The 72,089-nt window shown below is 47.1% G+C and overlaps 1 protein-coding gene across 1 annotated transcript; it reads right to left on the bottom strand.

Annotated features, from left to right (window-relative positions):
* Nucleotides 1-233: 233 nt before the first annotated feature.
* On the bottom strand, nucleotides 234-23,192 carry LOC140068659 (uncharacterized). Its single transcript, XM_072114045.1, has 9 exons — nucleotides 22,973-23,192; nucleotides 22,705-22,856; nucleotides 21,837-22,157; nucleotides 19,516-19,836; nucleotides 18,393-18,491; nucleotides 15,683-15,772; nucleotides 13,340-13,399; nucleotides 3,127-3,149; nucleotides 234-544 (listed from the first exon to the last, which is right to left on the bottom strand). The coding sequence occupies exons 2-9, from the start codon at nucleotides 22,751-22,753 to the stop codon at nucleotides 437-439; spliced, it is 1,071 nt and encodes a 356-aa protein (XP_071970146.1). The 5' UTR covers nucleotides 22,754-22,856; nucleotides 22,973-23,192; the 3' UTR covers nucleotides 234-436.
* Nucleotides 23,193-72,089: the final 48,897 nt, after the last annotated feature.

The raw sequence follows: 72,089 nt of genomic DNA on the forward strand, positions 1-72,089 counted from the left end.
GGTATGGCAATTGCTCATGGACAGATAGAAATCACATGACCCTCCATCGGCAGCCATATTATGGACAGGAATGTCTGTCGGATAAAGTACAGGACAGGAGGCTTCACCTTACATATCAAGAAAGCGGAGCACAACTATTAATAGATGTATATTAGTAAGTTGCCTAATATCCTGCCCCCCCCCCACTTACACAAATTACAAAAAACATGATGTAAAGTGACCAACCCCTTTAATTGTGTGCTGAAATTACCGGCCTTAATCTATAAAGTTTAACTGAAGCAACAGGCAACAAAGTGTGACAAGTTCAGGTCAGTAAATCTTTCTGCACATACTTGGACCATGTGTAATGACCCCAAAAAGAATAATGTTGAATTTCAGTCAATGAGAAACAATTACAAAAACAATTGTAATTTACTTCAGTAATTAAGAAATGTCCTCATTTGACAGAATCGGATGTGAAACTTGATTGAAGATGTTTTTTCCATTCACCATTTTTTGTCGTTTTGGAAAACCTCAAGAAAGAATAAGTGATTGTTGTTTCTTCCTGTAAAACACAAACCATGACATTGTGGAAGTGCCATATCTATCACATGAAAGACTCCAATGGTCCCTGACTGTCCCATTATGATGGTGTCTACCGTATTTCTTCATTGGACTTGGCTTTTTTTTTTACCACTGGATCTAAGGCTTCATGCACATCCATATTGACGGCTTTGGTACCCGGTCATGGTGCGGTGAGCACTCGTTGTCTCACCGTACCGTGACCAAGCATGGAAAAATATAGGACATGTCCTATACAGGACATACAGCGCCGGCTCTGCGCTTCTCTATGATGGGGGTAGGGCTGAGCAGCACTCACCACTCCTCTCTATGGTGCGTGGCCTTGGTGAGCATAAATCCGTGTTTAAGGAACCTTAGACTGGAATTCCCAAGGGACACTAGACTAGAGACTATAGAAAACCAAACATTTCCAAGTGTAGCTACTTTTACATTTTGTAACTTTATGATATATTATATTTCCAAATCCTGTACCAATCCACTGGAATTCCTGGAATCCCCTATGAAACCTCTTTAATCAGGGGCACAACTATAGTTGTAACCAAGTTAGAGAATTTGGGCTGTGACTCTAAGCCTCTTTAGTTACAAGTAAAATCTATGACCTTTGTCATGAAACTTATGGGTATTTATTAGGGTTGGGTAACACAGAAGACAGGGGATAGTGTGCCCTGAGCTTGCCCCAACCTCTGTCCCTTCCTATAGCCCCCCCCACGCTAAACCGTGGGGCGACTACTTGAAGACTCGGAATACACTAGATAAGTGCAGGAAGGGAACAACACAAACAGACTGACAAACATAAAACATAAAAGAGTAGTAAACTAGCCGGAGTCACAACGAGAGGGTACGTCAAGAGCAAAATCAGTAAGCAAAGAGTCAATGTCAAAAACTAGCCGAGGTCACAACAATTCAGACACAGAGCAAGTCAAACCAGAAGCAAGGAGCAAGTGAATAAAGGTCACACTGGCACAGGTGACTAGTGAAGCTGCAATTTATGCAGCCAGAACCCCACCTCCAGAACCTGATAGGAGCTGGACAACTACTGAGAATTAACCCCTCATGGTGCAGAATAACCAAGCACAATCGCAGGCACCATGCAGAGGTACCAAAAGTCCCAGCAGTCCAGAACACAACCCTTAAACAGCGCAAGGTCTTAGCAGTCACTGCCCGGGGTGCACGCCAGAGACCGCTGGTCCGCTACCGGACAGTGCCGGACAGTGCCTACTAAGACCTTGCGCTGTTTAAGGGTTGTGTTCTGGACAAGAGGTGGAGTTTGCAAGAATACGCTCCGGAGGTCGGAGAACGCTGCTAGCACCACCAGAGGAACCAGAAGTCCCAGCATTCTCCCCTGCGGACCTGACAGTATTTTAGCAGTTTGAATAATTTTTATAATATATTTTAATCTTGGCAGTGTCAAAAACAAACCTCTTGCAAGCTGAAGGCTCATCCTTGTCTTGTTGATGAGGATGTGACCTACAAACTTCCTCTGTAATGGGAATTCTTTCACCACGCCAATATCCTCTACTTCTGAATACAGACCTAATGACCGAATTATAGTTTGTAACCGATTCCAACTAAGGGCTTTCTCCTCCTCCTTGTCTGTTGGGAGAGGTCAAGTCTATTAGCTAAGCCAGACCCCCTTTTCTATCGCAGCAATGGCCATGATAAGGAAGGAGCTGGAGTAGCCAATGACCTCCCCCAAACAGTCGTTAAGAAAAACAAAGGGGTCATTTATCTTAGGCTTGTCTTTTTTTCTTTTATGTTTGGTTGGTGGAGACACGACCACTGTGGCCAAAAATGGTCGGAGGAAAGGGATGGGTGATGATACTAGCGATGTTACCGATCCAGTGGTCGATATGTAGCCTTGTCCTCTTAGTGGTCGTTTTGTGAAACTGCAAATCCCTTTGAGTGCTTTTTATTTTTAAAGATCTCCTCATAGGATGACTTGTCTTAGGGCTAAAACCCATTTGTTGTAATATCCTAAGTCTGTGATTTATGAATGTTAAAAGTGCAATGTCACGGACTGACCACCCTGCAGGGGATTACAGTTTCTAGACACGTAAGTTCCTAATACAGGCAGTCCCCGGGTTACATACAAGATAGGGTCCGGAGGTTTGTTCTTAAGTTGAATTTGTATGTAAGTCGAAACTGTATAGTTTATAATTGTAGATCCAGACAAAAAAAAATTTTGGCCCCAGTGACAATTGGAGTTTAAACATTTTTTGCTGTAATGGGACCAAGGATTATCAATAAAGCTTCATTACAGACACCTTACAGCTGATCATTGTATCCTGGGACTATAGTAAAGCATACAGAAAGCATCACCAGAGGTCAGAGGGGTCTGTCTGCAACTACGGGTTGTCTGTAAGTCGGGTGTCTTTAAGTAGGGGACCGCCTGTATATGCATAAATGAAACATTTAGGGTGAGTATTAAATATGTCAGTATCTTGATGCCTTCCTTTGGGCACTTTTTTGTTTTTCCACAATGGGTTTAGTCACTGGAGATATGTTGATTTTAATGAATGCAAGAAATTTCATTTTGTCATATACAAATGTTTCTGCTCTACTCACCTCTGTATTTCTTGCTCGAGTACCTATGGAAATATAGAAAAAAAAAAACAATAAAAAATGTAATGATAAAGTTTTCATATTTTTCTTGTATAGTTACATAATTGAACATGAAAATACTTGATAGCCTTGAAATCCCTAGGGAGGCTGAAGTATAGGAAAGTTAAATATAACCTGGTTTCTTCAGGCCGTCCCTGCAAAACTTTTTGTTAGGAAGTGTTGGCGATCATGTGACTCCTGTAGCCATAGCAGTTGTTGGAGAGAGATTAATGGGGGTCATTTACTAAGGGCCCGATTCGCGGTTTCCCGACGTGTTACCCGAATATTTCCGATTTGCGACGATTTTCCCTGTATTGCCCCGGGATTTTGGCGCACGCGATCGGATTGTGGTGCATCAGCGCTGACATGCACACGACGGAAATCAGGGGGCGTGGCCGAACGAAAACCCGACGGATTCGGAAAAACCACCGCATTTAAAAAAAAAAAATGGAGGAATGGAGGAACGGTCCATAGGAATACGGGGCTGGATCCTAAAGCCCTATTGTTGCTTTGGTGGCCTTCTGGACAAACAAGCCATACTTGACCGTACCTAACAGGAACTTAGACAATCCCTGCATAAAGCTGTTGATAAAAGTCTCCTACCACAACATGAAGATATCTGATCATCATACAGTAGATCCCTAAGCTGCTATTTCCGTGTGTCTCTCCTGCTGCTATCTGATCTGAGTGTCGCTGATGCTGGCTTCACTTACATTTACACTTCTGAATCTCCTCCTAAACACATTGGGGCAGATTTACTTACCCGGTCCGTTCGCGATCCAGCGGCGCGTTCTCTGCACAGGATTCGGGTCTGGGCGGGATTTATGAAGGTAGTTCCTCCGCCGTCCACCAGGTGGCGCTGCTGCGCTGAAAATCATCTGAACGCGCCGGAATGCACCGAGCTGGACCAGGTGAAGGTAAGCGCTTCCCAAGCGACACTTTTTCGGTTTTTAAATGCGGCGGTTTTTCCGAATACGTCGGGTTTTCATTCGGCCACACCCCCCGATTTCCGTCACGCGCATGCCGGCGCCGATGTGCCACAATCCGATCGCGTGCGCCAAAATCCCGGGGCAATTCAGGTACAACCGGCGCAAATCGGAAATATTCGGGTAACACGTCGGGAAAACGCGAATCGGGCCCTTAGTAAATGACCCCCATTGAGATGACTTTTGAGGACAACCCCAGCTTTATCTGACTCTGTCTGCTCCTCTTAGGTCGGGAATAAAAGCAAGACAGCGCCCTCTAAGGTAAACCCTGGTGTACTGTGTTTGTACCTTCACTGCACCTCTGGTGGGGGCCTACCTCAGGGATGTTTGTGATGTTGCCTTATAGTTATCTCCTATGGGGGCTGCCCAACGGTTTACCGTTAGAGATGAGCGAGCACTAAAATGCTCGGGTGCTCGTTATTCGAGACAAACTTTTCCCGATGCTCAAGTGCTCGTCTCGAATAACGAACCCCATTGAAGTCAATGGGAGACTCGAGCATTTTTCAAGGGGACCAAGGCTCTGCACAGGGAAGCTTGGCCAAACACCTGGAAACCTCAGAAAATGATGGAAACACCATGGAAATGGACAGCAAACAGCAGGGGCAGCATGCATGGATGCCTCTGAGGCTGCTTAATCGCACCATTATGCCAAAATTATGGGCAACAGCATGGCCATGACAGAGTGACCGAATGAGGCTAGATAGCATCTAAAACATGCAATAATTGACCCTGACACTATAGGGGACGGCATGCAGAGGCAGCGGCAGCAGCGGCAGGCTAGAGAGTGGCATGGCGACATACCCTAAATGGACTCAGGCTTCAAACCAATGGGTGGCAGAGAGGAACCAAAGGAGCTGAGCAAGAAGCGCTGAAATGGTGGCGACATAGTGACCAAGTTCCATAACGTATCTGGTGAAACACCAGAAAAATGAGCCTGACACAGCTTTTTTGATAAGGGGACGACATGTGGAGGCAGCCATGGAGACGACTTCAAGGATTAAGAGTGACTACTGAGGCATCCATATTGCGCTGCTATGATTGAAACTTCAGGTCTCCCGCATGGCGGCGACAGATGGGCCGAGTTCCACTATGTATCTGGTGAAACACCTGAAAATTCTGCCTGACACAGCTCGTTTGATAAGGGGATGATGTGCTGCATATCCTCTCGTGCTCCAGCGTCTGGGGTATAGACAGTTGAAAGTTGCACATGGAGACATTGGTGGACGCTGTGGAGGATCGTGGAGGCGAAATGGACAGGAAACAGCAGAAGCAGCATGCATGGATGCCTCTGAGGCTGCCTAATCTTGGGATGGAGCTGGCGGTCCGCTGCCAGGCGAGCTTTCGCCTGTCCAAGCCCCTGTCTCTCAGCTCCTCCCCACCCAAAATGGGCCTGGGGGCCAGAAGCGTTTACTTTGAAAAAATTATAATTTTCAAAGCAGGCGGGGTCGTTTAAATATTTCACCTAGGAATAATGGAATAGCATAGTGGTTCTATTTTTAATTGTTTTTCGGAAATGGTTCCATGATTAAGAGCGACAGTATGGGGCATCCATATTGCGCTGCTATGATTGCAACTTCAGGTCTCCAGCATGGTGACAGATGGGCCGAGTTCCACTATGTATCTGATGAAACACCTGAAAATTCTGCCTGACACAGCTCGACTGATAAGGGGATGATGTGCTGCATATCCTCTCGTGCTCCAGCGTCTGGGGTATAGACAGTTGAAAGTAGCGCATGGAGACATTGGTGGACGCTGTGGAGGATCGTGGAGGCGAAATGGACAGGAAACAGCAGGGGCAGCATGCATGGATGCCTCTGAGGCTGCCTAATCTTGGGATGGAGCTGGCGGTCCGCTGCCAGGCGAACTTTCACCTGTCCAAGCCCCTGTCTCTCGGCTCCTCCCCACCCAAAATGGGCCTGGGGGCCAGGAGCATTTACTTTGAAAAAAATTTAATTTTCAAAGCAGGCCGGGTCGTTTGAATATTTCACCTAGGAATAATGGAATAGCATAGTGGTTCTATTTTTAATTGTTTTTTCGGAAATGGTTCCATGATTAAGAGCGACAGTATGGGGCATCCATATTGCGCTGCTATGATTGCAACTTCAGGTCTCCAGCATGGTGACAGATGGGCCGAGTTCCACTATGTATCTGGTGAAACACCTGAAAATTCTGCCTGACACAGCTCGTTTGATAAGGGGACCATGTATGGAGGCAGTGAACTAGTAGTAGATTAAAGGTGCTGCAGTTAAAACTATGTTAGTTGTATCTTGGGATGGAGCTGGCGCTCTGCTGCCAGGCGAGCTTTCGCCAATCCAAGCCCCTGTCTCTCGGCTACTCCCCAAACAGCACCTCTAAGAACCTTTTGTATAAGATCAAGTGTAGTAGTGTTCTTATAAGTTTGGGTTATGGCGGGTGAGGGGAATGTAAACAGATGCGCAAGAAGCGCTGAAATAATATCGGTAAATGATAAAAGTTTGCCAGTATATTTTGTGGATTACACAGCAGGGTGGCGACAAAGTTAACAAGTTTGATGTGGAAGCCATGAAAACAACCCAAAATTCTGCCTGACACAGCTCGTTTGATAAGGGGACCATGTATGGAGGCAGCTATATGGACGACTTTTGGAGGCAGCTATGGCGATGACGTGTGGAGGTAGCAATGGAGACAACGTGTGGAGGCAGCTAAAAAGACGACGTGTGGAGGCTGCTATGGAGACAATTTAATTTGGATAGTGCCTGTATGTGGCAGTCCAAAAAAGTTTTCAAACCAGAGGAGCAGGTAGGTGGTCCTCCAGAAAAATTAAATAGATTGAGTGCCTGTATGTGGCAGTCCAAAAAAGTTTTCAAACCAGAGGAGCAGGTAGGTGGTCCTCCAGAAAAATTAAATAAATTGAGTGCCTGTATGTGGCAGTCCAAAAAAGTTTTCAAACCAGAGGAGCAGGTAGGTGGTCCTCCAGAAAAATTAAATAGATTGAGTGCCTGTATGTGGCACTCCCAAAAATTGTTTAAAACAGAGGACCGGGTAGGTGGCCCTCCAGAAAAATTAAATACATAGAGTACTATAGCTAGAGCCAGTTGGCCCTGGAAAAAAATAGCCAGTTTCCTCTGCTTTAGTGTACAAAGAGGAGGAGAAGGAGGACAATGAGGAGGAGGAGTGCATACATTATTCAGGTTGAGCTTCTTTCACCTGGTGGAGAATGGAAATTCTGAGAAATCCAGGCTTTATTCATCTTGATAAGCGTCAGCCTGTCAGCGCTGTCAGTCGACAGGCGTGTACGCTTATCGGTGATGATGCCACCAGCTGCACTGAAAACCCGCTCGGACAACACGCTAGCGGAAGTGCAGGCAAGAACCTCCAAGGCGTACAGCGCCAGTTCGTGCCACATGTCCAGCTTTGAAACCCAGTAGTTGTAGGGAGCTGTGTGATCATTTAGGACGATGGTATGGTCAGCTACGTACTCCCTCACCATCTTTCTGTAAAGATCAGCCCTACTCTGCCGAGACTGGGGACAGGTGACAGTGTCTTGCTGGGGTGACATAAAACTGGCAAAGGCCTTGTAAAGCGTACCCCTGCCAGTGCTGGACAAGCTGCCTGCTCGCCTACTCTCCCTCGCTACTTGTCCCGCAGAAGTACGCCCTCTGCCGCTAGCGCTGTCAGAAGGGAAATACTGTTTCAGCTTGTGCACCAGGGCCTGCTGGTATTCATGCATTCTCACACTCCTTTCCTCTCCAGGGATGAGAGTGGAAAGATTTTGCTTGTACCGTGGGTTCAGGAGAGTGAATACCCAGTAATCGGTGCTGGAATAAATTCTTTGAACGCGAGGGTCACGGGATAGGCAGCCTAGCATGAAATCTGCCATATGCGCCAGAGTACCAACGCGCAAGAATTCACTCCCCTCACTGGCCTGACTGCCCATTTCCTCCTCCTCCAACTCCTCTTCTTCTGCCCATACACGCTGAACAGTGAAGGACTGAACAATGGTCCCCTCTTCTGTCTCGCCAACATTCTCCTCCTCTTCCTCCTCATCCTCCTCCACCTCCTCCGATATGCGCTGAGAAACAGACCTGAGGGTGCTTTGGCTATCAACAAGGGAATCTTCTTACCCCGTCTCTTGTGACGAGCGCAAAGCTTCCGACTTCATGCTGACCAGAGAGTTTTTCAACAGGCCAAGCAGCGGGATGGTGAGGCTGATGATGGCGGCATCGCCACTGACCATCTGTGTTGACTCCTCAAAGTTACTCAGCACCTGACAGATATCAGACATCCACGTCCACTCCTCATTGTAGACTTGAGGAAGCTGACTGACCTGACTACCAGTTCTGGTGGAAGTTGACATCTGGCAGTCTACAATCGCTCTGCACTGCTGGTAAACTCTGGATAACATAGTTAATGTTGAATTCCACCTCGTGGGCACGTCGCACAACAGTCGGCGAGCGGGCAGTTGGAGGCGGCGCTGCGCTGCCCTTAGAGTGGCAGCATCTGTGCTGGACTTCCTGAAATGCGCACAGATGCGGCGCACCTTCTTGAGCAAATCAGACAGATTGGGGTATGTCTTGAGGAAATGCTGAACTATGAGATTTAACACATGGGCCAGGCATGGCACATGTGTCAGTCTGCCAAGTTGCAGAGCCGCCACCGGGTTACGGCCGTTGTCACACACAACCATGTCTGGCTTCAGGTTCAGCGGTGCCAGCCACAGAGCTGTCTGCGCCGTGATGCCCTGTAATAGCTCTTGGGCGGTGTGCCTTTTATCACCTAGGCTCAGCAGTTTGAGCACCGCCTGCTGTCGCTTAGCGACGGCACTGCTGCTGTGCCTAGAGCTACCGACTGATGGCGCCATGCCCACGGATGGTAATTCGGAGGAGGAGGTGGAGGAGGGGTGGGAGGAGGCATAGTAGACCTTTGAGACCTGGACAGAGGTAGGCCCCGCAATCCTCAGCGTCGGCAGTATATGACCAGCCCCAGGGTCAGACTCGGTCCCAGCCTCCACCAAGTTAACCCAATGTGCCGTCAGCAAAATGTAGTGGCCCTGCCCGGCAGCACTCGTCCACATGTCTGTGGTCAGGTGGACCTTGTCAGAAACGGCGTTGGTCAGGGCACGGATGATGTTGTCTGACACGTGCTTGTGCAGGGCTGGGACAGCACATCGGGAAAAGTAGTGGCGGCTGGGGACCGAATACCGAGGGGCGGCCGCCGCCATGAGGTTTCAAAAGGCCTCGGTCTCTACCAGCCTATAGGGCAGCTTCTCCAGGCTAAGCAGTTTGGAGATGTGGACGTTGAGGGCTTGGGCGTGTGGGTGGGTTGCACTTTACTTCCTTTTGCGCTCCAGCGTCTGGGGTATGGAGAGCTGAACGCTGGTGGATGCTGTGGAGGATCGTGGAGGCGAATATGGGGTTTTCGCACGGGAGTTGTTTGGGCCGGGGTCGTGGGCAGGGGGCTGACTAGTAGATGACACAGGGGAAGGAGCAGTGGTGTGCCCGGCCGGAGGTGAACGGGCTTGGTGCCATTGAGTGGGGTGTTTAGCATTCATATGCCTGCGCATACTGGTGGTAGTTAAGCTAGTAGTGGTGGAACCCCTGCTGATCCTGGTTTGGCACAGGTTGCACACCACAGTTCGTCGGTCATCCGGTGTTTCTTTAAAGAACCTCCAGACTTCTGAAAATCTAGCCCTCTCCACGGGAGCTTGACTACGGGAAACATTTGGCGCTGATGCACCAGCTCTGGCCCTGCCTCTACATCTGGCCCCACCACTGCCTCTTCCAACCTGTTCTGCTATAGGACTCGCCTCCGTTTCAGAAGCACTGTGTTCACCCGGCCTATCAACCCAGCTTGGGTCTGTCACCTCATCATCCTCCGATCCCTCAGTTTGCTGCCCCCTCGGACTTCCTGCCCTGACAACAACTTCACCACTGTCTAACAACCGTGTCTCCTCATCGTCCGACACCTCTTTACACACTTCTTCCACTACGTCAATAATGTCATCATCACCCACAGACTGCGACCGGTGGAAAACCTGGGCATCGGAAAATAGCTCAGCAGCAACCGGACAAGTGGTTTGTGACTCTGGGAAGGGTCCAGAAAACAGTTCCTCAGAGTACGCCGGTTCCAATGCCAAATTTTCCTGGGAGGGGGCAGACTGGGGGGAAGGAGGCTGAGGTGGAGGAGCTGGAGGAGTGCTGATTTCGGTGACATGGGTGGACTGCGTGGAAGACTGACTGGTGGACAAATGGCTAGAAGCATTGTCCGCAATCCACGACATCACCTCTTCGCACTGTTCTGGCCTCAACAGTGCTCTACCACGAGTCCCAGTAACTTGAGACATGATGAACGTAGGGAGTGTAGCTCTGCGGCGTTCCCCTGCTCCCTCATCAGCAGGTGAGGACCAGCCCAGGACCACGGTCTCTGACCCCTGCAGTAGTTGGACGCCCACGCCCTCGTCCTCTACCCCTAGCCCTGGGGTTAAACATTTTCCAAATTAAAGTGTAAACTTAAATTTTTTTTTTTTAAACAAAACGATGCTATCCTATTGCTATGGCTAGTTTCTAACCTACACTGACAGCACACAACTGGATTTTGTGCTGTGCCTGATAACTTTGAGTTCTAAAAAGAAATAAACGTAAAATAAATCAGCAGACTCTGCCTAATTCAAATCAAACCCCTAATAAATTGTCCCACTTCGGTGTTTGAGGTGGATATGTGTGTCACTAAGAGCTAAACACAACGGTCGCAAGTCTCCCAGCAAATTCCTCACAATATGGTACTAGCTGCACTACTAGTGGCAGCAAGCCCAGCCACAAGCAAACCAAAAAAAAGGAAAATAAAACGTTATTGTAGCCCTAAGAAGGGCTGTTGGGTTCTTGTAGAATCACTCCTGCCTAACACTATTCTAATAGAACACCCTAACGCTTTCCCTGACCAGCAGCAGCTCTCTCCCTAGCGGCATCCAGACACAGAATGATCCGAGCAGCGCGGGCAGGGGCTAGTCTATTCCAGGGTCACCTGATCTGGCCAACCCACCACTGCTATCGACGTGTAAGGGTACCACGTCATGCTGGGTGGAGTGCAGAGTCTCCTGGCTTGTGATTGGCTCTGTTTCTGGCTGCCAAAAAGCAAAACGGCGGGAGATGCCATTTTCTCGAGCTGGCGAAATTACTCGTCCGAGCAACGAGCAGTTTCGAGTACGCTAATGCTCGAACGAGCATCAAGCTCGGACGAGTATGTTCGCTCATCTCTATTTACCGTGTGTGCTCAATCTGAGGCACATTAAGTTTGTTCATGGAAAAAATGCCACCGGAAACGGCGCCCAGGGATAGTGGGTAGTGTGGTATGGAAGTGGTCCCTGTGATTAATTTGTTGCTTAAAACATATTTTATTAGTTCTATGCTCTGTGCTCCTCTGCCAGACATCGATATCGACCCATAGCTCTACTGTACTTGAACTTTGCCTTCCAAGACATAGGCTTATGCCTTATTTTCCATTGGCTATTCTTGACCTGTTTGGGTGGCATCTATACCAGGACTATTTAAAAATGTGAGATCGCTAACACAACTTGGAATTAGGTGGCACAGTGGGTCTATATCCTGGGACATATATTGTAGATGTGAACATTATCGTAGGATCCCACACAGGGACAACGATCATTTATGGGAGTGCTTTGTGTGAGATTGAAGTTTAACAGACCAGAAAGTCAGGCTAGATCCTTAGATATTGATGGGTTGTAGCCCACCTTGTCTTGACAAGTGTAAGGATTAGAGATGTGGATACCCAAACTCTAGGTTCAGCATCTTCCGCCTAACTCGGACATGATGCTTGATGGGTTGCAGAAGAGCCAAATAGGCAGCTTTATGCTCCTAGCACCTAGGCATGGCTGTGATTGGCCAAGTCTGTCCATCTGGTGTCCAGCTAGCCAATCATATTGAGGCCTAGTTGCTAGGGGCTTAAAGCTGCCTGATTGGCTGCTCTTCAACCCATCAAGTAACATGGTCAGGTTAGACAGCATGTACACCATTAGTAACTGGCCATCTCTGTGCCTATTAGAGACTTTGTAACTGCAAAGTCTTTTTTTTCTTCCATTTGACTGCACTTCACATGTGGAGCTACAAAATATTGATTAAGGACCACAAACAATTGACCTTCTTATACACATATTTCAACATTACTTCCGGACTTTGCAGTAGACTAAAGCTCCATGATAGCAGCACTTATCTATACAGGGAACGCATCACTGATACCTTTCCTCATAGTTTGTTTTTCTTTTATGATTAAAGATGCTATACATTATGTATAGAATATAGGCCTTATATAGGCTGCAGAAGCCCTGAGATAGCTTATTTCTAGCACTTGGAATTATTTTCACTTTTCAGAGGGACATGAAATGGGCACCGCCGGTGGGGGAATGCAGGAAAGCCCCGCGCCGTCACACTCCATGCAGGCGGTGACTTTTCGTAATTCAAAAGTCATTTGGGCAGATTTACTTACCCGGTCCATTCGCGATCCAGCGGCGCGTTCTCTGCAGTGGTTTCGGGTACGGCCGGGATTTACTAATGCAGTTCCTCCGACGTCCACCAGGTGGCACTGCTGCGCTGAAGTTCCCCGAGGCCCACCGGAATGCACTGAAGTACACCGGCCTATTCCTAGCGAAGGTAAGCGCGAGTCCCGCGACCCTTTTTTTTAAAAAATGCGGCGGTTTTTCCGAATCCGTCGGGTTTTCGTTCGGCCAGGCCCCCCGATTTCCGTCGCGTGCATGCCAGTGCCGATGCACCACAATCCGATCGTGTGTGCCAAAATCCCGGGGCAATTCAGGGAAAATCGGCGCAAATCGGAAATATTCGGGTAACACGTCGTGAAAACGCGAATCGGGCCCTTAGTAAATGACCCCCATCGTGATTATTTCTATGCCAGGTAGGATCAGGTATGTATGCTAGTATAACTAATGACATAATATTATTTTTGCACAATGTACCTTTTCCACTTTAGTTAGTTTGCTGGTTCCTCAAAAAGAAATTGTGGTGATTCCATTACTTCTCCCTGTGGCTTCGATAGATTATTGAACTGAAAGTATCACATCAGGAGAAGTTTCTCATTGACATGATATTTCCATTGTATCATTTTTATGAATCCTAAGCCCCTAACCATGTCCTACTACCGAAATTAATTAAAAAATTCTGTAGTCATCGAAGGGTGGAGCTAACCTTTCTGTAGGCGCTTCAGGTCCAGGTCACAGTACAACAACTCATGCTGACTGGTGGTGCCTAGTGAAGAAGAGAATACAACACAAGGGAAGGTTTTATCAAGTATGTCATCTAAAAATATATGGGTAACCGGAGAGGATAAGTAATATTTAAACCGCCATTGACAATGATATGGATTAACCAAATCTACACTCACCGGCCACTTTATTAGGTACACCTGTCCAACTGCTCGTTAACACTATAATTTCTAATCAGCCAATCACATGGCGACAACTCAGTGCATTTAGGCATGTAGACATGGTCAAGACAATCTCCTGCAGTTCAAACCGAGCATCAGTATGGGGAAGAAAGGTGATTTGAGGCCTTTGAACGTGGCATGGTTGTTGGTGCCAGAAGGGCTGGTCTGAGTATTTCAGAAACTGCTGATCTACTGGGATTTTCACGCATCAACCATCTCTAGGGTTTACAGAGAATGGTCCGAAAAAGAAAAAACATCCAGTGAGCGGCAGTTCTGTGGGCAGAAATGCCTTGTTGATGCCAGAGGTCAGAGGAGAATGGGCAGACTGGTTCGAGCTGATAGAAAGGCAACAGTGACTCAAATCGCCACCCATTACAACCAAGGTAGGCAGAAGAGCATCTCTGAACGCACAGTACGTCGAACTTTGAGGCAGATGGGCTACAGCAGCAGAAGACCACACCGGGTGCCACTCCTTTCAGCTAAGAACAGGAAACTGAGGCTACAATTTGCACAAGCTCATCGAAATTGGACAGTAGAAGATTGGAAAAACGTTGCCTGGTCTGATGAATCTCGATTTCTGCTGCGACATTCGGATGGTAGGGTCAGAATTTGGCATCAACAACATGAAAGCATGGATCCATCCTGCCTTGTATCAACGGTTCAGGCTGGTGGTGGTGGTGTCATGGTGTGGGGAATATTTTCTTGGCACTCTTTAGGCCCCTTGGTACAACGCCACAGCCTACCTGAGTATTGTTGCTGACCATGTCCATCCCTTTATGAGCACAATGTACCCTGTAACATCTGATGGCTACTTTCAGCAGGATAATGCGCCATGTCATAAAGCTGGAATCATCTCAGACTGGTTTCTTGAACATGACAATGAGGTCACTGTACTCAAATGGCCTCCACAGTCACCAGATCTCAATCCAATAGAGCATCTTTGGGATGAGGTGGAATGGGAGATTCTCATCATGGATGTGCAGCCGACAAATCTGCGGCAACTGTGTGATGCCATCATGTCAATATGGACCAAAATCTCTGAGGAATGCTTCCAGCACCTTGTTGAATCTATGCCACGAAGAATTGAGGCAGTTCTGAAGGCAAAAGGGGGTCCAACCCGTTACTAGCATGGTGTACCTAATAAAGTGGCCGGTGAGTGTATATTGGATCTGTTTTATTTCATATAAAAAGACAAAGTTTGAGGGTTATATTTCACCCGGAACAAAGAAAGCTCAGCAGGCGGATGACTAAAATGTTACACTGATGGGTGGAGGATAGGCAACATCTGACCGTACTAGTCTGAGAGGACCTTTACAGTATTGGTTCTGGCTAACTTGGGGTATGAAAAACTGCTTTTTACAATTAAAAAGGGAGGGATGGTTTAAGAGTCTTCCCCCGATAAAATAAAATAAGTTGACATAAACGTGACAAAAGTTCAAATCACCAGGAAAAGTGTAGACAACAAGACAAACATAATCATCAATAATATAACTTAAGGATATTCAAAGAAAAGTAAAAGTAAGCAAAAATGTCCTAAATCAAAGCCCATGAGCCATTAAAGGGAACCTGTCATCAGAAATTATAAACTTATAACGAGTAATTGTCAAGCAGCTTAACACCTTCCAGATCATGTTTCTTTCATGGTCCAGTGTGGTTGCATCATCCAGAAAATCAACTTTGAAGTGAGATGCAAATTGGTTGTATAAAGTCAAGGAGGCGGAGAGTTTAACATGGAAGTCAAGCTCTTCCCACTGTAATTGACTTTGGGAGATCTGGTTAGTGATGTCTTTGGATGCCGGGATCATTAGTTACAGTGGAGTTAGTTACAAGGAAGTGTTCTGAGCCAGGGGGAGTTTAAATACTCTTCACCTCGTTGACTTTATACAATCATCTTGCATCTCACTTCAAAGTTGATTTTCTGGATGATGCCACCTCACTGGACCATGAAAGAAACATGATCTAGAATGTGTTCAACTTCTTGGCAACATACCGGTAGTGGTTTATTAGGTCAATTTTTGCTGATAGGTTCCCTTTAACTATTCATGTTGTGAGATATTGGCATGAAGTGCATATATTCTAGATGTTCCTAGCCACTGTACACTTACCTTCTTGAACTCTGGACACTACGATGGAAACAATGAATATCAACATCAGAACAGCGGTTGCAAACACACACAGGATAACGATAATCCATGCTAGAAGATAAAAGACAGAGGGGCTCATTTACTAAGGGTTCTGCGGCCGCGATTCCGTTGGGTTTTCTAGAATATTTCCGTTTTGCGCCATTTCGCGCCAAATTGCCCCAGGTTTTTGGTGCACGGGATCAGATTGTGGCCCATTGGCGCTGGCTTTCATGTGACAGAAATCGGGCGGCGTGGCCGCCGGACAACCCGGCGGATTTGGAAAAAACATGGAATTTAAAAAACCATTTGTGTCGCAAGACACGCACTCACATGCACCGGGAAGAAGAAGGTGAACTCAGGCGGGCCTGCTGGATATCGGGCGCACAACCTTAGTGAATCCCGGCAGACCAGAATCCACGTCGGACAATGTGCCGCAGGATTGCGACTGGACCGAGTAAGTAAATGTGCCCCAGAATGTTACTGCTGATGACAATGGGACATATATCCAGCAGATAACAGATCAGACCAAAAATAGAGCCAGTCACAGCCTCTCTATCTGCCCGGACATGGACAACATCCATGCTACATACAGCCATGGTCAAGGTTTTACTCAAACATTTATTTTTCAAATGAGTTGCAAAACGAATAAAAAATTTAGTCCACACATTGACAAAGTTTGAAATATTTTTTTTCACTTGAAAGAATAATTTTCTCTTTCAAACTTTGCTTTCATCATAGAAATTCCTTTGCTGCAATTCCAGTTTGCAGACCTTTGGCCTCTAGCTGTTAATTTATGGAGGTAATCTGGAGAAATTTTTCCCCATGCTTCCAGAAGTCCCTCCCACAAGTTGTATCGGCTTGATGGGCACTTTTTATGCACCACATGGTCAAGCTTCTCCTACAACAGCTCGAAGGGGTTGACATCTGGTGACTGGGCGACCGCTCCATTACAGATAGAAGACCAGCTGATGCCTCCCTAAATAGTTCCTGCATAATTTGGAGGTGCTTTGGGTCATTGTCCTGTTGTAGGATGAAATTGGTTCCAATCAAGCGCTGTCCACAGGGAATGGCATGGTGCTGCAAAAGCCTTCCATATTCAAAATCCCTTTGACCTTGTAAAAATCTCCCCCTTTACCCCAGACCATCACATGGCCTCCACCATGTGACATATAGCATCAGGCATCTTCCATCATCTTCTCAGTTGTTCTGCATCTCACAAATGTTCTTCTGTGTGATCCAAACACCTAAAACTTGAAATCTTTTATTTTTACTATCCAGTCTCAGATATGGCTTTTTCTTTTCCACCCTGCCCGGAAGGCCTCATCCTGGAGTCCCCTCTTCACTGTAGACGTTGACACTGGCATTTGGCGGGTCCTATTTAATGAAACTGCCAGTTGAGGATCTGTGAGGCATTGGTTTCTCAAACAAGAGACTCTAATGTACTCCCACTTCTCTTTCTACTCTGGTTTGAGCCTGTTTGTGCTCTCCTCTGAAGGGAGTAGTACACAACGTTGTAGGAAATCTTCAGTTTCGTGGCAATGAAGCCAATTGGAAGCATGAAATGGCGTTCATTTCTAAGAACAAGAATAGACTGTCTCACATGAAAGTTTTTTTTTTCTGGGAATTGTGAGAGTTTCATAGTAGAAACAAATGTGATGCTCCAGAGTCTCAACCAGCTCAAATGAAGGTCAGTTTTATTGTTTCTCTAATCATCCAAACAGTTTTCAGCTGTGCTGGCATACTTGAATACGGGTTTTCTAAATATCCATTAGCCTTCTTACACAGTTAGCAAACACAATGGGGAACATTTACTTACCTGTCCACGACACAATCCCCGATCCGGAATATCTGACGATCATGGATTGTGCCACGATTCACTACAAGCGTGCACCCGATATCCTGAATCTGTCGCTCCTCACTCAGGTCCACTGGAGTCCACCTTCTTCTTCCCGGTGAATGTAAGTGCATTTGTTAGTTAAATACCGCGCTCAGTCCGAATCAGTCGGATCCTCCGACAGCCACCCCGTGATTTCTGTTGCATGATTGCACCAAAATCCGATCGTGTGTGACACAATCCCCTTCTAAATACCTGTCACAGCCGTGCGAAACCCAAAATCTGCCGAAAGTGCCTTCCGTGGGACCCTTAGTAAATAAGCCCCTATGAACCATTAACCACTAGAGTGTTGGTTGTTGGAAATGGGCCTACATACACATATGTAGATTTGCATTAAAAACCATACGTTTGCAGCTAGAATAATAATTTACCACATTAACAATGTATAGAGCATGCTTTAAGTGACCCCAAACTTTTGAGTAGTAGTCTATGTAACAAAAATTACCCCTCTATAAATTAGAGGACCACATTATGTGACCCCAAAAAGTAGAGTTCACTAAGGTTAATAGCTGCCGATCACTGACTAGGATCACCACCTGGACTCCTAAGAAGTGAAGAGCATACATACTCCTAAGCCCTGATTAAGCAAAGGTTCATATGAATAAATTAGTAGATTTACTTAATATGTTTCTATAAAAGTAAAAAATGGTAGTTTTATACTGTATTTGCTCAGCTTAATTTAATCTATAGCGTGTGTCCAGCAGACTGCACTCTTTATGAGACAGGTTTCATTTAAGGAAGTTTAGAGATTTAAGAGACTTGGGACCATGTCAACTGTAATACCACTTGTTACAGTACCTGTCGCCTGCTTTCTAGATGGGGTGGTGATTGCTCCATTGCTGCTCATTTTAGAAATGTTCCTCAGAGGTGGAGTTATACTTGAGTTTCTGAAGGAGGCTTCATATTCCAATCGTTGAGTTTCAGAGGAAAAAAAAGGGGAAAGATAACTAAAAGATTTTAATGACGTTGTAGAGTGAAACCTTTGCAATAGACCGGCCCATTTGAGAAGACCGTTGAAGCTACCACTGTTTAACTACATAGAAGCTGCCATTAAGGAGCAATCGTTTTGGGGAACTACTCTGTGAAAAGCATGCAGAGGACATCCGTGGACTGTGATTGTGGTCAGTGTGGTCTCAGGTGGGTGCTGCACTGCATCACTGAACTCGTGAGACATAGGGGGTCATTTTCTAAGGGCCTTATTCGCGTTTTCCCGACGTGTTACCCAAATATTTCCGATTTGCGCCGATTGTACCTGAATTGCCCCGGGATTTTGGCGCACGCGATCGGATTGTGGTGCATCGGCACCGGCATGCACGCGACAGAAATCGGGGGGCGTGGCCGAACGAAAACCCGACGGATTTGGAAAAACCGCCGCATTTAAAAAAGGAAATTGTGTCGCAGAGCTTGCACTCACCTTCATCCAGGATAGGATCATGAACTTCAGTGCATTTCAGGGAACTTCAGCGCAGCAGCGCCAACTGGTGGACGTCGGAGGAACTGCCTTGATGAATCCCGGCCGGACCCGAATCCACCGCATAGAACGCGCCGCTGGATCGCGAACGGACCGGGTAAGTAAATCTGCCCCACAGTCTGTAACAGGTGTGTCATCGACATACATGTCAAAGGTCCCATTTTGTTGATGAGATTATTTAGACCCTCTTCAAAAAAGGCCTCAATGGAATCTTGATGAGGACAAAATGAAGAGGGATACCAGTCTGTGGACAAGAAACAAGAGGGGAAGCCATTTTGGTCCATATGAGAGAAGGGCCTTGCTGGAGACTAACAAGGTTGGAGCAATTTTCAACTAGGGAATAGTTAGGTCATCATTATGGTAAGAAAGTGAGGAAGCTCTTGCCTAAATAAATCTCCCCTCACATGTAATATTCTAGTGGTGCCATTTACTATACATTGGTTATCTTACCATATACGGTCAGGTTATAGAACAGCACACACTGGCCCGATCTCCACCTCAGGACGCTGCCTTTATAGATGCCTTGGTCTTCTCTGGTTAGCTTGGATATGACTAGTGACCCATCAGCTGTAGCCTTCAGACGTCCATCATAGATGAGACTTCTAATAATCACAGGTTTCCCGGGTTCTGTCACCGCAAAGATATTTTTATTTCTGTCCATCATCCAGGTGATGTCCTGGACCTCGGACTGTTGTACAGGAAGCACCACCTCTCCTCCCAACTCATGGGACACATGTCTTGTCTCCCCACAGAGATCTTCAATGGGCAAACCTTGAAGAAAACATGAGTTTGTAAAATTTATAAAAGTATAGTAAATACTCAAAACTCCTATGATTGTTAAAAAATGTCAGCATTCATTTTTGTCTCAGGCCAGTATATAAATGCACTTTTCTGATAAGAAAAGTCTTGCCATAAGAGATCATAAAAGTACTTCCTTCACCCCTGTTGCTGTGATGATGTAGGGGTCATGTGATATGACAGTCACCCCTGGTAGTGATAGAAGGACACACTGCCCCCTGCTGGTGTGATGATGTGGGGAGCCATGAAATAGGTTAGTCACCCCTTATACTGATAGGAGGTCAGACTGCCCCCTGCTAGTGTGATGATGTTGGGGTCATGTCATCGGACAGTCACCCCTAGTAGTGATAGGAAGACACACTGCCCCCTGCTGATGTGATGATGTTGACCATGGCCAAGTACAGTCAGTCACCCCCAAGCAGTGATAGGAGGATACACTGCCCCTTAGCTCAATGGTGTGAGGATGTGGGGAGCCATGACATAGTGTGTCCTCCTATCACTTCTAGGGGTGACTGTCCTATGTCATGGCTCCCCACATCATCACACCAGCAGGGAACAGTTTGTCCTCTTATAAGTACTAGGGGTGACTGTTGTATGTCATGGCCCCCCACATTATAACACCAGCATGGGGCAGTGTGTCTAGGGTTAACTGTCCTGCCTCTTGTTGGTTTGCTGATGTGGGGGCCATGGCATAGGACAGTCACCCCTAGTAGTGTTGTAGTTCCAATATTATATTACAATTTGATTACAATTGTAATGAATACATGTTTACATACAGGAAATAAATGTTCCATGACCAACACTATTGAAGTAAATTACAACTAATGTAATCCCTTCTGTCAACTTCCCTCTAAAGAATATCATATATCAAATAGCCTAAGGACCCTCAACTCACATATGGCTATTGGCCCTTTATAGCTACTGGCAGCTATGAAGGCTACACTGCACTAGTCACCACCTATATGACCTATATAAAGGATAAGTGGTTAACTTTATTTTCCATTGGATGGGTCCTGCATATCAGAAAATCAGGGTTACTGCAGGGGCATAACTAAAGTGGTAGCAGCCATACCAACTGTTATGGGGCCCGTAGTGTCAGGGGGGCCCACCATCCGATCTATCACACTAAAATAGAGGATATGCACTACTACATACCTATTATGCTTCACATTGTACAGAATAATATGTATATAACAGTGCGCATCTTCCACAGTACCCACCTGAGCCAGCAGTTCAGATAACAAGTGTTGACGCAGGGGATAGCAGGACGACAAGACTAGGGATCTCTCATCTCTAATTCCTGCCGTGTACTTCCCCCTCATGGTCAGCAGCTACAGGGACAGATCTGTTTAAGTGCATGAATGTTTATATCACTGTATAAATATGTGTATAAATGGGTGTATGCGTGTAAGAGGATACCTGTATGTATATTTTCTGAGGGGGTACTTGGCTATAATGGTTCTATGAAGTGAGCATTGAGGACAACCACTCCAATCAAATAGAGCACCTCCATTGTCAGTGGCATCTCAGTTAAATTACCTTAAATACAACCCTTCTCGTGGTATTTAAATTATTGTAGGTAAGTGATGCCATTTTGGGGGGTCATCGTTCACAATGACATTTCTCCCTATAATGGTAGTGCTCTGCACTGCCGTTGCGGGACCACAGCATTTTAATCGTGGCTTGGGACTTTCCAGTGGCATTTAAGAGTTAACGCCTGTGTTCAGTTCCAGCATCAATCGCAGACATCAACGGTGGAAATGTTGAGCCGAACTTGGGCCTATAATCGAACTTCTAATGAAGTTCTGGGTAGGACCAGGGAACTCAAACTCGCAAAGTTCCGTAGAAACCTGAACTTTGCCGTTCAGGTCCCATCAATACTAATATAGAGTATCATTATACTGTTTAGTATGCAAGTATATGGCCTATAATTGTGTTCCAGAGGAGGGAACATGAGTAATTAAAGAACCTACCATGTAATACTAGATTGTAGAACTGGACACATTGGCCAGCTGACCGCCTCAGGATGTTGGCTGTATAGATCCCTTGATCTTCTCTGGTTAGCCTGGTTATAATTAATGAGCCATTGGTTGTAGCATTCAGCCGCTCATCATAGATACGACTTCTGATAGTCACAGGTTTTCCAGCTTCTGTCACTGCAAAGATTTTTTTATCTTTATTGCTCATCCAGGTGATGTCCAGGACCTCAGACTGTTCCACAGGAAGCACCACCTCTCCTCCCAACTCACTGGACACACGTCTGGTCTCCCAACAGATTTCTTTATTGATCAAACCTAGAACAAGAAGTGGATTTAAATTATAAAATTAAAAGTGTAATTAACAAGAAATTCTTACGACAAACCGATAAACATCTAATGCCTAAGATTGCCATTAGTGGAGGATTCTGAAGAACCGGCCTTGAGGACTTAACAACAAGAAAAAGTTACGTCAACGTCTTCAATTCTATTTGTACGTATCAATTTTTTTGGAAGGTTTGGTGACAACCAGTATTTCTGATATCGACCTGAAGCTGAACATTTTAGAAGATGTTTCCCAACTGTTCAGTCATAAATAACTTTCAAACTTGAGAGTACTTGGGTACAGAATGTATTATGTAACCGGGTGTCCAACCAATGTTTACAGAGAATCATCATTCCTGTACATAAGAGTCTTCAACTAGTAAAGTATTAATGAAATGTAAAAAGTGTCCGGAGGACATCTGGGCTCAGTATTACTTACCTGAGGGGGTTATTTGATAACAAAAGTACTGGCTGAAACTCTGAGGAATAGACTATGGATAACAGATCTTCTCTAGTGTTAAGATTTCATCCATGTTCTTACCTCTCGGAAGGCACAGAAATATCAAGAGAAACATTACGAGACGTCCCATGTTGCTCTGTTTTTCACTGCTGATGTCCCATACTGGTCTTTCACTTCATAGAAAAGGCTGAATACATGACTAATTATATTCTGCTTTTTTTTGACGTCCCATCCTAAGAAAAACCACAGGTCACCAAACGTCAAAGAGGGACAATAACAGAACTTAAAATTACCCACTTCTCGAGAAAGTAGAAAGAAGTGGAGTTTCTGCATCAGAGCAACAAGTCACCTTGATAGGAATATCAATCCTGAGATGAATAGTAGACAGGATGTAGAACTGATCACCCAGGCTTCAGACTAAACCGAGAATTACCACACTTTATCTAACAGAAGTCGTGGCTTAGACATGCAGAGAAGTCTGATGAGGTCCTGAAACTGAAGACTTTAAATCTTTGAACATGTAGGTCTGGGTGACAGCCCCAAAGGTCTATACGGTAGGAGGTGGCCACCAGCCGTCCTTTTGGAAGATGATGGTCAATTGCATTTCAGAATGAGTTGATGATCCATTATCTAAAACGTGAACAAAAACTAAAAGAGGATGTAAACTTCCTTCAGAGCGCAGCAAACTAAGAGGAACTAGGACAGAGCACCTAGCACCAAAAAAAAAGTAAGAAGTGAGGATGTATCAGTACTGAACTCGATCCAGATATATTTTACTGATATTTATATATTATTCTTTGCTCGTCTAGTTGTCTGTCCTTGGGATGTGAATGGAACAAATGTTTAGGTGCAGGTCAATGCACAGCTGGTAACGCCTGCGATGGGCGCTGGCACGGTTCATGGGCATTAACATTCTAGATGCTGCAGGGAAAGCCACTGGCGACATGTCAATTGATGTGGTGCGTGTGCACCAGCACTTAGATGGCAGTTATGCTGCAACCTGCCATTTTGCGGAAAAAAGGTGCTCCTGGATGACATCAGCATATCAGTGGTGGTGGACATGGCCTCATCGATTTATACAGGTAACGATTAGGGCTCAGCTACAGTATGATAAGGTAAAAAAAATGACTATAATATTAACTATTTCTTATAATGGGCACTGGAAAAGTCTAAAAGCTGGTGTTACCAAAGGTTTGGGTTTTAAATACAATATTAGGATTTGTAAATACAGGCGGTCCCCTACTTAAGGACACCCGACTTACAGTGCCCCCTAGTTACAGATGGACCTCTCTGAATACTTTGACCTCTGGTGGAGCTCTCTGGATGTTACTATAGTCCCAGGCAGCAATGATCAGCTGTAAGGTGTCCCATTACAGTAAAAAAATTTCAAATTCCAATTGTCACTGGGGCAAAAAAAAAATTGCCTGGAGCTACAATTATAGCTACTTGGATACAGTTTCAACTTTCGTACAAATTCAACTAAACAAACCTATGGAAACTATCTTATAGAAAACCCAGGGACTGCCTGTACCTCAATATCTAGGAATTCTTATAGGTGAATTGTAGCTCCTAGTTGTTTAGGTTGATATCCTCCACTAATTTAATTCAGTTTGGTTACCCTTCTATATTATAAAAGACTCGATGTACACTGTATCTCATAAACAATTCATTTTTTAAAAGAAAAGGTGTGTATACAGAAACTTTTCTTTTAGGTGACCCAGAAATATTTAGGGGTGAATTTAATTCCCATCGCGGTCCCTTTCTTTTATATATATATATACATATTAGAAATGAGCGAACACACTCATCCGAGCTTGATGCTCATTCGAGCATTAGCGTACTCAAAACTGCTCGTTGCTCGGACATTTGAGAAAATGGCATCTCCCACCGTTTTGATTTTTGGCGGCCAGAAACAGAGCCAATCACAAGCCAGGAGACTCTGCACTCCACCCAGCATGACGTGGTACCCTTACACGTCGATAGCAGTGGTTGGCTGGCCAGATCAGGTGACCCTGGAATAGACTAGCCCCTGCCCGCGCTGCTCGGATCATTCTGTGTCTGGATGCCGCTAGGGAGAGAGCTGCTGCTGGTCAGGGAAAGCGTTAGGGTGTTATATTAGAATAGTGTTAGGCAGGAGTGATTCTACAGGAGTGAGGCAGGAGGCTTGCTGGCATTATTAGTGCAGCTAGTACCATATTGTGAGGAATTTGCTGGGAGACCTGCGACCGTTGTGTTTAGCTCTTAGTGACACGCATATCCACCTCAAACACCAAAGTGGGACAATTTATTGGGGGTTTGATTTGAATTAGGCAGAGTCTGCGGATTTATTTTTTTTTACGTTTATTTTATTTTATAACTCAAAGTCATCTGGCATAGCAGTGTGCTTTCAGTGTAGGCTAGAAAATAGCCATAAGAGAACCCAAACAGCTTACTTTGGCCTACAATAGCGTTATATATTTTATTTTTTGTTGATTTGCTTGTGGCTGGCCTTGCTGGCACTAGTAGTGCAGCTAGTACCATATTGTGAGGAATTTGCAGGGAGACTTGCGACCGTTGTTTTTAGCTCTTAGTGACACACATATCCATCTCAAACACCGAAGTGGGACAATTTATTAGAGGTTTGATTAGAATTAGGCAGAGTCTGCTCATTTATTTTTTTTTACGTTTATTTTTTTTTATAACTCAAAGTCATCAGGCACAGCACAAAATCCAGTTGTGTGCTCTCAGTGTAGGTTAGAAACTAACCATAGCAATAGGATAGCATCGTTTTGTTTAAAAAAAAAAAAAAAAAAAAAAAACAGTTTACACTTTAATTTGGAAAATGTTTAACCCGAGGGCTAGGGGTAGAGGAGGAGGGCGTGGACGTGGGCGTCCAACTACTGCAGGGGTCAGAGGCCGTGGTCCTGGGCGGGGTGAGATACCACCAGCTGATGAGGGAGCAGAGGAACGCCGCAGAGCTACACTCCCTAGGTTCATGTCTCAAGTTACTGGGACTCGTGGTAGAGCACTGTTGAGGCCAGAACAGTGCGAACAGGTGATATCACGGATTGCTGACAATGCTTCTAGCCATTTGTCCACCAGTCAGTTTTCCACGCAGTGTCACCGAAATCAGCACTCCTCCAGCTCCTCCACCTCAGCCTCCTTCCCCCCAGTCTACCCCCTCCCAGGAAAATTTGGCATTTGAACCGGCATACTCTGAGGAACTGTTTTCTGGACCCTTCCCAGACCCTTCCCAGAGCCCAAGAGCTATTAAAGGGCATCACGGCGCAGACTGATCTGTAGCTGGCACCGCTGAAACTGAAGCCAGGCATGGTTGTGTGTGACAACGGCCGTAACCTGGTGGCGGCTCTGCAACTCGGCAGACTGAAACATGTGCCATGCCTGGCCCATGTGTTAAATCCCATAGTTCAGCGTTTCCTCAAGACATACCCCAATCTGTCTGATTTGCTCACGAAGGTGCGCCGCATCTGTGCGCATTTCAGGAAGTCCAGCACAGATGCTGCCACTCTCAGGGCAGCGCAGCGCCGCCTCCAACTGCCCGCTCACCGACTGTTGTGCGACGTGCCCACGAGGTGGAATTCAACATTAACCATGTTATCCAGAGTTTACCAGCAGCGCAGAGCGATTGTAGACTGCCAGATGTCAACTTCCACCAGAACTGGTAGTCAGGTCAGTCAGCTTCCTCAAGTCTACAATGAGGAGTGGACGTGGATGTCTGATATCTGTCAGGTGCTGAGTAACTTTGAGGAGTCAACACAGATGGTCAGTGGCGATGCCGCCATCATCAGCCTCACCATCCCGCTGCTTGGCCTGTTGAAAAACTCTCTGATCAGCATGAAGTCGGAAGCTTTGCGCTCGTCACAAGAGACGGGGGAAGAAGATTCCCTTGTTGATAGCCAAAGCACCCTCAGGTCTGTTTCTCAGCGCATATCGGAGGAGGTGGAGGAGGATGAGGAGGAAGAGGAGGAGAATGTTGGCGAGATAGAAGAGGGGACCATTGTTCAGTCCTTCACTGTTCAGCGTGTATGGGCAGAAGAAGAGGAAATGGAGCAGTTGGAGGAGGAGGAAATGGACAGTCAGGCCAGTGAGGGGAGTGAATTCTTGCGCGTTGGCGCATATGGCAGATTTCATGCTAGGCTGCCTATCCCGTGACCCTCGCGTTCAAAGAATTTATTCCAGCACCGATTACTGGGTATTCACTCTCCTGGACCCACGGTACAAGCAAAATCTTTCCACTTTCATCCCTGGAGAGGAAAGGAGTGTGAGAATGCATGAATACCAGCAGGCCCTGGTGCACAAGCTGAAACAGTATTTCCCTTCTGACAGCGCTAGCGGCAGAGGGCGTACTTCTGCGGGACAAGTACCAAGGGAGAGTAGGCGAACAGGCAGCTTGTCCAGCACTGGCAGGGGTACGCTTTACAAGGCCTTTGCCAGTTTTATGTCACCCCAGCAAGACACTGTCACCTGTCCCCAGTCTCGGCAGAGTAGGGCTGATCTTTACAGAAAGATGGTGAGGGAGTACATAGCTGACCATACCATCGTCCTAAATGATCACACAGCTCCCTACAACTACTGGGTTTCAAAGCTGGACATGTGGCACGAACTGGCGCTGTACGCCTTGGAGGTTCTTGCGTGCCCTGCCGCTAGCGTGCTGTCCGAGTGGGTTTTCAGTGCAGCTGGTGGCATCATCACTGATAAGCGTACACGCCTGTCGACTGACAGCGCTGACAGGCTGACGCTTATCAAGATGAATAAAGCCTGGATTTCTCCGGATTTTCATTCTCCACCAGGTGAAAGAAGCTCAACCTGAATAATGTATGCACTCCTCCTCCTCATTGTCCTCCTTTTCCTCCTGTTTGTACACTAAAGCAGAGGAAACTGGCTATTTTTTGCCAGGGCCAACTGGCTCTAGCTATAGTACTCTATGTATTTAATTTTTCTGGAGGGCCACCTACCCGGTCCTCTGTTTTAAACAATTTTTGGGAGTGCCACATACAGGCACTCAATCTATTTCATTTTTCTGGAGGACCACCTACCTGCTCCTCTGGTTTGAAAACTTTTTTGAACTGCCAAATACAGGCACTATCCAAATTAAATTGTCTCCATAGCAGCCTCCACATGTCGTCTTTTTAGCTGCCTCCACACGTTGTCTCCATTGCTACATCCACACGTTATTGCCATAGCTGCCTCCAAAAGTCGTCCATATAGCTGCCTCCATACATGGTCTCCTTATCAAACGAACTGTGTCAGGCAGAATTTTGGGTTGTTTTCATGGCTTCCACATCAAACTTGTTAACTTTGTTGCCACCCTGCTGTGTAATCCACAAAATAAACTGGCAAAGTTTTATCATTTACCGATATTATTTCAGCGCTTCTTGTGCATCTGTTTACAATCCCCTCACCCGCCATAACCCAAACTTATAAGAATGCTACTACACTTGATCTTATACAAAAGGTTCTTAGAAGTGCTGTTTGGGGAGTAGCCTAGAGATAGGGGCTTGGACTGGCGAAAGCTCGGCTGACAGCGGAGCGCCAGCTCCATCCCAAGATCCAATTAACATAGTTTTAACTGCAGCACCTTTAATCTACTACTAGTTCACTGCCTCCATATATCGTACCCTTATCAAACAAGCTGTGTCAGGCAGAATTTTGGGTTGTTTTCATGGCTTCCACATCAAACTTGTTAACTTTGTCGCCACCCTGCTGTGTAATCCACAAAATATACTGGCAAACTTTTCTCATTTACCGATATTATTTCAGCGCTTCTTGCGCATCTGTTTACATTCCCCTCACCCGCCATAACCCAAACTTATAAGAACACTACTACACTTGATCTTATACAAAAGGTTCTTAGAAGTGCTGTTTGGGGAGTAGCCGAGAGACAGGGGCTGTGTCAGGCAGAATTTTCAGGTGTTTCACCAGATACATAGTGGAACTCGGCCCATCTGTCGCCGCCATGCTGGAGACCTGAAGTTGTAATCATAGCAGCGCAATATGAATGCCCCATACTGTCGCTCTTAATCATGGAAGTCGTCTCCATGGCTGCCTCCACATGTCGTCCCCTTATCAAAAGAGCTGTGTCAGGCTCATTTTTCGGGTGTTTCACCAGATACGTTATGGAACTTGGTCACTATGTCGCCTCCATGCTGTGTTATCGACTAAATATACCGTCAACCTTTTGTTCACATAGGAAATCATTTCACCTCCTTTGGTGAAGCCTGAGTCCATTTAGGGTATGTCGCCATGCCACTCTCTAGCCTGCCACTGCTGCCGCTGCCTCTGCTTGCCGTCCCCTATAGTGTCAGGGTCAATTATTGGATGTTTTACATGCTATCTAGCTTCATTCTGTCACTCTGTCATGGCCATGCTGTTGCCCATAATTTTGGCATAATGGTGCGATTAAGCAGCCTCAGAGGCATCCATGCATGCTGCCCCTGCTGTTTCCTGTCCATTTCCGTGGTGTTTCCATCCTTTTCTGAGGTTCCCAGGTGTTTGGCCAAGCTTCCCTGTGCAGAGCCTTGGTCCCCTTGAAAAATGCTCGAGTCTCCCATTGACTTCAATTGGGCTCGTTATTCGAGACGAGCACTCGAGCATCGGGAAAAGTTCATCTCGAATAACGAGTACCCGAGCATTTTAGTGCTCGCTCATCTCTAATCCTTATCCCTAGGAGGTCAGAGAGGCTACTCCATGTCCTGAGTAGCCTCTGCAGGTAATTTGAGTAAACATAAAACAAAGTTTAAAAATGGATAGGCAGCTTTTCAATAAATAATAAAACATGTACTGAACAACCAATTGAAAAACAATATATAACATAGATGTAAAAAAAAATTTAATTCCCAATTACAAATTATCAAGGAAAAACAAATAAATTACCATATTTTATATAAATCTAACCAAAAATGGCAGAATTATTATAAATAAGAGTTGGGAAGTAAGAGATTATTGGGAAAAAATGCAATATCACCATTTTCTGTTTTTGTTCTATTGCATTGGTGCAGTCGGAGGTCCTGATTGGTGCCCCAAACAGTTTTTGAGCTAATTAAGGGGGGGGGGTTACTGCATTGCACAAAGGGTACACATTAGAGATGAGCAAGCAATGAGCCTTTTCGAGTACGCCAATACTCGAACGAGCATCAAGCTCGGACGAGTATTTTGCCTGCTCGAGTGCTCGTTTCGAGTGAGCAGTTAGCAGATGTATGGAAACATCTGTTCTTCACAATAGTATGTGAAGAATCTTATATAACATATATAACCATTTATTGAATTATACTTTAAAAGCTACAAACAATATATAGTAATAAAATTAATTAGATTCAATGCAGTGTGACTCCAAACAAAGCATGTTGTCATTCAACCAAGTGCATATTACCTAAGGTATAATGGGTATATCTACACTCACCGGCCACTTTATTAGGTACACCATGCTAGTAACGGGTTGGACCCCCTTTTGCCTTCAGAACTGCCTCAGTTGGCATAGATTCAACAAGGTGCTGGAAGCTCCTCAGAGATTTTGGTCCATATTGACATGATGGCATCACACAGTTGCCGCAGATTTGTCGGCTGCACATCCATGATGCGAATCTCCCGTTCCACCACATCCCAAAGATGCTCTATTGGATTGAGATCTGGTGACTGTGGAGGCCATTTGTGTCCAGTGACCTCATTGTCATGTTCAAGAAACCAGTCTGAGATGATTCCAGCTTTATGACATGGCGCATTATCCTGCTGAAAGTAGCCATCAGATGTTACAGGGTACATTGTGGTCATGAAGGGATGGACATGGTCAGCAACAATCAGGTAGCCTGTGGCGTTGCAACGATGCTCAATTGGTACCAAGGGGCCCAAAGAGTGCCAAGAAAATATTCCCCACACCATAACACCACCACCACCAGCCTGAACCGTTGATACAAGGCAAGATGGATCCATGCTTTCATGTTGTTGACGCCAAATTCTGACCCTACCATCCGAATGTCGCAGCAGAAATCGAGACTCATCAGACCAGGCAACGTTTTTCCAATCTTCTACTGTCCAATTTCGATGAGCTTGTGCAAATTGTAGCCTCTGTTTTCTGTTCTTAGCTGAAAGGAGTGGCACCCGGTGTGGTCTTCTGCTGCTGTAGCCCATCTGCCTCAAAGTTCGACGTACTGTGCGTTCAGAGATGCTCTTCTGTCTACCTTGGTTGTAACGGGTGGTGATTTTAGTCACTGTTGCCTTTCTATCAGCTCGAACCAGTCTGCCCATTCTCCTGTGACCTCTGGCATCAACAAGGCATTTCCGCCCACAGAACTGCCGCTCACTGGATCTTTTTCGGACCATTCTCTGTAAACCCTAAAGATGGTTGATGCATGAAAATCCCAGTAGATCAGCAGTTTCTGAAATACTCAGACCAGCCCTTCTGGCACCAACAACCATGCCACGTTCAAAGGCCTCAAATCACCTTTCTTCCCCATACTGATGCTCGATTTGAACTGCAGGAGATTGTCTTGACCATGTCTAGAGTTGCCGCCATGTGATTGGCTGATTAGAAATTAAGTGTTAACGAGCAGTTGGACAGATGTACCTAATAAAGTGGCCGTAGTGTATATAATGAAAGATTCTTATAGAAAAGGTCATTGGTCACAAAAACAGAATAATTAGACCAGTGTCTCTATACATATCCAAGACTGTATCCCCAAACAAAAGCCGTTTAGGCCAAAAAGAATCACTTACCCACATCACTCAGGAATATTACTAGGGTCTTCAAAGCAAATTTCTCACTCCCACCGCTTCCTCAGGGGGCTTGAAGAGCAATGGTAGGACCCAGTGGAATATATAGGGTGAGCCACTCAGTGATGCCTGGGGCTCGAATGTCCAGTGCAGCTGGCCAGTTACGGGATGCCACCTGAATGATGCAGTATGTATCTTTGGCCAGCATGGACTTCAGACTTGGAGGTGAAATGGGAGGCCCCAGGGGTAAGGAATATTCCTCTGGGGAAGTTTAAGGCCCGTTCCACACTTGCGAGTGTGATGCGATGAACTCGCATCACACTCGCAACGCATGCTGCCGGGAACGCACGGTCTGAACGCTGCACACCGGGAGTGAACTGACATGCTTAGTTCACTCCCGGTGTGCAGCGTTCGGGCCGCGCGTTCCCGGCAGCATGCGTTGCGAGTGTGATGCGAGTTCATTGCATCACACTCGCAAGTGTGGAGCGGGCCTTAGTCCCTTATGTTTAAGCAAGGTCAAACAGGACAAATCCGGAACTAATTGTAGATGAACATCTTGATATAAAATGTCTCCAAAATCCTGAGCTTTGGACATAATGGCACCCTTTATTTGCTGTTAGTGAACCCTGCATACCACATTTCTGCGTGGATCATAATCAGAAGAAGGTGAACTCCGGCGGACCTCAACAGGGAAGGGACAGATGTAGGATCGCGGACGCACGATGTTGGTGAACCGTGCCGGATTTAATCTTCGTCGGAACGTCCGGATCGGGGATCGCGACAGCACCATGTAAGTAAATGTGCCCCATTATGTAACATGGGAGGTTTTATTGATTCAGGAAGTCCACACTTTCATATGTTGTTGTGCCACCCTCTGTTTTCGACAGCGTCCTTTAGATTGCCAAGTAGTGTTGAAAAGTGTGTGTGGACAGAACAGAGTCTGCTCATAGTGATTGAGTAACCTTTGAAGAGGTCACTGTGACATCCAGTCTCTGAGCATCTTCTCTCACCACACCCATCTCTGCACTGTTAGATCCTTCTAATAGGGCTACATAATTTCCATATCCATGGAAAAAAAGTGCCGATGAATGAAGGTGAGAATGCAGAACCTGCAACTCAATAAGTGCCCCAAAAGTACACAGAGGGTGCTTTGCAGCCCCTCTTCTTCTTGGCACCAATTATGATGTTGGTAAACATTTTATACACTCATAAGGTAGGCAGGTTCAAATCAAGGTGCCGCAAGACACCGTATAAAAGAGGGCAGAATGCACAAATGCATGCCTTTAACAATACAAATTACAGCTAATTATATACAAAAATTATTTTAAAACACATTTACAAACGGAAAAGAACCTTTTTGGATACTTCTGGTCTCCAGGGCAACACTGGCTCCTAACGCCTGGGTCATGTGACAAAGTTTCTTCTTTTTACTATTTACTATTATGTCGTGCACATGACTATGTCACATGACCCTGGCGTTCGGAGCCAGCGTTGCCCTGGAGATCGGAAGTATCCAAAAAGGTTCTGCTCTGTTTATAAATGTGTTTTAAAATAATTTTTTTTTCCTTTTTATACGTGGTCTTGCAGCACCTTGATTTGAACCCGCCCACCTTTAGGTGTATAAAATGGCAAGCATGAGTATGGGTAGATATTCCATGATTAAGAATGGCTAGTCCGTTTGAAAGGCGTAGGAATTATGGATCTAAGGATTGACACTGTGGATAAAAGTTTGAAAGTTCACCGGTTGTTGGTTGGACCATTGGATTATTTCTTAAATTGTCTTTTGCTGTTGCAAACAAGGCGGGTGCCGTGCCGACTCCGTTGTGTATGGTTGGAGGTGAGCTGGGAATTTTCTCCCTTTCTCTTCCTGCAAACACTGCCGGATATGTGTACCTTGCGCCCTAGAGAAAGCTGTGTTTGATGCCTTGCGCTATTTCTTTGATTTCCCATTGTGACCCTGCTCCGTTCCAGACTACGATCCTCCGCTGCCTGCCCTGACCTATTGCTACGTTCCCGACTCTGATGCTGTGCTGCCCATCCTGACCTCCTGGCTGTCCCTGACTACGAGATTGCCTGCCATCCTGTACCTCGACCTTGGCTGCCACCACGGACAAGTCACACCTGTAGAACGACCAGATGGTACCATGCCACAGCAAGTCCAACCCGCTTTGTGGCGGGCTCTGGTAAAAACCGGGTGCCACTTATACTCCGGTCCCAGGAGTTGGCTTACGTCATAGTCCGCGGTGGTTCGTAGGATCCACTACCTCCGAGTCTGACAGAATGATTGGGTGACACCACCAAATATTTCCTCTCTTCAGGACAGGAACATACAGTAGATGGCGGCCACAAGAACTTCTGGTGGGAGGAAGATGAAGCCCAGTGAATTTCTAATTTCGGAATATTTGGATATACCAGTAGTTCTCCCAGTAACTTCTATAAAGTCAGTTCCGGAGTAAATTTGTTGGCAGGCAGGGATTCATCTTTATAATATCAGCTGTAAATGATGAATTGTTGCCTAAAATGTGTACAAAAACTAAAAAGGATCTGAACTAACACTTCAGCAAAGTAAGAGGAACAAGGCCAGGGCCCCTACACGGAAGAGTATGAAAATAGCATTCTGTTATTTTTCTCTCTTTTCATATGAAACTACTATAGGGTAAATGGCATGTAGGTCACAGCAACCACAGACATTTATTGGGTACACAATGCATAATATAGGTGGTTTGGGTGGCCACCCGGGGCTCAAGGCTTGTAGCGGGCCCCTGACCACCTGAACCAATCGTTAAGTTTGATACTGCCCCATAGAGATAGTAAGGAGAAGGACCTCCAGCCATCCCCAAGCTCTTAACACATATGTATACACGGGTCCTTCTAGACCTATAAAGGTTCCCAAAGGTCCCCAAGTGGCAGAACTAAAAGTGCACTTAAGAGATCCCCTCCTTTCCCAAGTAGCTTGATTCTAGTACCATATGAAGGAAGTAAATGCCATTAAATAATTAGACTTGCATTGACCCACAATTTTTATACAGCCCAAGGCACATGGTTACCTTAATCGGCCCCTCACACCACGTCTCACTGCACAGTGAACAGGCCATGCGGCCACACCACATAAGATTAGAGCAGGCCCTATTTCTGCTCATTTTCTTGGTTGCCCTCCATTTGGCTGAAAAAGGGTCTTGCTTGGCATAGAATTGGGCTATACCCCGCACCATGAACTGGTGCAGACTATAGCTACTGCACCGGCATGGCACTTGGCTTACTACGCACCACTCCACGTCCACGTAAGGAGGGAATCATGAATAAAGCTTTACCGCATAGGTGTTGCCATAACACGCATATCTTCATATCTGTCTATTGACTCATCCGCAAAAACGGACCACAGATTTCGTGTTTGAGTGCAGTACAAATTCATGTCCAGGGAGCCCAAGAGAAGGTCCTGTCCAACAGCACTGACAGACGGGATGGGAAGTGCAATAGGTGAGGATAGAAGATGCAGAAGGTAAAGAGACAGAAGGTCAATTACTGGTAAAACACAAAGCGTTATCGGTTTTCAGAGTATGAACGATGCCTCAGGAAATCTTAGAGGAGGGAGATACTTTTATCATTCCTTTGGAGCTACCCTGATTTTATGCCCTCCACCATTGCTTGCGTAACCAATAAATGACTTACTGAGGCCTCATGCGCACAACCGTTTTTTTTAGACTTGTTTCTTTTGGACAATCTCTCCATAGAAGTCTAAAAAAAGGGCTGCTTACAGTGTCATCTACCATATATGGTGATGGGTTGTTCAGGATACAAGGTCACGTGGGTGCCAGCCCACCATATTTTTGAGGCACAGCCTGCTTTTACGTCCCAAAAAACGGGTTAGCAAAATGCATACAGTTCTAAGGCCCAGTTCACACAGTTTGGTCAACGAAAAACCTGTTGATTTTCCAACAGATCTACATCTCTTTTTCACGTGTACGTTTTTACTGCATTTTCCTTACATGCAAAAAATAGATGACTGTATTCTATAGCGATCGATCAATGAAAAGCGTATTTCGCTTGTATGTATCTCAGCGTGTAATGCGTTGTTGATGGATTTTTCACTCTTTTTGCCATTTTTTATATCAAACATAGACGTCCTCCTAAGGGTGCCACCACTTTCCGTTTAGATCCGAGATGAAATTGCTCGGTGACGTGCCATGTTCCCGATCGCATACGTGTCACTATGGAACCAGACACAAGACTCAAATGGACTCCGGGTGCTGGTTACCAACCGCATGCGCATGCGTGAGCTTTCTTTCCGTTTCTAAGCGCAAAATATGCATTTAGTAACCAGCCTCTGGTGTCTTGCATTTAAACAATACAAGACACCGGGTGCTGGTTACCGATTGCATGTGTTTCCATATAAATGCATATGTGATCGGCTGTGGCACACCCCGTGCCACTTCTAAATAGAATCAAAGCGGAACGTGTGATCAAACCCAACAATCCAACTGTTGTTATTCCTTTAAGCAACCAGTAGGTGTCCTCCTAACAAACTTTTAGACAGAGGAAGGAGTAAGCAAGTCACGTGATTGCATTGAATCACATGATGTCTGTATCATGTGACTCCATGAGTCATCATAGTGCGTCCCGTTAGGTGTGTCCAGTGTAATACATCACTGGTGACAACCCTATAAGCTGCTGTGATTGGTTGTAAATGAAGTGGGGCTTGTCTGTAGATCTACATGGGAGAATAGACCTCCCATTTCTGGCAACCCCGCCCATAGGATAACATTTCTTTGTATACTAAGTGGGCATGTCTTCCACAGACAGAGGCGTGTCTTATATTATACTCACACCCCCTACCGTCGCTCATTGATGACATAAGCAGTTACTACAGGCTATAAATAGGAGCTATGGAGGGGTGTGGCCACTAGTATAACATGGTCATGAGGGGGAGGGGATGCTGGTGGTAGCAGAGAGTTATAGCTAATGTCTTCTATATGCCATTACGGTACAATATCTCAGGATATACCTGTGATATGAGCGCTACACATGTTGTATATAGACTATCAAGCGCCTGAAAGGGGTGGGACCCAGCAGTCGATGTCACTTCCTGTCCGGTCTCTCTCACCAGAAGACCATGGAGAGACATGTCTTCCACATGAGGGAGTCTAATACCGAGGTTATATCGCACTGTTGTGACCCCATACACCTCACACATCATGTACTAGTGTAGAATCAGCTTCTACATCATGGACAGAAGGAATTTTACCTCAAAAATCATAATTAACATGGAGTTTATGCAGTCACCATGTCTCCTCATGTATATAATCCAAGTTTCCATCTTATACATGGCCGACATGACTGCGTGTCAGCTTATTACCTTATACACTGTGGTTATGGCGGTTTACATGAGAAATCTTTTATAACATGTGAATATGACTGACGGAGTTACCTCACATACTGTAGATATGGCTGTTTTCTATAAGATGGGAGCGTTCTTACATTATTACCACATACTGTGGACATGGCTAGGGGCGCACCTATCATGAGGTGAGTTGAGAATCTCGCCTCAGGCGGCAGCGCCCCCTACTGGTTGTGGAGGCGGTATTTTCAGGAATGAACGTTAGGCAGCCAGAGTGTGTCACTGTACAATGTGTCGGCATGTCCTGGCTGCTGCTGGCTGCAGGAGGAGAGGTCTGGGAAGGAGGCCTCTATTACCTGCCTCCCTCCCCTCATATCCCTCCTAGCACTATTGTGCCACAGGAAGGAGACACTGCTGGAGGGCGGGGAGGAGAATTGTGGGGGCACCGGCTGTCCAGTGTGCGTCTTCCCCTCTCCCAATGTCTGCTGGTGCCCACCAGTGCCTGCTTTAACCCCTCACTGTCCTGTGTGTAAGAGCTGTCAAGTAAAGGTTGCCAGTTTTTGATGTTCCTGGCAGCTCTTCTTTACAGCATTGAAGTCCCTAAGTCCCACATCTCCTCTGCTACACCTAAACCAACTCAGCTCTGCTACACCTAAACCAACTCAGCTCTGCTACACCTAAACCAACTCAGCTCTGCTACACCTAAACCAACTCAGCGCTGCTACACCTAAACCAACTCAGCTCTGCTACACCTAAACCAACTCAGCCCTGCTACAACTAAACCAACTCAGTTCTGCTATACCTAGCCAATCCAGCTCTACTACACCGAAACCACCTCAGCCCCGCTACACCGAAACCACCTCGGCCCCGCTACACCTGACCACCTCGGCCCCGCTGCACCTGACCACCTCGGCCCCGCTGCACCTCGGCCCCGCTGCACCTCGGCCCCGCTGCACCTCGGCCCCGCTGCACCTGACCACCTCGGCCCCGCTGCACCTGACCACCTCGGCCCCGCTGCACCTGACCACCTCGGCCCCGCTGCACCTGACCACCTCGGCCCCGCTGCACCTGACCACCTCGGCCCCGCTGCACCTGACCACCTCGGCCCCGCTGCACCTGACCACCTCGGCCCCGCTGCACCTGACCACCTCGGCCCCGCTGCACCTGACCACCTCGGCCCCGCTGCACCTGACCACCTCGGCCCCGCTGCACCTGACCACCTCGGCCCCGCTGCACCTGACCACCTCGGCCCCGCTGCACCTGACCACCTCGGCCCCGCTGCACCTGACCACCTCGGCCCCGCTGCACCTGACCACCTCGGCCCCGCTGCACCTGACCACCTCGGCCCCGCTGCACCTGACCACCTCAGCCCCGCTACACCTGACCACCTCAGCCCTGCTACACCTGACCACCTCAGCCCTGCTGCACCTGACCACCTCAGCCCTGCTGCACCTGACCACCTCAGCCCTGCTACACCTGAGCAACTCAGCCCTGCTGCACCTGACCACCTCAGCCCTGCTGCACCTGACCACCTCAGCCCTGCTGCACCTGACCACCTCAGCCCTGCTGCACCTGACCACCTCAGCCCTGCTGCACCTGACCACCTCAGCCCTGCTGCACCTGACCACCTCAGCCCTGCTACACCTGACCACATCAGCCCTGCTGCACCTGACCACCTCAGCCCTGCTGCGTCTTTATATCGTCATCCACATTTTTCCATTTTTAAAAAGCTTTAAAAAGTAGGGAATAGTCCTACATATGTTTGGTATATTTGGTATCTCCCTGATCTTGCTGACCCAAAGATTCAAGGGTTGATATCATTTGGAGTGCACAGTGACCGCAATAAAAAATGCGCACAAGAAAATGGCGCAATTGCAGAATTGCAATTGGGGGGGAGGGTGTTGTCAATTGTACCTGCAAATGGAATTTATTTCCACTTTTCCGGTCCACAGCACGGAATATTAAATGCTGCCGCTACAAAGTATAAGTTGTACTACAGATAAGGCTGTATTCACACTGCATTTTTCTTCTCTGTAGTAATGATATGGTGAGAGGATTCACAATGTATCCCAGTCTATACATCACGGGGGAGGAGGGGGGTTCTTTCTGAAGTTCGCCTCAGGCAGCAGAACACCAGGTGCACCCCTGGACATGGCTGAGGTATCACCTTGTGGATTCATGTGGTCTCTATGTCTCTTCATGTATCTACTCTTTTTACTACAGCAACATGGAGGCTGCTCATATGTGCACTTACAGCAGACATGGCTGATACACAGGGTCCGTCTGGGGGCCTAGGGCCCACCAGTGAAATAGATTCTGGGGGCCACCTACCGCTACATGGAAATAATATCTTGGGCCGTGTTTACAGAAAGCATTTTCATTGCATCTTAAAGGCATAACAAATGCATCAGGCATCATAAAACACATCTGTATTAATGATAAAAAAACATGGATGTATTTTGAGGAGCGTTTTTTTTTCCCCATGTGTTTGCAGTGCGTTTTAGAACACAATGCAATTACATAATGTGAATGCAGCCTGAGACCATGTGCACAGGATACATTTTTGGTGAATCAGGAGAGACTGCAGGGACTTGTAAACTAAGCCCAAAATATTCAGGCTCTTGACCCAGGGATTTTTAAATCCTCGCAAAACAAAACCAGCCATGAATGGACACCACACCATGTTTCTTGTTGTGGGTATGTGGGGGGGCACAGCATTTATGTTTAGAGAAACAATTAATTAATTGAATAACAAATAAAAAAATTGCAAAATAGTTGGAACAAAATTCATGCCCATCCGGCCCTTCACTTCTTCTGAGCAAAAACCTTTCACCTGAATGGCGTCAGACGTCATGTGGGCACCTTCATCTCGCCTTCGGGAATGTGAAAAATCCGCCAATGCTGTGACATCTGAAAGGAAGACAGAAAGAACAGCCAGAAACCGGAAAACCACCTGTAAACGAAAATTAACCTGAGGGCAAGGGTGGGTGGGAGACTTCTCACCGCTCGGTCCGGAGGGCAGAAGGAAAAAGGCCCCTCCACGTGCCCCCAATGCTTTTAAAACCACGGCACGGGCCCCAATAAGCTCGCCCAATTCAGACCCTTTTTGGGACCGCCTAAAGAAGGGGCCAATCGCCTTTTTAGCCACCTTCTACACCATCACCGTAAATCCCCTACAGTCCCCAGCCCCTTCTCTATGCGATTTGGGGCTAATGAATCTCCTCCCTGAATGCAGACTCCTTCCAAAACGCAGAAGTCTTTAGACCTAAGTAGTAACGCGCTTTGTTGCTACTTACCCAGCGGAAGCTTTTAAGTCTAAACAACTCTGCATTTTGTGAGGAGTCTGCTTTCAGGGAGGAGATTCTCCAGTTGCACCTAAAATTTAATTCAATATTGTGAACATGGATGTAAAGTCCAGCATTAGGTAGGACTTATTAAAAGCAATCAGTGCCTCTGGCAGATCCTATTGTGGTCCCTCACCACCCACTCATATTATGACCTCTCATCTCACCTTCATATTGTGGACCCTCACCACCGGCTCACATTGTGGCCTGTCATCTCACCCTGGACTGCCCAAATAAAGTTAAACGCAAACCACTGGGAGCACGGGCCCCTTTAACCCTGAACCAATATTCGCCGCTAATAAACACATGGAGACTTGTATTCAAGTTGAACATGTGGGTTGACAAGAGGGTCAGCCACAGCTTTATATAAGTAAATCATCATATAAACATTTCTTATTTTTTTATATTTTTTTGTATTATTTCCAAAACCTAGATTGAACAAATAAACAAATTTAAATAACAGCATACATAAAGTGCAAAACCCTCCCACCTGTATGCCGGTCAGCCGATGGGCATGTAGGCCAAATAACCCCAACTATCCGCCAAAAAGGAGGTCGTGTACCACCTACACAACCCTCCGACCCCCAGCCAACCAAAACAAAGCGCTCTCAATGCCATCTTGCAACCTGGACAAAAATATATCCAGGCCAATGTCCGTAAGATGGACCCCGTCGGCCAGCAGCAAACAGCTGTTATCCCCTTCCAATTGCATATGGCAAATAATTACGCCACTTCTGGCCCAAACAAATCTCGACACCCGGGTGTTCAACAATCTCCGCCCTCTCTCAATAGCCGCCGCATCCCGGGCACCTTCCCACACAGCCCTCGGAATAATTTCCGACCACACCAGCACCAGTTGCCCGAAATAGGAAGCAAACCGCTCTAAGTCCGACTGGATTAGGGCGATGAGCTCACTGAGATGAACATGGCAGAGGTTGTTGCCACCGAGATAAACCACCAACACCGTTGGGACCGGAGGATGACGACTGACCTCTGGGAGAGCCTGCAACCAGCACAGACCGCGGAGACCACGCCAGAAGACATCAACGTCATAGAACCCCAATGATCTTCCACCCTGGCAAATTTGGGCCCGATGCTCAGCCCAAAAAATATAGGAATGGCCGATCAGCCACACAGCCGGACGAGGACCTGGAAAAAAAAAAAACATTAATACAAAAGCAAATCAGGGAACATAGCCTGCAAAACAGTTGGAATGCCATCTCCCTATGTGCTGTACATCTCCATCAGACAAACCCAACTCACTAGCTGTGGTCGCCGCCCCAAAACGGAAGGAATGGGTCTCATACACAGCCGAGGGAAGCCCGACCGCCTCCAGGGCCTTCTTAAACACTGAAGCAAATTGATACTGAATCAAAGGAGAAGAGTCCCTGTGAACCAGGAACTGCACGCCCCCAACTCGGCTAGCTAAATACGTGGATACAGCTGACACGGGGCAAGCATTGCCTTCAAAGGGACGCAACAATACCCAACAACCCCGCCCCCACATGTCAGTTTTAGAGCGACGAAGCCTAAAGCGCAAACCATTACTCGAGAGAACAACATCTTCCAAAAACAAACCGCCAGGACGCGTATCACTCGGCGCCACCAACTCCGACACACGCAAGGCTCCAAAAAACGCAAGGAGAAAAGCTGCACGAAACAGCAACACTCCAAACTTATCTGAGCACACGTAGGGAAGGGAGGCTAACAGGCGAAAGAAACTGGGCAACGAGAATCACACCGCTTGGAACCTTTCTTCCAACCTTTCAATACCTGCCGAACAAAAAAGCATTTAGTCACATCCTGCCAAACCTGTAAGACGACGCTGCACTACCAACTCCGAATCCCCTTGCTGGCACAGCTATCCAAATACTGCATCGTTACTGTCAATATATGGCTGGGATCACCACCAACCACCCGCTCCCCTACCCACACCAATCCCGCCATTCTTAACCATACGGCGTCCACGTGGAAGGGGCAACCGACGACCTTACAAGCAGGACCAGCTTGCCTCTATCGCGGTCCAAAGGGAACCTGGACAAGGTCTCCCCTGCAAGTCTGCCGACGGACACAGATCCCGAAAAACCTGCCAACGAAAACAAGATAGAGCATCAGCCGTTGTATTATCCACCCCAGGGACATGGCGGGCCCTAAAAGAAATATTGTGCTGGAGGCGGCGGAGTGCGGAGCCTACGCAGCAACACTAGAACTGGAGGGGAGGAAGAAGAAAGATTATTAATCACATGCACCACACTCAATTATCTGTCCAGAACACGATAGATTTAGCATACATGGAAGCCCCCCACAATTCAACTGCCACTACAATAGGAAAGAGTTCGAGAAGGGTGAGATTACTGCACCAGCCACATCGTGCCAGGAAGAGGCCACGCCTCTGCGCACCAAGCCAAACCAAAAATAGCTCCCAAACCCTGCCCTCCCGAGGCGTCCGTAAACAACTGGAGATCCGGGCTGGACTCCAAAGTGGAGCGCCAGCCAGTGTGCCCATTGTATTCAGCAAGAAAAAACTCCCAAACCCACATATCATCTTTAATCTGCCTGGTGATATGGACCCTATGATGAGGGGAACTCGCCGCCACAGTCGCCAGTGATAACCTCAGAGAAAACGGGCATAATGCGGCAGGCGAAAACTAACAGGCCTAACAGCGATTGCACCTGATGCAGCAGCAGTGTCTTGGCACCCAGGCACCCTGAAATGGCGTTGCGCAGTTTCTGCAATTTATCCTCGGGGAGACGGAACTCCATAGCAACCAAATCAATTTCAATACCCAAAAAGGACAAAACCGTACAAGGGCCCACCGTTTTTTCCAGCCGAAAGGGGGACCCCAAAGCGATGTGCCAAAAGCTTAAAAGAGCTAAGAAGAAAGTTACAATGGGAGGAGCCACCTGGACCAACAAATAAGAAATCGTCCAAATAGTGGGTAACCAATGAGGAGGACATCTCATACCGGAGAACCCATTCCAAAAAGGTGCTAAATACCTCAAAGTAGTAACATGAGATGGAGCACCCCATCGGAAGGCACATGCCATAATAAAAGGCGTCATCCAGTTGGCAACCCAATAAATGGAAGCAATCAGCATGAACAGGCAGCAAGCGAAACGCCGATTCGATATCGGACTTAGCCCTAAGGGCACCAGGACCGGCATTGCGAACCAAATCAACAGCCCTATCAAAGGACACGTAAGACACCGATATCAAATCCTTAGAGATTCTGTCATTGACTGACAATCCTGAGGGATAAGATAGGTGGTGTATCAACCTAAATTTAACAACCTCCTTTTTGGGGACGACACTCAAAGGGGAAACTCGCAAATTAGGGAAGTTCAAGGAAAGGGCCCGCCATGCGGCCCAATTCCACCTCCTTCCCAACTTTGTCCCTAGACACATCTGGAAATTCCCAAACAGACTTCAAGTTCCCGGAAAATGACGGAAAATCCCGGGGCACAAAGGGGATGAAAAAATCAAAGGAAAAACACCTCTTAAGAAGGGCGGCTTCCACCTTCCTGGGATACAGTTCAAACCACGGCAACATCTCTAGCACGCACACCAGAGTCCTCTGTGCGACTACCACCTTGAGGCCGCGAAGGGGCCGACGCTGGACGGGAACAACGGATCGCCGAATGGGCGCCCCTGCAGTTGGAGCACTCATGACGGAATTTAGACGCGCCATAGAAGAGGCAGTGGCCCTTGTTAAACATCCAACACGTCCCAGACCTGCGAGCCGCCCCCCTCCTCCCCTGCCCCGAGGGAAGCCCCTGGAGCAGCTGAGGAGGAGGCCCCAAGAAAGGGCCTAGGCATCATCATGAGCCTAAGCAAAACGTCCATAGCCTTAGTATCCCAACCAATGTCAGGACGCTGGGCCAACCTCCTCCTGAACTCCTCATCATACTTCCACCACGCGGACCCACCATGAGATCTAAACAAACAACTGCAGGGATCTTCTGTGAAATTACACAACCCAGCACAGCAAAGGCCTGCACCCAATTGTTAAAGGTCTTCGCCACTCGGGGTGTCCTTTCCACCCCCTGCTCAAAATGGCGCTCCTTGTCCACTGTCACTGAATCCGTGGAAACCAGGGACCAAATATTAATATAATCGGTCTGGAGAATCTTATCCCTGGTATCCTCGAACAGGTAAGTGCCGAGAAGAGAGACCCCACAGAATTAGGTATCCCTAAAAGCTGAAAGAGAGGGAGTAAACGTCGAATTGGAGGCGGCAACACCCCAGCCAAATCCGAGGGCGCCGTCCCCAAGAGAGAACGAACAGAAGCAAGCAGAGCGGAATCGGACACCGTCCAACCCCAAGACTGCAAGTAGGCGGACTCACCAAGCGGAACAGCAGACGAAGGCAGAGCAACCGGAGCTGCAGGAAACGGATTCACCAGGGGAGTAGCTGCAGCAGAAGGCAGACTCACCCGGCGGAGCAGCAGACAAAGGCGGAGCAACCGGAACTGCAGGGAACGGATTCACCAGCGGAGCAGATGCACAAGGTGCCCGGAGAGCCATGATGAGAGCGCAACTCCTCTGACCGCGATGATGCCAATGCACTAGGCGCCTGCTGTGGTGGCAGGGCTCAACCAATGCCATTGAAGAAGCAGAAGCGCCAGAGGACCTGGAACAGAAGGAAGAGAAAGAGCCCCGTCTGTCCCTGGGGCGATGCCCCTTACGCCTGACGGATGGGGAACAGGAGGCAGTGCGCCACCGGGAGACGCCTGAACTGCCGCTGCGTCACGAGCTACCCCCAGAGAGAACTGAGGAGGCCTGGGAACCATTATCAGGGACAAGGTAGCCAGGGCCCAAGTTCCCGGACAGCATGGGTCCTACCAAGGGGGCGGACACCACCAACTGTCCTGAGGACAGTGGCTCTAGCTCCGCCCCCAGCAGTGCCTCATCGGGCCCGCTGCAAATATCAGAGGGGGAGGACAGTGGCGTGGAGGCATTGTGTTCGGCGGTACCGCAGGCACTAACCAACTGGGCAGGGGGCTGGAGGCCAAAGGTAGCAGCAGCCTGCCCAGTGTGAGGGGGAGGGGCCCGAGACGCCAGGACGGGAGCCATAATTAACTGCAGCCACACTCCCACTCGGCGCCGACACTGTAGATTGGGAGGTGGCGGTGAACGGAGCAGGGAGCTGGAGGAGGAGGTCAGCAGCAGCCGAACCCCTGCTCCAGGTAACGTGCGGCGAGGAGCGAGTGGCAGCAGCAGAGCACGCACAGCCGGAAGTGAAGGTGGAGGGGGACGCTGAGCGGCGGCAGGAGCCATCGTTGGAGCCTGGGTCACGGCAAACCGCGATCTAGCTGACCGGCACCGCCCCTCACTATTGACCAGCGGCTACGGCAGCAACGTGGGGGAGAGCTCCCGACCGGCTACCTGGACTACGGCCACCACGGCCGGAGCCGCGACAGCGGCCATACCAGAGCAGGGGACAGAGGGCGCAGAGCGGTGGCCCGTGGCCACAGATGCAGAGGGGGACAGCCGGCGGGGAGGCCTCATCCAGGAGGACCTGAAGCCAGGAGGACCGTTCGGCCCAAAGTCTTTGCCGGACAGCCTCGTCAGACATGGAGCCAGAGAAACCTGATCCAGAAAGAGGGTGAGTGACGGCTGCAGCTTGTATTTAAGCTATGCTCACTTCCTGTAGCACCCACGACAGAGGCCAGCCCCTAGTCACGTAGCCCCCACCACCATGGCATACGCAGGATACGCAATACTTCCTGCAATTCCTGCAGAGCTTGGCTTTGCATAGTAATTTTACCAGTGGTCAGCTGATCAAAAGATTCCCATTGTTGTTTTAATATATTGGACCTCCACATACATCGCATCCAAGTCAGCTTCTACTTTTTTGAAGCGGACCTCCCAAGCTTCTTTCCCAATGGACTCCATTGTTAGGTGTTAGTATCCTGTCTCGATACCAGTGGTACGGGACCAGGAGTCCAGTAGTCAGGTAAGGCAGAGGAGGCTGGAGGCAGTACACGGATAACCTGCAGGGGGCTGCAGCAGCAGACTGAAGCAGGAACGTAGAGAGCAGAGTAATAGTCTGTCGTATCTTAGGAGCTGAAGGTGCAGTTATAGACAACTTGCAGTCAGCAAAGGTAATGTTCCAAGGAACTAGAAGATCATCTCCAGCAAGGAGGTCTCCTGGGTGCACATGCTGTTCTCGGAAAACTGAACACAATACTAAGGCCCCTTCCACACTAGCGTTTTTCACGTGCGAGTTCTGCGCGTGCTTTTGAACTTGCATTGCACTCTGTCCCATTGTTTCCATTGGGCCTTTCCTCATTTGCATTTTGTTTCACGCGCGTGCGTTCGTTTTGACACGCATCAAAATCGCAGAATGCGATTGCAGCTTTTGCGTTTTCACGCGTGTTTTTCCCGCCCCATTCAAGTCTATGGAGACGCATCGAAACGCATTGCACTCGCAAGCATTGCAGGTGCAATGCGAGTGCAATGCGTTTTAAACGGATGGGTTGCTAGGTGACATGAATAAGAGTATTTCCCCTGCTCGAGATTGAGCATTTAATTAAAAAAACACAGTGAAGAATAGAATAAAAACAGTGAACACAGTGAACATAGGATCATTTAAGTGAAAAACACAGTGAAGAACACACTGAAGAATAGATTGCAGATGTTCGGAACATCTGCATACTTGTCGGGAGATACGCGTGGAACGGTGCAAACAAAATAGCATGTGAAGAACACTATATATGTGTGTGAAGAACACATTGCAGATGTTTCCGTACATCTGCAATGTGTTCTTCACACATATATATTGTTCTTCACATACTATTTTGTTCGCACCGTTCCGCGCGTATCTCCCGACAAGTATGCAGATGTGCCGAACATCTGTAATATATTCTTCAGTGTGTTCTTCACTGTGTTTTTCACTTAAATGATCCTGTGTTCACTGTTTTTATTCTATTCTTCACTGTTCTTCACATCTGCTAACTGAAGTATTGCAGGGCATTATCAGTGTCAGCCTATGCACTTGCACAGGCTGGCACTCTGCCAGTAAGATGACGTCACAGACGCCATCTTACCGGCAGTTCCTGCAGGAAACACTGGGGTCCAGATCGGACCCCAGTGATGCCGTAGCAATGATTGGTGCCCCCCGAAAACGATTCGAGGGACGATCGTGGGGGAAAGACCCCCCCAGATGCATGTTAGATGCCGCGGTCGCGCTGACCGCGGCATTTTACGGGTTAAGCACCCGCGATCGGAGACAACTCCGATCGCGGGTGTTACACTGGGGTGCCGGCTATCAGTCACAGCCGGCACCCCGTGTTTCCCGATATATCGGACGCTGAGCGTTAACAGGTTAATACAGCAAATCAGAGCGAACATAGCCCGCATAACAGTTGGAGCGAATTGCCATCAGACAGTCCCAATTCACTAGTCTTGGTCGCTGCCCCAATCTGAAAGGAATGGGTCCCGTACTCAGCTGAGGGGAGCCCAACAGCCTCAAGTGGCATCCTAAACACTGAAGCAAAGAGTCCTTATGAGCCAGGAATTGCACCCCCCAGGAATTGCTAGCTAAATAAGTGGATACTGCAGACACAGGGCAAGCCTTACCATCAAGGGTACCCAAGGACACCCAACATCCCCACCCCCACACATCAGTTTTAGAACAATGAAGCCTAAAGCGCAAACCTCTACTCTCGAGAGACACTTCCTCAAAAAACAATCCGCCGGGACGTGTAGCACTTGGCGCCACCAATTCCAACACTCTAAGGGCTCCAAAAAGTGCAACAAGAAAAGCCAAATGGAACAGAAAGACCTCAAATGCATGCATGCATACGGAGGGAAGGGAGGCCAATAAGCAAAGCAAGACAGAAATTTAACCGGGTGGCGGTAATTGCACCACTTGGATCCCTTTTTCCTCCCCTTCAAAACCTGGCAAACAAAAAAGGGTGAGATTGAGGCCGAACCAAAAACAGCACCAAAACCACGCCCACCCAAGGCAACTGGAGATCCTGATTGGACTTGCCCACGGAATGCCAGCAAGTATGCCCGTTGTACTCAGCAAGAAAAAACTCCCAGGCCCGCATGGTCATCCTTAATCTGCCTGGTAACAGTCGCCAGCGACAGCCTGCAGGAAAACTCATGACCCATGGGCATGATACAGCAAGCAAAGACTAACAGGCCTAATAATGATTACACCTGGTACACCTGGTGCTTCTTGGCTCTCGGCAATGGCATCACCCAATTTCCGCAATTGTTCCTTGGGAAGGCGGAACTCCATAGTGACAGAGTCAATCTCAATGCCCAAAAAAGACAGGACCGTACAAGGACCTTAAGGGGAACCTTAAAGCACTGCACCAAAATGTTAAAAGAACTAAGGAGGAAATTGCAATGGGATGAACCACCTGGACCTATAAATTAAAAAATCATACAAATCATGGGTAACCAAGAAGGAGGATGTCTCAAAGCGGAGAACCCATTCCAAAAAGGTGCTAAAGAGCTCAAAGTAGTAGAACTCAAAGTGGGTTTCCTCTCCACCCCCCGTTCAAAACGGTGCTCCTTGTCCACAGTTGCCGAATCCGTGGAGATCAGGTGCCAAATGTTAACATAATCAGTCCTAAGAATCTTGTCCCTGGTGTCCTCCGACAGGTGAGTGCTGAGAGGAGCGACCCCACAAAAATAGGTATCCCTAAGGACTGGAAGAGAGGTGAAAACGCTGAAGTCGACACCTCCACCACCAACTTCCCTGACGGAGGCAGCGACACCCCTGCCAAAGCCAAGGGCACTGCCCCCGAGAGGGAGCGGAGAGAAGCTAGCAGAGTCAGACACTGTCCCACACCAAGCCTGCAAGCAGGTGGACTCACCAGGTGGAGCAGACGACGATGGCAGTGCAACTGGAACCGTGGGAAACAGAACTGCCGAGGCAGCCAAGGAACCAGGAGACACAGGAACCCTTGAAGCACTTGAAGAAGCAGGAGAACCCCGATGAGAGGACCTGCTCCGCCGACTATGGTGGTAACGATGAACCAGATGACTGCTGTGGCGCCGGGGCTCCAGCGAGGCATTCAATGAAACAGAAGCACCAGAGGACTTGGAATACATGGAAGAGGAGGAGCTCCACCTGTCCCTGGGGCGATGACGCTTGCGCCTGATGGATGGATACTGGGAGGCAATGCGTCGCCTGGAAGCGACTGATCTGCTGCTGCGCCGGGAACTCCCTCTGGAGAGGACTGGGGAGGTGTCACTGGGCACAAGGAAGCCAGGGCCCAGGTCCCTGGATAGCATAGGGCCCACCAGCAGGGCGGAAACCACCAACTGCCTGGAGGACAGTGGTGCTAGCTCCAGGACAGTGGCGGGGGGAATCGTGTTCGGCAGTGCTGCAGACACCGCCACTAACCTACTGGGCAGGAGGCTGGAGGCCAAAACTTGCTACCGCCTGACCCCTGCCCAGTGGCAACGTGTTGTGGGGAGGGGCCCGAGACACTGGGAGGGGAGGCTGGGCGCCGAGACTAGTTTGAGGGAGGAGTCGGGCAATGGAGCAGGGGGCTAGAGGCAAGTGGCTGCTACAGCCAAACCCCGATTGCCAGTGGGTGGGGGGTGAACGGCAGCCAAACGGCAGGGAGTGGAGGAAGGGGGCGCCTCGCAGTGGTGCGTTCCACAAGAGCAGGCGCCGCCACTGCAGACCGGGGCACAGAAACTGCGGCGGACTGCGACTTAGAGGACCGGCGCTGCCCTTCAGAATTCAAGAATTCAATTCATAGATCCACCTGCTTTCAGCCCTAGACATTTTATTAATGAATAAATAATTAATTTCATTATTTATTAATGCCCCCTCTCCAATCAGGTTGGACTATCTCAATTCCAAAGATAGTTACACCTGTCAATTTCCTGGCATGTTTATCTGCAAAATGTCTTGACAGGGGGCATTTGGTCCTACAACCTATAATTTTTCACAAGTACTTTTGATCCCATATATAACACCTTTTGTTTGGCAATTCATTCTGCTTTTGTGTGAACACCTCATTAGAGCTGCACGCTGTTACATCATATATTGGCTACTCTAGCTTCAATGTTCTACATGTAAAGGATTTTATACAGGGGAAAAAAAAAACAATGGGGGCTGGAGCACCCAAAATGTTATTTTGTATATTATGGTTGTTCTTTTTAATATTTCTAATGGTGGGTGCAACTCTACTCCCTATATTTTGTGCTCTTTTAAAAATAAAGGACGGATTATTAGTAGAGATGAGCGAGCACTAAAATGCTCGGGTACTCGTTATTCGAGACGAACTTTTCCCGATGCTCGAGTGCTCGTCTCGAATAACGAGCCCCATTGAAGTCAATGGGAGACTCAAGCATTTTTCAAGGGGACCAAGGCTCTGCACAGGGAAGCTTGGCCAAACACCTGGGAACCTCAGAAAAGGATGGAAACACCACGGAAATGGACAGGAAACAGCAGGGGCAGCATGCATGGATGCCTCTGAGGCTGCTTAATCGCACCATTATGCCAAAATTATGGGCAACAGCATGGCCATGACAGAGTGACAGAATGAAGCTAGATAGCATCTAAAACATCCAATAATTGACCCTGACACTATAGGGGACGGCATGCAGAGGCAGCGGCAGCAGCAGCAGGCTAGAGAGTGGCATGGCGACATACCATAAATGGACTCAGGCTTCAAACCAATGGGTGGCAGTGAGGAACCAAAGGAGGTGAGCAAGAAGCGCTCAAATAATATCGGTACATGATAAAAGTTTGCCAGTATATTTTGTGGATTACACAGCAGGGTGGCAACAAAGTTAACAAGTTTGATGTGGAAGCCATGAAAACAACCCAAAATTCTGCCTGACACAGCTCGTTTGATAAGGAGACCATGTATGGAGGCAGTGAACTAGTAGTAGATTAAAGGTGCTGCAGTTAAAACTATGTTAGTTGGATCTTGAGATGCAGCTGGCGCTCCGCTGCCAGGCGAGCTTTCGCCAATCCAAGCCCCTGTCTCTAGGCTACTCCCCAAACAGCACTTCTAAGAACCTTTTGTATAAGATCAAGTGTAGTAGCGTTCTTATAAGTTTGGGATATGGCGGGTGAGGGGAATGTAAACAGATGCGCAAGAAGCGCATGATGCGCATGGAGCTGGCGCTCCGCTGCCAGGTGAGCTTTCGCCAATCCAAGCCCCTGTCTCTAGGCTACTCCCCAAACAGCACTTCTAAGAACCTTTTGTATAAGATCAAGTGTAGTAGCGTTCTTATAAGTTTGGGATATGGCGGGTGAGGGGAATGTAAACAGATGCGCAAGAAGCGCTGAAATAATATTGGTAAATGATAAAAGTTTGCCAGTATATTTTGTGGATTACACAGCAGGGTGGCGACAAAGTTAACAAGTTTGATGTGGAATGCCCTGTAATAGCTCTTGGGCGGCGTGCCTTTTATCGCCTAGGCTCAGCAGTTTGAGCACCGCCTGCTGTCGCTTAGCGACGGCACTGCTGCTGTGCCTAGAGCTACCGACTCTTGGCGCCATGCCCACGGATGGTAGTTCGGAGGAGGAGGTGGAGGAGGGGTGGGAGGAGGAGGAGGCATAGTAGGCCTGAAACACCTGGACCGAGGTAGGCCCCGCAATCCTTGGCGTCGGCAGTATATGACCAGCCGCAGGGTCAGACTCGGTCCCAGCCTCCACCAAGTTAACCCAATGTGCCGTCAGCGATATATAGTGGCCCTGCCCGGCAGCACTCGTCCACGTGTCCGTGGTCAGGTGGACCTTGTCAGAAACGGCGTTGGTCAGGGCATGGATGATGTTGTCTGACACGTGCTGGTGCAGGGCTGGGACGGCACATCGGGAAAAGTAGTGGTGGCTGGGGACCGAATACCGAGGGGCGGCCGCCGCCATGAGGTTGCGAAAGGCCTCGGTCTCTACTAGCCTATAGGGCAGCATCTCCAGGCTAAGCAATCTGGAGATGTGGACATTAAGGGCTTGGGCGTGCGGGTGGGTTGCACTATATTTGCGTTTCCGCTCCAGCGTCTGGGGTATGGAGAGCTGAACGCTGGTGGATGCTGTGGAGGATCGTGGAGGCGACGATGGGGTTTTTGTGCCAGGGTCCTGGGCAGGGGGCTGACTATCAGCTGAAACAGGGGAAGGAGCAGTGGTGTGCACGGCCGGAGGTGAACGGGCTTGGTGCCACTGAGTGGGGTGTTTAGCATTCATATGCCTGCGCATACTGGTGGTAGTTAAGCTAGTAGTGGTGGAACCCCTGCTGATCCTGGTTTGGCAAAGGTTGCACACCACAGTCCGTCGGTCATCCGGTGTTTCCTTAAAGAACCTCCAGACTTCTGAAAATCTAGCCCTCGCCGCGGGAGCCCTCGCCACGGGAGCTTCACTACGTGACACATTTGGCGCTGGTGCACCTGCTCTGGCCCTGCCTCTCCGTCTGGCCCCACCACTGCCTCTTCCAACCTGTTCTGGTCGAGGACTCTCCTCCGTCTCAGAAGCACTGTGTTCACCCGGCCTATCAACCCAGCTTGGGTCTGTCACCTCATCATCCTTTGATCCCTCAGTTTGCTCCCCCCTCGGACTTCCTGCCCTCACAACAACTTCCCCACTGTCTGACAACCGTGTCTCCTCATCGTCGGACACCTCTTTACACACTTCTTCCACTACGTCAAGAAGGTCATCATCACCCACAGACTGCGACTGGTGGAAAACCTGGGCATCGGAAAATTGCTCAGCAGCAACCGGACAAGTGGTTGGTGACTGTGGGAAGGGTCCAGAAAACAGTTCCTCAGAGTATGCCGGTTCAAATGCCAAATTTTCCTGGGAGGGGGCAGACTGGGGGGGAGGAGGCTGAGGTGCAGGAGCTGGAGGAGTGCCGATTTCGGTGACATGGGTGGACTGCGTGGAAGACTGACTGGTGGACAAATTGCTCGAAGCATTGTCGGCAATGCACGACATCACCTGTTCGCACTGTTCTGGCCTCAACAGTGCTCTACCACGAGTCCCAGTAACTTCAGACATGAACCTAGGGAGTGTAGCTCTGCGGCGTTCCCCTGCTCCCTCATAAGCAGGTGGTGTCTCACCCCGCCCAGGACCACGGCCTCTGACCCCTGCAGTAGTTGGACGCCCACGTCCCCGCCCTCGTCCTCTACCCCTAACCCTCGGGTTAAACATTTTGAAAATGAGAGTTATAACTTGAATTTTTTTTTAAACTTTTTTTTGTTTTTTTTTTGTTTTTTTTTGTGTTTTTTAGTTTTTAAAACCAAACGATGCTATCCTATTGCTATGGCTATTTTCTAGCCCAGTATGAAAGCACACTGCTATGCCAGATGAGATGACGCTGAGTTATGAAAAAAATAAACGTAAAATAAAAAAGGAAATGGCAGACTGTGCCTAATTGAAATACAACCCCGGGCCCTAATAAATTTTCCCACTTCGGTCTTTGCGATGGATATGTGCGTCACTAAGCGCAAATCACAGTGGTTGCAAGTCTCACTCCAAATTGCTCACAATTTGCTAGTAGATGCACTGCAGCAAGTACAGCCACCAGCAGATCAACCAGAAATCAAATATATATAACGCTACTGTAGGCGTAAGTAAGCCGTTTGGATTCTCCTATGGCTATTTTCTAGCCAAGTATGAAAGCACACTACTATGCCAGATGAGATGACGCTGAGTTATGAAAAAAATAAACGTAAAATAAAAAAGGAAATGGCAGACTGTGCCTAATTGAAATACAACCCCGGGCCCTAATAAATTTTCCCACTTCGGTCTTTGCGATGGATATGTGCGTCACTAAGCGCAAAACACAGCGGTCGCAAGTCTCACTCCAAATTGCTCCCAATTTGCTAGTAGATGCACTGCAGCAAGGACAGCCACCAGCAGATCAACCAGAAATCAAATATATATAACGCTACTGTAGGCATAAGTAAGCCGTTTGGATTCTCCTATGGCTATTTTCTAGCCAAGTATGAAAGCACACTACTATGCAAGATGAGATGACGCTGAGTTATTAAAAAAAATAAACGTAAAATAAAAAGTAAATGGCAGACTGTGCCTAATTGAAATCAAACCCCTAATAAATTTTCCCACTTTGGTGTTTGAGGTGGATATGTGCGTCACTAAGAGCTAAACACAACGGTAGCAAGTCCCCCTGCTAATTCCTCACAATATGGTACTAGCTGCACTACTAGTGCCAGCAAGCCCAGCCACAAGCAAATAAAAAAAAAAGTATAACGTTATTGTAGCCCTAAGAAGGGCTGTTGGGTTCTTGTTGAATCACTCCTGCCTAACACTATTCTAATAGAACACCCTATCGCTTTCCCTAACCAGCAGCAGCTCTCTCCCTAGCGGCATCCAGACACAGAATGATCCGAGCAGCGCGGGCAGCGGCTAGTCTATCCCAGGGTCACCTGATCTGGCCAGCCAACCACTGCTATCGACGTGTAAGGGTACCACGTCATGCTGGGTGGAGTGCAGAGTCTCCTGGCTTGTGATTGGCTCTGTTTCTGGCCGCCAAAAAGCAAATTGACGGGAGCTGCCATTTTCTCGAGCGGGCGAAGTATTCGTCCGAGCAACGAGCAGTTACGAGTACGCTAATGCTCGAACAAGCATCAAGCTCGGACGAGTATGTTCGCTCATCTCTAATTATTAGGGATTAGTTCTCTTATGGTTTTGTCTTCTTTCAGAATTTCCCAATGTTTTCTAATAATTCTTTTTAAAAATGGCTCCTTGTGCTGTATAGTTAGTTATAAATGGGTTCCATTGCATTTGTTTTTTCTCTTTCTCTTGATAAGATGTTTTCTCTTTGGACATTTGCAATTTCTAGACTGGTTATTTCCAATTCTTTCCCTCTGTAACCCTCTTCCTCAAATCTGTCAGACAAGATGTTCGCCTCTTTCCAATAGTCTTCTAAGTGGGTGCAATTTCGACGAACCCTTATAAATTGTCTTTTTGGTATATTCTTGAGCCATGATGGGTAGTGACAGCTACTTAGTGGAATTTAGCTGTTACTATCTGTTGGTTTACTATAAGGTTGTGGATTGTTAAGGATCTGGTTAAAATTTTATTATCTGTAATAAATATAGTTAAATCTAAAAAAAATCTATCGTTTCTCTACTGTAAGAAGGTGTGAAGTGCAGGTAAAAATCATTTATACTTATGCCATTAAAAAACTTTAATAGGGATTTTTCCCTTCCTTTCCATATAAACACAATATCGTCGATAAAACAGTACCAAAGGGCCAGGTTCGTCCATGTTAATGGGTGGGCAAAGATTGCCTCCTCTTCCCATCTGCCTACATATAATGGCGAATTCACGTGTGCCCGCTGTTGGTGCACGGAAGAGGAGGAGGGGGTGAGCAGTGTTTGCCCCTGCCCCCCTCTACAGTGACACCCGGAGCATGGTGCCGTAATACGGGGCAAGGTAGGACTATCCTACCTTTTCCCCGTGTACGGAAGGGTACGCACATGTGCAGCACCATACCGCTCCGTATGGTTCCGTGCGTCCATTGCCAGCCTATGGAGGACGTATATATATGGCGGCCATATGTACATCCCCCAACGGTCTTATGAATGCGGCCTCATTTGCCATAGCAAGGAGCGAACCTGGAGCGCAAGGCTGTTCCCCATGTCTGCATGTATATAAAAAATAGTTGTGGGATAAAATAAAAGAATCTCCTATGAAATGTATTTGTTCTGGTGGTATTGTTCCTTCTTTGTTTAAAAAGTATATCGCTGCTTCCTTTCCTTTTTTGTTCTCTATAACTGTGTATAAAGATATGACATCCAGAGTTCCTAACAAGAAGTCTGTATCCCACTTTGTCTGCTCCAAAATCTGGAGAATATATTTTGTATCTGGTCACTCTTTGGCTTCCCCTCGTAGGGATGCCCTTCCGGTTTTGGATTGCTTGTGCTTCCTCCCCCCACGTTGTTTTGTTTTTGCAATTTTCTAGATTTCCTTTTCTTATAATGAGCGTTTATAGCGATAATATTATCCGGTGATTGACTTTACGTGCAGAATAGGATTCCTTGGAATTGCGGTTACATCTCAATATAGATCTGAGTTTGTGGTGGTTTTTCCCATCTTCCCCACTTATATATCTGATCGTTATTATAATCAAACCGGTCCCTTGAAAATTTTGCTTTTTTTTGTGAAAATAATGAAATCCTCTATTTTATTAGTTGCATCTGTTAGCTTTGATATGAATTTCTCATAGTTTTCTTTAGATTATGTCTATGATGGATTTTCTTTGGTTTCTTGAATGTCTTTTTGTAATGCTTTTAATTTTATATCCTCTTGTGAAATTATTAAGTCCATCAGTTTGAACAAACTCGCCGATAATGATATTTTTAGTTATATAGTTTTATATAGTTTTTATGTATAGTTCTTTGAGATGCAAACCTCTAGGAATTATGTTGCGTTCCACATATTTTTTAAGGGTTGTAAAATCCCACCATAAACGGGCTTCATCTATTAAACGTTTTTCCCGTTTTCTATCATCCATCCGTTGAAACAGATGTTCCTGTACCCTCAGCATTTTCTGAAAACTGCACCTCCCCCACATACTGAAGATTGCATAATGTGCATGCAAAAAGTATATCTCACTTAGTCATACTTTATATCCAATTTTATCAGGTAACTGTTCTAAGTGTGTGACCACATTTTTCAGCGGTAATGACCACCTCTGTAGACAGCCATGAATACTCGTTTCCCCAGAGTAAATGCTTTTTCGACGGCAAATGTAACCACATTTTCTAAAATGATCATGCATGATAAAATATTACCCAATGGACAAAATGGTTTGTCTAAAATTCACCTTCTGTAACATACCCAATGAGAAGAACATCCAAAATTGGATTGGACCTTAAACTTAAAATAATTAGTCTGCAGGTAGTCCTCTTAGGGTCCACGCCTCACCAGGAGACAGTCGTTGATATATCTACCATACCAGGATGTATGAAATAAAAAAATTCTTCTCATGAAATAGATTTCTTCCCATTTGGCCAGGGCTGGATTAAGCTTGCTGGGGCCTCCTTGACACAAAATCTGGTGGAAGCCCCCACTAAATCTAGCATACATACATGTCGTCTTGCTCAGTGTCCACTAGTCATGTGACCCTAGGAGAGTGATTTTACTGAAGGGTCGGGACCTCCTACTCCCTATCCACTAGTCATGTGACCTTGGGATTGTGATGTCACTGAAGGGTCGGGGCCTCCTACTCACTATCCACTAGTCATGTGACCCTAGGAGAGTGATTTTACTGAAGGGTCGGGACCTCCTACTCACTATCCACTAGTCATGTGACCTTGGGAGTGTGATGTCATGTGACCTTGGGAGTGTGATGTCACTGAAGGGTCGGGACCTCCTACTCACTATCCACTAGTCATGTGACCTTGGGAGTGTGATGTCATGTGACCTTGGGAGTGTGATGTCACTGAAGGGTCGGGACCTCCTACTCACTATCCACTAGTCATGTGACCTTGGGTGTGTGGTGTCACTGAAGGGTCGGGACCTCCTACTCACTATCCACTAGTCATGTGACCTTGGGAGTGTGATGTCACTGAAGGGTCGGGACCTCCTACTCACTATCCACTAGTCATGTGACCTTGGGAGTGTGATGTCACTGAAGGGTCGGGACCTCCTACTCACTATCCACTAGTCATGTGACCTTGGGAATGTGATGTCACTGAAGGGTCGGGACCTCCTATTCACTATCCACTAGTCATGTGACCTTGGGAGTGTGATGTCACTGAGGGGTCGGGACCTCCTACTTACTATCCACTAGTCATGTGACCTTGGGAGTGTGATGTCACTGAAGGGTCGGGACCTCCTACTCACTATATCCACTAGTCATGTGACCTTGGGAGTGCGATGTCATTGAAAGGGTTTGGGGTTTTAGTCCTTTGCTTTGGTCACTGAATGGTTATAAAGTTCTATCGCTTTTGGGGTAAAGGAATTGTGGAACCTAGTGGTACTGCAACCCAACTGTCAGTAGTGCTGGCTTATGGCACTCTGTTGCAGTATGTCATGAAATGGGCGAGTGCCGTTTCCCGTGATGGTGTTAATTTCCTAAAGCATCTGGTTTGCCATACTCCGTCTAGTGGCCGCAGCGTCTCCCCAATAGTGCTCCTTTCTCTCCTGATGACTTTGTTGAGCCGCTTCTTTTCTTTACTATTTGGGCCGCCTCCCCAACAGACAACCACATAGAAAAGTATGCGGCCTGGTCATCGCTTTGCCACATATCCAATCAATATTGATCCTCCATTCTAGCCTGTCCTGGATGTGCACCCCCAGGTACTTGTAGGTGTTGACTTGATCTATTTCTCGTCCATTGATCCTGATTGGCAATGACAACGTTTTATTCCTCTTTAGATCACTGACCATCTCCATGGTCTCATCGACATTAATAACCATGATGTTGCTATCGCTCCACTTTACAAAGTCACAGATGGTGTTGCTGTACTCATCGTCATTGCCCTCATTGCTGCAAACAACAATTAGGGAATCATCCGAATATTTTGTAGGATGACAAGCGGCAAAGTTATATCTGAACTCCGATGTGTAGAGGGTGTAGATCTTGTGGTGCTCCCTTGTTACTGATGAGTGTGTTGGAGCAGATCTTCCCTATTTGGACGTGCTGTGATGTCAGAGCGATTGGCCTGTAGTCATTTGGGCACAAGATTTTCCAGGCCACTTCTACCCGTGCTTGCCTTAAGTTGACATTGAAGAGTTCCGCCAGCACATTACAAAGTTCCTCCACACAAGTTTTGAGTAGGCGTGGATGTATCTCATCTGGTTCACTTGCTTTCTTTTCTTTGAGGGCCCTTAGCACATCCAGCACCTTCACCTTGTTCCCTTGTACCTCCCCCTTGGGTTTACTTGACGTACGCTCAGTTATAGAAGCACTCAGGGCCGGCACCAGCACCCGGCATACCCTGGCGAGTGCCGGGGCCCACAGATGCTGGGAGGGTCAACTCGAGGCGGGGGAGTTGAATGTAATCATTCTGTAGAGAGCAATGCCTGTGCTGCAGCGCTGGACTGTTCCACCTGTTGGTATCACCTCCCTCTAGCTGTTTCCTCCTTATATATTGGAGGCCCCACCCACCAGCCCGGGCCGTCCGTGCAACTGCCAGAAAGTGGCCTATACTATGCTATTTCTGGCAGCATAAGGCTCCCACAAGCCTGGAGCATGTGTTACAGGCCCTGTGCTGCAATGGGACACCAGGAGCTGGATGAGGTGAGGAAGCAGCAGTGCAGTCACTCCGGTGCTGGAGCTGTGCCCCCTGTGATATCTGCACTAGTAGCTGTGTATCTGCTCTTCTGTCCTCCTGGGATGGCAGAGATCCAACTACAGCTTATCAACAGGAGGGGTAAGTATGTAACTGTACTTGTATGTGTGTGTACATGTGCGTGATGTGAGCAAATATACATGAGTATGTGTGTGACTGTGCACATTATTTGTGTATGTCTGTGTTATCTGAGTAATGTCTGCTATATATACATAATGGGGGTCATTTACTTACCCGGTCCTGTCACGATTCAGTGGCGCGTTCTCCGGCGATTCACTAAGGTCGTGCGCCCGTTGTCCACCAGGTGTCGCTGCTGTGCTGAGGTCCGCCAGAGTTAACAAACCTATTCCTGGTGCATGTAAGCGCGTGTCAAGTGATACAATTTTTTTTTAAAATACCGCAGTTTTTCCAAATTTGTCGATACGGCACAATCAGATCACGTGCTCCAAAAACCCGAGGCAATTCGGCGCAAACCGGTAATTTTTGGGAAACCCGACGAAAAATAGCGATTGTTATCCCCGTAATCGTATCGACCCAAATAATAAAGTAGACATGTCATTTGGGGCGTACAGTGAAATCCGTAAAATCCAAGCCCACAAGAATACGGCACAAATGTGTTTTTTTTTTACCAATTTCACTGCATTTGGAATTTGTTTCCCGTTTTCCAGTACATGGCATGGAATATTAAATACCAACATTTTGAAGTGTAATTTGTTACACAGAAAATAAGCCGTCACATAGCTCTGTACATGGAAAAATAAAAAAGTTTGAAGGTGGGGAGTGAGTTGCATGTGAAGAAATCACATATTGAGTATCTTTTTCCGGTCTGAGGGTGTGTAAATGTCTCACCTTTTTGTACATTGTTGCATTGGGATGACAGGCACGGTGTTAGGGATTTTTATGCAGGGCCCCAACAGCCCTCTAGACTTTTGTAAGGTGAGTCCTAATTAACCCTTGATTGAACATTGAGACCAAGACATGTCAATCTCTTAGTCAAGATCTTCTCCTCTTTAATAATCAAAATGCATAATATATATCAGACAGAAGAGTCATCAAAGGGGTGTTGTATGAATGGAGATAAGGACTTAGATTCTATTGGCCATTATGTTTTTGTACCAGCACATTCTGGGAGAAATGACTAGGCCTTGTTTACAGCCATGCTTATCTACACAATGGCTCCTAGAAGCTTCTTCATAACCAAAATAAATAACAAGAATACAGAGGCCCGAAGGACGGTAAGAAATGCCAAGGATATTGTGAAAAGGCAAACAACAGTTTAAATGAGAAAAATAGCTGAATTAAAACATTTAACTCTATAGGTTCTAAAAGGGAAGCATACCCCCCCACCCCAAGGTGGCCGCTGTATCTAAGATGGCGGACAGTAGTCAAGATGGCGTCCGAAACCAGTGCGACCTCCTTAACAATTCCCCCCTTTGAGCTTTGCTGGCCTGTAACTCCATCCTGAGCGAAGTCCTCAAGCTCCAGGTACCCACAGGTAGGCTAAGCCCGTACCTGCTGGACTTGTTACCTCTTCACCAGATCCCCTGGAGGCCAGTCACTCAGGGGTTACAGGCCTGCACACTCACATCACATCACTGAGTTCCCATAGTCCATAGGTTTGTAAACAGGCAGCATCATCCGGGCACTTCTCCTGTCGTAGTTCTTACCGCTTGGACGGCCATCTGGGACATGGTGGACTTGATGAGGGGGACTACACAACGCGCAATAAGTGACAAGAGCAAAATCACAATCCCCAATATTACCCCCACTTAAAGGAAACCCTTCCAATCCCCCAACCACAAAATGAAGGACAAAGTGTCCACCCCAGAGTTTCTCTTGAGGTCCCTGGACAGTCCTTCAATCTTTTCACGAGCATGGGTAATGGATCCATAGGGGGCGATGTCATCTGGGATGTATATGCGACAAGCCACTCCCACCATCTTACAGACTCCTCCCTTCTCAGCAAGGGTCATGTCCAAAGCCATGCGGTTCTGGGAAGGATCTCGAATATATTCCCAAATCTCTGTTGATTACAATAAAAATAGTTAACCCAATCCAATCAACATCTTTGCTCATAGCTCTCTGGGGAATAATGGACTCTAGTCCTGCCCATATCTGATTGTGGGCCTTGTACTCATCTGGGACCCCCCTTGTTGCTCCCACTGTATCTATATAAACGTTGTCATCTAGGTGCTTCTCTCTCAGACCTCCAGAATCCTTTGGGATTCTCTATCTTTTCTTATGTGTCTGATCACGAGGAAGGAATACACAAGTGTTATTACAGTACTCTCACCTTCCCTGCCTCTAGGCCTGACCTGATTCTCCTATCCCCACAAATCCTGTACACATCAGACACTGCTAATACAGGGTTACCTGTGCTCTCAATGTTAAAGAAAGTCATTGTCTTGTTGCACCAACCGTAGGTAAAGTCTCCTACCCCGGGGGCATCCTGGTCACCCCTATAGATACAGTGATAGTCATGGTTGGGGTGTCCCTGAGCATACAGTCAGTCAGAAGAGACCAGCTAGCAAGAAGAATAAGTAAGCATGGAATAGAAAGCGTGGAAGCGTGCTGACTTCCCTCTAGCTTCACAGACGTGGCACTGGTCAGCAGGACTTGGAAAGGACCGTCGTAGCGAGGCTCCAGACTCCCTCTCTGGTCTCTTTACCACCCGTTGTCTCCAGGCTTCAGGTTATGCGTCCTGAGGTCTCTGTCTGGATCTGAAAAAGGAATCAGAAACACTTTTGCCGACCTTTTTCAAGGCCTGGCTCAACTGTATGGCGTGTTCCACCTGGTTTCCTGCCATCAGCTGCAGGGTCTGTGGGAAGTAGGGGCCTAGCCTGGGTGCACAGCCAAAAAGTACTTCAAAGGGGACAATCCCATCTTTCTGTTGGGTGTGGTCCTAACTGAGTAGTGGGCAGCAGGAAAGCCCTCGCACCATGGTTTCCCTGTTTCTTCCATGGCCTCCTGGCTCTCTAACTAAGAGTGCAGTTTAGTCTTTCAATCCCACCACTAACTTGGGGATGCTGAGGGGTGTTCAGGGCCTGTTCTACACCCAGGAGGGACAAGGTTTCAGGTCTTTACCTGTCCAGTGAAGTGGGTTCTGCGACCGGACTCTACGGTCTCTGGAAGTCCAAACCTGCAGAAAAAATCTCACTCACCAACTTCTTGGCTGCAGCTCTGGCAGTAGCCTTGGTCATGGGAGAAGCTTCTGGCCACCCTGGAAAGAGATCAATGCACACAAGCACGTACTCCTACGTACCACTTTTTGGTAGCTGGATAAAATCCATCTGCAGTCTCTGGAAGGGATACAGCAGCTTGGGTGTCACCTTCTGTGGGGTCTTTACCACCTTACCCGGGCTGTGGCGGGCACAGACTATACAGGCTTTCACTAGTCTAGTGACAGGGGTAGTAATGCCCGGGCAAACCACTGGTGGTTTATGAGCACTAGCATGGCCATTTTGGATGTGTGTGTGTCCGTGGGCTACTTGACTTACTGTCGGGTGCAGGGCTCCGGGCAGACACACTCTCTCTCCCAGCATCCAGGTCCCATTGGCATCTGGGCTCCAGCTTTCCTCCACTCTTCCTTCACTTCTGATGACTCTCGGGCCACCAGGGACTGGAACACCTGTGGATCAAACTTTTAGCTCAGAACTCACTGCTGAGACTTCAGGACAGTCTCTGAGCTCCATCTGTGCAGCTGCCTTCGCCATCCCGTCAGCCACATACTTGCCCTTGGCTTGTGGAGTTACCAAATTGTGTGTGCTTTTACTTTTATTATCCCCACCTCTTGTGGAAGTAAGAGAGCATCCATGAGCTCTTTAACCAGCGTGCCATGCTTAACGGGGGTCCCTGCAGAGGTGAGGAAATCTCTAGCCTTCCATAAGGGTTCATAGTCGTGTTAAGACCCCAGAACTATACCTTGAGTATAGATGTTCGCCCTTTTACCTTACACCAGCTGTAGCTCTTCCCTGAGTGCCGTCACTTCACCTCCTGCGCTCACCTGTGTGGAGGGAGTGGTTCTGCTTGTACTACCTCATGTGCGCCACTGACCGCTGTATATCCAGTGTAGAACCGTCTGTCTTCTCCTGCAGACCTGGAGCCATCTATGAGAAAAAACTCAACATCTGGGTTAATCACCCTTCTCTCCCCCCCTCTGAATCCTGGAAGACTGGCGATAGAATGAAGGATTCAGAGCTGTGCACCTTATCAGTGTGTCCTGGGGCATCAGGAGTGCACACTGGAGTCTGAGCTGTCTGGCCTTTGCTCAGATGCTTGGGCTGTACTTGGGTGAGGACACTGTGCAAGGTATGTGGGGTTTGCACTGTAACTGAGTGATCTAGGGTCTAGGATCAGCTCACTGGCCTTGCTGAGCAGATTGCTGGCTGCTGCTACTGACACATGAGGGGCTCCCCTCACGACTGAGTCTAACCGGGCCTAATAGTGGGCCACTGGGGAGGCCACCACGTTCCTGGGCTAGGACACCTGTCTCCTAGATACTCAGTGCAAAATAAAATAAAAGGTCTGGTTCAGTGGCATGTGCCTAGGGCCAGGGCAGACTTGCCAGCTTAGGGCTATGGAATGCATCAATTGCCTCCTGACTAAGGGCAAATGGAGAAGAGGCAATTCAGTCAGAAAGGGGCAGCAGACCTTATCCCAGGCCTGCAGGAGCTGGCCAGTCCTAGAATCATGTGAAGAGGCTTAGGGCCTCAGGGCAGGGGCACATTCTGGACTGCCAGCTTTCTTTCCTCTGTCAGGTATCTGCATGTGGCTGAGAAGCAGTGGCCTAGGAAGACCACCTTCTCCTGGCAGTACCGGAGTTTGTCTCTGGGAACTTTGCAACCCTTCTGGAACAGAAAACACATAAGGTCAATAGCTGCATCCTGGCAAACAAAAACAGTAGATCTTCCGCATACTGAAAAGGAGAACATCCAGTAAGGGGCTAGTCTGCCAGTCTACTCCCTGTAGGGCCGTGGGGTATTGGCTGGGTGAGTTTCACCCCCTTGTGGGAATCTACATCAGGTATACTGGAATACTCAACTGGTAAAGGCAAATAGGTACTGGCAATTTTCATGTAGGGGCACAGAGAGGAAAACTTTTGCCAAATCAATAACAGTGAATAATATGTCACTCTCAGGTACTGCAGCCAGTTTGGGCTAGGGACCACTGGGCTTCAGTGCACTCATTGGCAGCTTAGAGGTCTTGGACCATCCTACATGTATCCAGCTGTTCTTTCTGAGTCTTTTCTTGACCGGGAATGGGCTAAAATCATCATCGGACTAGCAGGGGAGAGTTCTACAATGCAAGGCGATAACTCTGTTTGGGGGGGCTGTTCTCGCTGACATCCTTGTCCATAACCACCCCCCTTGTCTTGCCCTGTCGGGGCCGTCTCCGCCACTCACTACAGTAATGTCTCCTCCCCGCAACGCCCACTTGGGTTGGTCGGTTGAGACTTCCGGAGATGTTGTCAATCTCACTTTGGCGTGGTCTGTGAAACATCCTCTATTCCCTCTGAACGTCAATGTCAGAGTCCCTCCACCACATCTCCAGTCCAGTGTTCTGCGCTACCTATAAAGTTCTGGCCAGACTCCAACGTCTCAATAAAATCCAGGTACACTTAAGATGGTTTTTAATCAAAAAGGAACAAAAGTCATTCATAGGCTCTGTAATACAGTTGGGGGGCTCGTTCTTGCTTAGTCTGTTCATGGGGTACACAGGAGGACATCACATCATACTGTATTCTTGTTCCACAATCAAATAAATTCCTTCAAGTCTTTTGTAGATTGTCAGGGAGAAGTCTAAACGCAGCGATCTACCCCTCCCAAATGTAAATGTTCTCACTAGCCTGTAAACCACGAGATAACAGAACACAGATTCCAAGCAACTCAATATGGAGAAATTCAGTTTTCCGTGAACATCAAGGTCACTATCGTCTCTCTCGTAGATAAGACACAGCACATGTCAGTTCTTCACAAAACAAAACGCAGCTCCAACAGCCCCCACCCTTTTGTTAACCCCTTAAATGCCAGAAAGCAGGTACCGGAGACATTGTAACACTTTTTATAGTAATTTTTCTCTAATTGTCGGGATCAATAAATTTTAATAATACTCAAACAACCTCCCACACTCCAAGACCCCTAGCAGACGCCCCAAGCATGGTCAGCTGTTTTCCTACAAAGCCCCACAACAGCTTTTATGGCTGCCAACAGCAATCAACTTTCAGGGACTTGAAGGGAATATAACTTAAAATGGCCGCCACTGAAAAATAAACTGACTTAAGATGGCCGCCACTGAAGAATGGTAGGGCGGGTCATCTTCTCTAACCACCAGATACAGGGGTGGAGTCTGGATTACAGGGGCCATTTTTCACTCCAAGGAAAATATAATTAAATCTCTTTTTCTCAAATTCTTTCCACATCAAAAACTTTGAAATGTCCCTTATCGCCTGTCTCTTTCTTCAATGGGCACTCTGAAGGATTCCTGTCGCTCTGTCCTGGTCCGTCCGTCAAAGTCAGAGGCTATAAGTGTCTGTTTCCAAATCTGATCAAGTTTTCTCACTAGTACAATCATCAGATCATCTGACACATCCCAAAACCTTCAAACCTTCAATACTTTCTACTTCAAACCCAAAACTACCAGCCCTTATGTCCGATCATGTCAACTTGCACTTTTCCATCAGTCCTACTGAACTCAACAACCTTCTGTCTCTGTGCATCTTTACCCTTCATGTGGGAACCAAGGCGGGTCTCCGAAATCTGAACTCTGTCACAATCTATGGGAAAAACCAGTCCCAAACAAACAGTATCCCAGACACTATGATAATCCGACTATCACAACAGAATATCTCCCACTCTAGCATTGCAGACATCTAAGGGTTACTCCTTCCCGTCTCACAGTTTCAGCTAACATCACAGACTGTCTGACCATCCGTCAGTCTCTGTCCAGTCTCTGTCCATCACCTTACAAAGTGGTTCTTTGCCAAAAACTCTGAGCTTAGGTTACAGTGAACAACAGTGGCAAATACATAGCACAGAGACAGTCTTACCCGGTCCGTCTAACCAGTGAACCAGAAGTGACATATCAAGGTAGACAACAAAAACAGCTTACCCTGAGAGTTCTCTGGTCAGTTCTGTTCACCAAACCGGCGGGGACTCTTCACGGAGGCTGTCTCGGTGTTGTTGTTGTTTACTTCTAAGCCCACCCAGGGACGCCAAATATTGTTAGGGATTTTTATGCAGGGCCCCAACAGCCCTCTAGACTTTTGTAAGGTGAGTCCTAATTAACCCTTGATTGAACATAGAGACCAAGACATGTCAATCTCTTAGTCAAGATCTTCTCCTCTTTAACCCCTTCACGCTCCGCGGCGGATATATCCGCCACGGAGCGCAGTGACTTAGCGCTCAGTGGCGGATATATCCGCCACGGCTCCTATGCCGGCTCGGCTCTGGATCAGAGCCGAACCGGCATCGGGAAACACGGGGTGCCGGCTGTAACTAATAGCCGGCACCCCAGTGTAACACCCGCGATCGGAGTTGTCTCCGATCGCGGGTGCTTAACCCGTTAGATGCCGCGGTCAGCGCGACCGCGGCATCTAACAAGTATCTGGGGGGGTCTTTCCCCCACGATCGCCCCCCCCGAACCGTTTTCGGGGGGCGCCGATCGTTGCTATAGTAACTCTGGGGTCCGATCTGGACCCCAGAGTTACTAGCAAGAATTGCCAGTAAGATGGCGTCTGTGACGTCATCTTACTGGCAAAGTGCCAGCCTATGCAAGTGCATAGGCTGACACTGATAATACTCTGCAATACATCAGTATTGCAGAATATTATCATGAAGAAGCAATCAGAAGATTGCTTGTTCATATCCCATGGTATAAAAGTGAAAAAGTAAAAAAAAAAGTTATTCAATAAAAAAATAAAGTCATAAATCACTAAAAATGCCCCAAACCCCCAAAACATATAAAGAGACATATAACTCAAAAAAAAAGTCTAAATCATAACACAAACCCCACATATATAGTATCACCGCGTCCGTAACAACCCGTAGAATAAAAGTAAATCATTATTGAACCCCCACGATAAACGCCGTAAAAAAAAACTGTTATAAACCCTCCAAAAATTATGATTTTTACCTTTTCAATCCCACAAAAAATGATATAAAATGCGACCAAAAAACCATATGTACTCAGACATGATACTGGTGCAAAGTACAACATGTCCCGCAAAAAACAAGCCATCAACCAGCTCCGTAGCCAAAAACGTAACAAAGTTATGCCACTTGGAAGATGGCAATACAAAAATTATAGATTTTTCCCCACATTAGGGTTTTGTTTGACAAATTTAGTAAAACGTAAGAAAATATATTCATGTCTGGTATCCCCGTAATCGTATCAACCCATAGAATAAAGATAACATGATTATTAGGCTATACGGTGAACACCAAAAAAAAAAAAGTCAAAAATCCAGTACAGAATTGATGCTTTTCTACTCCTGCCCTCAAAAAAAGTTCCTAAATTTTCAACAATAGGTGATACCAACCCCAAAATGGTAACAATGGAAAAAGCATCTCATCCCGCAAAAAAAATGCCGTCACATGGCCCCAATAACGAAAAAGCGAAAATTTTATAGCCTTCAAAAGGGGCCAATGAGGAAACTAAAATCCTGGCAGCTGCAGCGCCCTCCTTCCCTTCTGCGCCTCGCTGTGCCCCCATAAAACAAGTAACGGCCACATGTGGGGGGTCTTTGTACTCAGGAGAAATTGCAGAACAAATTGTATGGTGGGTTTTCTCTTTTTATATTTTGGAAATGTGTAAATTTTGGTGCTAAATGAACGTATAAGGGAACAATATGACCATTCTAAATTTCACCTCCATTTTGATTCAATTACTATGAAGATCTCAAGGGGTTAACAATCTTCGTAAAAGCTGTTTCTGATAGCTTGAGGGGTGCAGATTTGAAAATGGGTAGATTATATAGGGGGTTTTGATGCTAAATATGTAAAATTTCATTCAAAACTGTATTTATCCCCAAAATAGTCAATTCTGAAAATCCGGAAAAGCGATAATCTATTTGTAAGCCGCGTGACGTCAAAATAAATTATCCAGATATTTCAGAAATTATGAAAATGTAAAGTAGACAAATGGGAAATGTTATTCAGCAACTTATTTAGCTGGTAAATCTATCTGCCTGAAAACGCAATGATTTAGAATTTCGAAAATGGCAAATTTTTCAAAAAATTTATCATATTTTCTTTTTTTTGTAAATAAACGCAAAACTTATCAGCCAAAATTTACCACTAAAATGAAGTACAACATGTGGGGAAAAAACAATCTCAGAATCGTTTTGATAAGTAACAGTGTTCAAAAGTTATAACCATATAAAGCGAAGCAAGTCAGAATCCAAAAAATCGGGCTGAGCCTTAAGCTGTAAAATGGCTGCGTCCTTAAGGGGTTAATAATCAAAATGCATAATATATATCAGACAGAAGAGTCATCAAAGGGGTGTTGTATGAATGGAGATAAGGACTTAGATTCTATTGGCCATTATGTTTTTGTACCAGCACATTCTGGGAGAAATGACTAGGCCTTGTTTACAGCCATGCTTATCTACACAATGGCTCCTAGAAGCTTCTTCATAACCAAAATAAATAACAAGAATACAGAGGCCCGAAGGACGGTAAGAAATGCCAAGGATATTGTGAAAAGTCAAACAACAGTTTAAATGAGAAAAATAGCTGAATTAAAACATTTAACTCTATAGGTTCTAAAAGGGAAGCATACCCCCCCCCCCAAGGTGGCCGCTGTATCTAAGATGGCGGACAGTAGTCAAGATGGCGTCCGAAACCAGTGCGACCTCCTTAACAACGGGAAGGTGCCCTTTTATCTGTGTTTTCAGAAATAGTTGTCTTTCAATTTCCGTGCCTGAGCCTATGTCCGCTTTCACTAATTTATCATGTAAGTTGTCAGGGCGTTTAAAACAAGGTAAAAATGGTTCATTGTATTCAGAAATGTCGGAGTATCCTTTCTTAAGAATTGGCCAGTGTTTTTGAATAATTTTGTGGATTTTGAATGAAAAGGGGTGGTAGGCGTGAACAAAAGGTATACGTTTCCTGAAAGTCTTGTTGGGTCTCGTAGGTGTCTTTTTGTATTCTGATTGTTTGGGGGGGGGGTATCCTCTTTTGGAGAATATGGGGGTCATTTACTAAGGGCCCGATTCGCTATTTCCCGACGAATATATCCGAATATATCCAATTTGCGCCGATTTCCCCTGAATTGCCCCGGGATTTTGGAGCACGCGATCGGATTGTGGCGCATCGGCGCCGGCATGTACGCGACGGAAATCGGGGGGCGTGGCCGAATGAAAACCCAATGGATTCGGAAAAACGACGCATTTAAAAAAAAAAAAATCTGTCGCGGAGCTTGCACTTACCTTCACTCAGCCCGGCTCGGTGAACTCCAGTGCGTTCCGATGCTTTTCAGTGCAGCAGCGCCACCTGGTGGCTGGCGGAGGAACTACCTTAATGAATCCCGGCCGGACCCGAATCCAGCACAGAGAACGTGCCGCTGGATCGCGAATGGACCTGGTAAGTATATCTGCCCCATAATCTATGTAGCTCTTTCAAATGGGGACAATGAGCAGAAAAATGTTTATTAGGATAGACGTAAGTTTCCTCAAAGAATGCCATGTATGTGTTTGCATATGGGATTGCCACGTTGGACCCCATTGCAGTGCCCTGTTGTTAGATATAAAGGAATCTTGAAACAAGAAGTGATTTTTAGTTAGTACAATCTCTAGCAGTTCAAGAAAGGCAATGAAATGACATTGGTGGAATGTGCAGTTTGTTGGAGTAATTTTTGAACAGCTCTGAGGCCCTCGTTGTGAGCTATGGAGGTGTATAGACTAGTAACATCTAGGGTGACTAGGAGATCAGTGGGATACAAAGAAAGTGTTGGTGTCTAGAAGAAAGGATTTTGTTGAGTGTACCAGTGGAATAAAGATTTTTTCAAGGAGAATGGATATTGGCGATAGTATTGATTCAATGGAGGCAACTATTGGACGACCTGGTGGTTTGTTGAGGTTCTTATGTATTTTAGGAAGAGTATAGATTACTGGAATGATGGGTGTATTTTTAATCAGAAATTTGTGTGTTTGGTAATCAATGGTGCCAAGTGATAGGTATTTGTCCAGTGTATTTTTAATCCTCTCAGTAATCCTTGTAGTGGGATTCCTTTCTTATTTTTCATAAATATTTGTATCACTGAGCTTTGAGAGAATTTCTTCAATATAGTCCTCTTTATTCTGAATGACAATGGCTCCGCCTTTATCATTATGATGTCTTTGGCACTATCCAATCTATCTATGCTTGTCATGTTGGTTGGTGGCCCCAGAAGGAACATGTGATACAGGAACACAGGAACGCCGGAATGTTGCAGGGAAGTTTTCTCAATGGCGTAGGCACAAAGATCCGGTGGGGAAATAAGGAAGGTTCTGATTAATAAAGGTGGAGGTGTTCAGCCAGCCCACCAATCAGCGGTGTGCTGGCGCTTTAAATTTCCGACAGCCGGTGCGCACCCTAAAGGAGCCGGAGCTGGGACAGGTGAGCCCAGAGCTGGGCGGGGGCACATGGAGGGCTACGGATGCACCCGCGATCCGAGACAGGGACCGTGGGAGCATCCGTGACAGTACCCTCCCTTTGCCCCCCCCCTTGGCCTCCCCCCTCTTCGGCCTCCCCCTCTTCCTGGGCCTGAGAAATCGCTGAAGCAGGCTCTTGTCCAGGATGTTGTCCTCTGGCTACCATGATCTCTCCTCAGGACCAAATCCTTTCAAGTCTACAAGAAAAAGCCATCTACCTCTCACCGTCTTCATATCCAGGATCTCCTTCACCTCAAAGACAGCAGTAGAATCCACCTGTGGCGCTGAAGGAGGAGGAACTTGCTGGACAACCGGTTGAAAATATAAAAGAGGAAATTGCACCAAGCACCAATCCACGCTAATGGTTGAAAATGACTGGTTTGAGGAGAGAAACGTGGAAGGAGTTGGGTATGCACATGCTAGGAGGCAGCCGCAATTTGTAGGCCACTGGGTTGATGGGACTGAGGACTTCAAATGGACCCAAGAACCGGGGTCCCAATTTGTAGCCAGCGATTTTCAGCCGGACGTACTTGGAGCATAACCAGACCATGTCACCAGGACAGAAGAATGTCCCCAGGTCAGGATCCTCCTTCGAAGACCAGGTTGCACATAAGTGTTGCCAGAGGTCCACCGGCGCTGCAAGCACAAGCCTCTCTGGAGGAATGATATGTTTTGGAGCAGAGTCCTCCCCCATAACATCGGAAGCATGGGACAAGGCGTCAGCCTTGATATTTTTCTTGGCAGGATGAAAATGGAACTGAAAGTCAAAGCGAAAAAATAAGAGGGACACCGGGCTTGACGCGGGTTCAATCGCTGAGCCGTCTGTAGATACTGAAGGGACTGTAGGGACTTAGCAAAATAAACCATGATGTTAAAATAGCAAACAAAGGCATATAGCCATAAGTCCAGCACAAAAAGGTGGAGAGGTAAAAGGATATTCTTTATTGTTCAAGGATTAAAAACCTCCATACAGGACATCACAGGCGGCGTCACAGACCGACGTGTTTCGACACAACAGTGTCTTTATCAAGGTCTAACACAAACACATATGGACTTACTATTTAAAGAGACCGTGTCCAAGAAGCTCCGCCCCGCGCCGCTGAGAAGCTGGTCACGTGACCGGAGCCGATTGGACCGGAGTCAAAATAGATATAATAAAACATCACATTATGATAAAAAACATCAGCATGTTTGGCGAGATAACCAC

Source organism: Engystomops pustulosus, chromosome 7, assembly GCF_040894005.1.
Source record: "Engystomops pustulosus chromosome 7, aEngPut4.maternal, whole genome shotgun sequence".
NCBI classification, from domain to species: domain Eukaryota; kingdom Metazoa; phylum Chordata; class Amphibia; order Anura; family Leptodactylidae; genus Engystomops; species Engystomops pustulosus.

Coding starts and splice junctions, on each gene's coding strand:
- LOC140068659 (XM_072114045.1), bottom strand. CDS start 22,753: ATGGGACGTCTCGTAATGTTTCTCTTGATATTTCTGTGCCTTCCGAGA. Junction 18,492..19,515: donor CTATAACCTGACCGTATATG/GTAAGATAACCA, acceptor TGGAATATGAAG/CCTCCTTCAGAAACTCAAGT. Junction 13,400..15,682: donor AGTGTCCAGAGTTCAAGAAG/GTAAGTGTACAG, acceptor CTTCTTCACTAG/GCACCACCAGTCAGCATGAG.